The sequence below is a fragment of the Hoplias malabaricus genome, chromosome 8, assembly GCF_029633855.1.
Source record: "Hoplias malabaricus isolate fHopMal1 chromosome 8, fHopMal1.hap1, whole genome shotgun sequence".
NCBI classification, from domain to species: Eukaryota; Metazoa; Chordata; class Actinopteri; order Characiformes; family Erythrinidae; genus Hoplias; species Hoplias malabaricus.
Window position 1 is genome coordinate 15,733,057 of NC_089807.1, and position 70,569 is coordinate 15,803,625.

Consider the following 70,569-nt stretch of genomic DNA (forward strand, 5'->3'; position numbering starts at 1 on the left):
TAAATAAATAAATAAAAATTCTCGTTTTGCACCAAGTGATGCTGGATAGGCCCCTTGCCCCACCGCGACTCTCAACTGATTTAATTAACTAATTAATTAATTGGTTGTTTTTAAATGTAATGTAAAAAAAAAAATTACTTGATAAAATATATTACTACATTAACAACCAATTAAAGTTGGAGATGTTTTTATTTACATTCTCTATAATCCTACTATTTTGGAGATACAAGGTAGGTAGTGTGTCCACGTGGGTTTCCTCCGGGTGCTCCGGTTTCCTCCCACAGTCCAGAAACACAAGTTGGCAGGTGGATTGGCGACTCAAAAGTGTCCGTAGGTGTGAGTGTGTGAGTGAATGTGTGTGTGTGTCTGTGTTGCCCTGTGAAGGACTGGCGCCCCCTCCAGGGTGTATTCCCGCCTTGCGCCCAATGATTCCAGGTAGGCTCTGGACCCACCGCGACCCTGAACTGGATAAGGGTTACAGATAATGAATGAATGAATGAATGAAAGAATGAAGGTTTGTTTCAACAGTGAAAACTTAAAACTTAAAATACAAGATTGATTAAGTTATGCAAAAAATGGAGGTAAAATAACTTGTAGAATAAAAAATGTTTTAAAACAATAAAATAAAAATAAAACTGAAAACTGTTGGCACAGTAAATGCGACATATAAAATCTGAAAACAGTCTGACCAGTATTAACATGGTTCATTGGAAACAGAACAAAAACACGATGTTTGATGTTTCACCTTATACACTCTGTGGGGTTTTATTTACTTATTCCACATCTGATGCCTGCAACATATTCCAAAAAGTTGGGACAGCTTGTTTACCACTCTGTTACATCATCTTTCTTTGTAAAAACACTTATAATCGTTGGGGATTGGAGACACAAGCTGATCCAGTTATGAAAGTTTCTTTTTTTTTTTTTTTTTTTTTTTTTTTTTTTTGCTGCTCTAACTTTAAACATATTTCACCTTCAAAACCTGACAATCTTAGAAAAAAAGACACTCACCTGTCACTGAAGGAGAATCCCTCATATCCCTGGGGTGGGACCCTCAAGGGTATGCCTTCAGTACCTTTACATAGGGAGCATAAATCCATAGGGAGCATATTCCACTTTATATTCTTTTTGAGTTGCATTGACTCTATACGCCCTGACCTGACTTAAATTTAATACACTCTGTTTTTTTATTACAATTTTTGTTTATAACAGTTTTGTGTTTGCTGACAGTGGTTTATCAAAGCATTCCTGAGCCTATATGGCAAAATTTATCACAGAAGCATGCAAGTTTGTATTCAAGTCTGAAAGATCAAAAGTCACAGACATACAGCATAGTCCTTCACACAGAAAAAATTCCTGAATTATTTAATGTTATTTGGCACTGTAAAGGTTGAAATACCACAGATCCTTGCAGGTTTTCACTGAGGAATCTTGTAATTAAACTGGTGCATTATTTTCTGGTGCACAGAATTTCCTGGATGCTCAGTTTATACAAGAATGTCTGCATCAGTAGGAGTATTTTAAAATTTGATAACATAGATAATTTGGATTTTTTAAGCATCACTTTCAGAATAAGAGAATATTTTTTCAGTAAACTATGAAGCTGAAATATGAAACATTATCTCTTTTTTCTATGTTCAAAACAATGCATGCTTTTTACTTTTTCTTACTTTTTTTTATTTCTTTTTGAGTTTTTCTATGGTTTGTTTCCCCAATTTTATTACCTCTTATATCTATATAATTGTCCCAAAAACAACACAGCATTTACATAATATTCCACGAGGATTATATTTTCTAGGTTGCATTGATTCAAAGTATCCTCTATACACTGCAAACTGTAATTTAAAAAATTAAGTTCTGAAAAGATCCAAAGATTCTTTAGATATCAAAATGTGAATGTAGTATAACCTTCAAGGTGTACAGTTGTACAGTACATTTTTCTGATAGTTTAAGACAAATACTGTCATTCCTTGTTATGAATTCCAGAAAACACCTAAATATAATGGGACAAAAAATGGTTTATTTACATAATTTTTAAATATGACATTAAAATTAAATATTAATATGCAATTAATACAATTACTTTCAAACTTCTCTGATGAAGCCTGATAAAAATAAATGGATTATATCTCTGAAATATATGCAGCTGATTCATAGAAGAGGTATTGCTCTCAACAGGTTTCACCATATTGGTAAATGTTATTGACAACCAACATCATAACAAAAAACAGCATTTCATTTCAGTAAGTTGTTTGTAATAATTCTCTTGCAATTTATGGCCATGTGAAAAGTCCCTTACTTGAGCACCCAACGGTCTGAGTCAGACTAGGTCTTGAATGAGTCATGAACCAAGAGCTTACTGCTCAAATTGGTGCACATATCGAGTAAACAGTGTTACTGGTTTTATTTAATCGGTCTCAGTCCATTACACACTGCCTGACTGACACTCAACAACCAGCATGTTTATTAAACCCACACCTCCTAATCAAGACTGAGATATCTCTCTCTCTCTCTCTCTCTCTCTCTCTCTCTCTCTCTCTCTCTCTTCCCATAACTTCACACATGTATATAATTACTGTTATAGGTATGTGATATTTGTTTAACTTTTTAATGACATGAAACAGTGAATTAGCAAGGCTCAGTTGTTTCAGCAGTAGATTACTCTAATGTTCTCTCTTATTTTATCTCAATCTGTTTTCCTCATCACATTAAAATCATTAGTTATAGTGAGAAAATTCTGACTTTACCATGATTTATCACTTTGTCCTGCCTTCTTTCAGTCTCTCACTTCAACATATTTGCAGGGTCAGATTAAGGTCCTGTGATGCCCCTGGTGACAATACAGTTACGGCTGGTCTTTCATTAATAAGAACCTTAGACCCCGTTACAGTTTTCTGAAGTCTTGTCTTATTAATTCTTCATTAATAATCTCAAATGAACTAATATTAACTATTCAGTAAAAACTTCAGCAGTGTGTAATACCACTTGTTTCTACTGGTAGCATTGTGTTTGTCTTGGTAAAATGTTTTTACTCTGGTTAAGTGTATCTGGCAAATGCTATATACAGACAGTTGTCCACCACACTTAAGACTTGCAAAGATGCAGATGTTCAATATTTTTGTTTGGGTACTTGGGTACTTCTATTTAGACTGACTATTGTCACCTGTAAACCGATTCAAAATAAACCATCGCTTCAAAATGTGACAGGTTATCAGATCATTACAGCAATTAAAAACTTTTCAAGGGTAACAGTTTGGTGACCCTGGCCAGTCACCCAGTTCACATATATGGTAGGTAAGCTTCCATACCTATTTGGTCTAGTGTATCAACTTCAAAAGTGGTTATTCAGTAAAAAAATATATATATTTCTTAAGTAAGGTTAAATGAGACATTCACAATGCAATTAAAAAACACTTTTTATAAAATTCATAGAATGTTTCCTTACCAGTTCCAGGTTTGTATGCTTGCTCAAAACCGCTCTAATTTACAGTAGCCCCAGCATCTGTAAATGACTAAAAAAGCAAAGTGCCTCAGTCAGGTTCGCTAGGTTTTCTCTTTCTCTGCTCAAAGCACAGAAAAGGCATCCACAGTTATTTAAGTGGCTAAAAGACCTTCAAAGTTTGAAAAGCATGAACCAAAATGAGAACACCCATAGGTGTGTAATATGGCCTTATTTTTACAGTTTCAGACTATTTAATGTGAAACTGATGCCAAATTAGGGAGAGTGCTAACTGCATGAATGTAAAGAGTTTTACAGAACTAAAGAACATGAGTTACAAATGATTTTCTGTGGTAATTCAAACACTGAATAAAAACTTACAGACAAATTAAACTTCAGCCAAGTACCACCAACAGCCATTTTCTTCCTCACACACATTATTACAACTTAAAAGAAGCAGAGATTTTGAATGTCAACAAACCAGAGAGAAGAGTTTTCCCACAATATTAGAAATTCCCTTTAAGTAAAGACAGTAATTCTTTTCGGCCATTTAGATTCTTCAACTGACGAAAATTAACAAGATCCGTTATAAAGCAAGAAATTCTTGTTATTGTTGAGAGTGTATATATTCCCACACACACACACACACACACACACACACACACAAACACACACATGCTTAATAATATTAATATCTTCCACAACTCCAGTATCCCATCAGTTTTAAAAAGAAAAAAAATTAAATGCTTGCTTGATTATGTATTCCAAGTGTTCATCACTCTTTATAATGATGCCCCCAGGCCCGACAACTTTATGTTAAAGTTTATGAGTGGCAGTAAAAGAAGAGAGAAAGTCTGAATGCCCTTGTCATCTTAAAGAGAAGCCCATATGGTCTCTGTAAATGTCTGTTTAACTTACAGCCCATCGTTGCCTTTGTGCCACCCCCCACATCTGCTTATGCCAAAACCTAGAGGACCTGAAGCAATCATCAGCCAAAGCCAAAGAGGAGAGCCAACACCCATGCACATACACACACACACACACACACACACACACCATCATCTTCCTCACTATAAAAAGAGAAAATGTGAAGTAGGACTTTCATTCTGTTAGCTTAATGAAGTGAACATCACTAAGGATGTTTTACTCACAGCTGCTTCCGTAAAAAACCTACCTATCAAATTGCGTGCACACACACACACACACAAACACAGCTTTGCATGATAGGAGGATTACATTTATTATTGTGCTTAGAACAAAACATAAGGGAAAATTAAGCTGCATAAAATAAACTTTCTACTAAAGAAGTTGAAAATATCCGTTGTTATTTTTCACTGAAGCAACAGTATCAAAATATGCCAGTGGCAGAGCTCTATGATTCACACTTTTGAATTTTTGCTTTGTAATATCAAAACCATAAAATGCAGAATCAAGTTCCTTAATTCAGATTATAGTCATTGCCATTCCCACCCATTAGGGTCCGTGCACCATTCGTTAATTGGTTTTCCATTTCTAATCCTGCAATAGAAAAAGAAAGAACAACCCTTTTCCCTACTTTAAATGATTATCACTGATTTAAGGAAAACAAACCATTTTCTATAACATAATGAAACGAAATACAACAAAACGCGAAAAACGGCAGCACAGTGGCACAGCAGGTAGTGTCGCAGTCACACAGCTCCAGGGACCTGGAGGTTGTGGGTTCGAGTCCCACTCCGGGTGACTGTCTGTGAGGAGCTGTTGTGTTCCCCCTGTGTCTGCGCAGGTTTCCTCCGGGTGCTCCGGTTTCCTCACACAGTCCACAAACACACGTTGGTAGGTGGATTGGTGACTCAAAACTGTCCGTAGGTGTGAGTGAATGTGTGTGTGTGTGTGTTGCCCTGTGAAAGACTGGCACCCCTCCAGGGTGTATTCCCGTCCTTGCGCCCAATGATTCCAGGTAGGATCTGGACCCACCGTGACCTTGAACTGGATAAGCAGTTATGGATAATGAATGAATGAAATTAATATAACAAGTTTTTTTCATTCCTACTTGTGGCTGATTATGGATTGGACTGCAGATTTTAGCCAGAACCGGATGTTAAAAATATCTGCTATAGCACCATATATTTTGAAATGGGGTAACTTTCTACTGGTAGATTAAAGATGAGCATACTTAACCCATTTCATGATTTAATTAGAAATATGGTCAAGGATGGGGCAAGATATGCTGAGATTTTTATGCACACTGAAGACATGGGTGTCTGGATAGTGTGTTCTAAGGCTAATATAGGTAAGTTTTGCAAAACCACAGCAGAACAATGGAGCTTATGTGAAAACAAATATCAATTTATAATGAACTAAAATCAAAATATATCCGATTCTAATAATCCCTGTATTTGTGTTTTGATGCATTGGAAACAAGATCAAATCTACATTCTCTGTTAGATAACATCTGGTTGATAACATACATAGGTGTATGAGTTTACTTTTCTGTGGAAAGACAAAAGTATATTACCCATATTTTTGTTTTTTCTTTATAAAACATGTTAATGTCAAAATGATTTACACAAATTTAAAGGAACAGTATGCAAGCAAGGGAAGTGAGGAGTCAAACCAAATAATGATTATTTTGATCTAAGTACCAATAAACAAAGGATGAAAAATTGAGAAAATATTGAAAATTCCATGGCTTTTGATGCTCAATTACAAGGTGTACAAAGATGCAGTGTACAGTCATAATTCCAGCTGGCTTACTTCTTTTGTTTTTTGGGGAAAATTGACCTGCCAGGTTTTGTTGAGGTTCTGCTCAGTTGGGAGACTCTCCCTTACTTACAAAAAGGTCGACATGCATCGATCTGTCACAATCTCTCCAGCATCAGTGCTTCTTCTCTCTTTGTCTGCTTGGCTACACTGCTTCTCTTCAGCTGGTCACCTGAGGACATTCAATATTTTACTGCAAATTATGGCACCTCCTCATTCCTCAAACGTCCTATTCTCCAGCACCAGATGGAATTATGATTGCAAGCTCTGTGTTGTGGGGGTGGGATATGAGAAAAGTGGTGAGAGGGAAAGAGAGGAACACAGGAAGGCAGGGAATAAAACAGAATAAGAGAGAGAACTGGAATTGGAGTTGTCAGAGAGGAGAATGACTCATTGATTTTTGGTAATACTCAGGATACCATTCACCCACGAAGAGTCACAAGCTCCTTCAGAATAGGTCATCATGATTAATAAAGATGAGGATTCTCATTGACTGAACTGACATCATCTCCCAGGTGCTTGCAGCTTTCTGCAAGATTGCTCATGTCTTTCAACTAGAAACTGAACTGTTCTTCTTCTCTTCATTTCAATACATCACAATATAAACCAGCCTGACAATGAATACTTCATTGTTCCCTTAATGCTGAGCAAAAAAGCAGTTTCTTGTGCCTTGGAGTTACTGTTTTCCTTTAATAATCTGATTTATAGTTTCTTGCCATCAGGACAAAAGTTAATTTCCAAAAAAGTAACAGACCTTCTCAACTTTGAGTGTACTTATCTGGCACAGTCTATGATGAAAAGGGGCACCTCCAACTCATCCCAAATGTATCGGATGGAGCTCCATCTCTCCAGAGAACACAATTTCACTGCTGCAGACCTAAACCTTGGTGGCAAAAGAAAACTTTCTTTAAAGCAAGATACTTTACAGTCCCAGAAATCATTCAAGTGTTGAAATATTGTTCAACAGGACATCACTTTTAGCTGGAAAACAACTGTTGTTGATCATTGAGACATTAAATTAATGTGACCACAATGTCCATAACCTTAAAATACAGAGTTAATAAATTATGAGTGCTGTCTTCAATTGTTTCGGAATATAGTGTATATTTAATAGTGCAGAATAGGTATGGGTGGTATCCACATTTTTCATACCAACATACAGTCTCAAAATTTCATCGTGGTATATGGTATTCCTGTGGGGAGGGTGTGGGTGTGTGTTGCGTGCACCGTCAAGCTGCACTGAGCCTTATGTCTGTGAGCACAAGGGTTGAGTGAAGGGTGTTTGTGCTACCCAGTTTAGCTCAGCACTGCCTGACAGTGCACACCAACACACGTGTTGAATACAAAAAAAAAAAAAAACGTTTCTTAAAGAGCAAATTTCAGCATCTGGTTTTGGGGGAATAGAAAAGTAAAAAAGAAGCCTTATACCTTCGAGCACAAATTCATGTGATGGGTCTTCTGAGTATTTTGTGTTTTCATCCTTCTTCCATCTCTTAACCCAAGCTCAGTGCTAAACTCACAACTGCGGTGGGTTACTGGGCTTGTTTTTTATGGAGTAAGATTACTGTAAAAAAAATAAAAATATATATATTTTAGTGTTTTATGTTTGAAGCAGATTCCTCAGTTGTGCTAATATTTTCATAAGTAATACTGCTCAGATGGAAAGAGGATATAGTTCCAGCTTTAATATGAGACCTTCATCTTGTATCTGCCTTATAGAGTATGAAATGTATGAAGTGACAAACATGAAGAATGCAAGTCTGGAACCACTGGTGTATCCAATGTGTGTAGAATCATAGACTTTCAGTTGAGTTTGAATCTGTGTATAACTATATTCATGAAAAGGTCACATTTATTAAAAGTAACATCATCTGAGTTTTATTTAATTTTATGTTGATCTAAAACATAATATATATGCATTTTTCTGTGGTTGGATTTTAATGACAGATAATAGCAACATTCCCATGTTCATTATCTATAATCAAACTCTATGAGCAGGCAAGCCATATTTAATTTCATGAAACTTAATTTAAAGATGATTTTATAATCCATTAAAAATAAAACACAATGTCCCACCCCATGTTAAATTATAATGCTAAAACACAGTACACCTACAAGTCTTTAATTTCACACAAACTAATAATACATGCGTGTCTACGGAGAGTCAAAGAGTTTGGGACTTTTATTTTAACTGCGGAGAACAGCTAGAGAACAGGTGATCACTCAGACTGAACAATGAGGTGTAAAGTGAGCTTTAAGCTGGTTTTTCTCATTTTTCCCATTCTCATTTCAGTCCAAGGATCAAACTAATAAAATGTACATGGATCCTGCCGCCACCACCAGTTCAAAACAAGATGCAGCAGACCACACCTTCACACTATATCGAAACGATTGATCGTCTGCTCAATGCATTTTGCCTGTGAGTCCAGTGACATATTTTTAAGTTTTCTCATGTTTCAATTTGTGTTCATAATCTGTAATCATACCCATAATAATTCAAGTCATATGCGTAAGTTTATATGTATTCAAAAAAAGCACACAGACTTTTGTGTTCAAATAAAATATTTGTGTACAAATGAGCATGCACTTTTTTTTATTGTAATCTACTCCATAGTTTCTTGAAATTTGACACAGGACACACACATCATAAATACCACCCTAATTTTGAGATACCGTCCAAATTTTTAAATAGCGCAGTATAGGGTATTATCGTTATACCGCCCAACTCTACTGCAGAGTGAGATAAAATGTTCTGAAATCTGAATACATCACTGCCAATACATCACGTAAGCTGATTCACCTAATATGTATGCACACAAATAAACAATTTGATGACCATCACCAGATATAAACATGTAATCAGTCAATAAGTAAACAGTTACTTCCGGCTCACTCACTGTTAGACACACACAGACAAACAGATGTTAATATTTCAGTGGAGAAAGCTTGCTTCAGTGTCATGCCATTTCTCTCAGTCTCAGTCTACCTCTCAAATCTTTTCAAAAGCAAAAGGTTGTTTTTACTCCCAAAGGACTTCAGGTCATAGATGTCAGCGCTTCACATCCTTATAATATCCTACAGGCCCAATTCTTTATGACATATCACCTCATCTGCCAGGTACAAGCTTTCTCTTTCTCTCTCTTGCGCTCTCTCTGTCATATTCATTTACACTCTGCCTCTCTCTTCTCCAAAGCATTTTCCATTTAATGTTGAAATTCCTCTAGATGTCCATTCTAAGGCCTCAATGAGGTACGTTCTTGCTGGATGTTGAATCTACTGCACTTTTCCTCAGGGTGATGTCAGAGCGCAGTAAATCAGAGCTGTACTTCCATTTATGTGTTCGCCAGTGGTCACATTAAGTGCAAATAAAAAGGCACATATATCTGTTACTGAGAACAAGAGGGAGGTGTTCCAATTTGCCAGCATGAACAATATAAATTGCACCTGTAGTAAAGATGACCACAGAACAAAGGGCACTTCAAAATATAATGGTGCCCTAGTCAATAGTAAGACTCACCTGCACTCAAGCACAACATATACACAGCTAAGACACATGTCTCAGAGTTTCAGAGCTGCTTCGTGAAATCTCTAAGCTGCACTGCATTCTAATTCCACAACACTTCACGGTTTTAGGCTGCCCACTGATAAGGCCTGTTTTACAAGCCAGGCACACTCCACAGACCTTCTGCCTCTGCTGCACCTAAAAAAAATAGATGTTTGACAGACAGTTGTTGTCTGGTATGGTCTCTTTTCCACAGGTAGATAGAAACCTATTTACTTTTTTTTAAAATCATCAACTTAATACTTTATTACTTAGGCCACTTAATTCCAGTGAAGAGAAATCTTGATGCTTCAGCATGATGCTTCAAACTTCCAACCAAGAAATTTGTGAAAGGCATTTTTCTGTTCAGTATGAATGTGCCCCAGTGCACAAAGCAAAATCCATGAAGGCTTGGTTGGGTGAGTTTGGTCAATGTCCTTATAGGCATGTCTGCCCAATCAATGCCTACGGGCAGTTATTTAAAGTCATACAAGACCAGACACCTACTCCTTTTAATGGAGACAGACCACAATTATCTTAATTAAAGATCTAACTCATTCATTCATTCATTCATTATCTGTAACTGCTTATCCAATTCAGGGTTATGGTGGTTCCAGAGCCTACCTGGAATCATTGGGCGCAAGGCAGGAATACACCCTGGAGGGGGCGCCAGTCCTACACAGGGCAACACACACACACACACACGTTCACTCCTACGGACACTTTTGAGTCACCAATCCACCTACCAATGTGTGTTTTTGGACTGTGGGAGGAAACCGGAGCACCTGGAGGAAACCCATGCAGAGAACACATCAACTCCTCACAGACAGTCACCTAGAGTGGGAATCGAACCCACAACCTCCAGGTCCCTGGAGCTGTGTGACACTACCTGCTGCGCCACCGTGCCGCCCTTAAAGATCTAACTTTTATTTTAAAAACTTATTTTAAATCATTGTACAAAATCATGATTTTGTTTTTGCTTGCTCTTCTATTATGCTTAAGCAGATATTCTTCACCAAAGTGTTGTTCTGTTATAGTATGTCAGGTATGTGACTGTGTCAATGGTAATACACTTATTTGACGGCACTAATGATGATGACATATGACATCTTTTCCAAGGGCCCTCATGTCTGGAGGAAGATTGGGACATAACTATACATGTAACTTTACAGGTTACAGGAATGAAAATGTATTGGTTTATTTTGAAATAGCAATGCAATTTATGAAAATTAAATAGTTTGTTGTTTTATTGTGTTTAAAAGAAATACAGATAAAAGTTAATGTACAAACCTCTGTTTTATTTTTAATTATTTGCATTTTGCAAACCATACAATATTTTCTTAATCTGGTGTTTTAGTGGGCGGCACAGTGGCGCAGCAGGTTGTGTCGCAGTCACACAGCTCCAGGGTTCGATTCCTACTCCAGGTGACTGTGAGGAGTTGGTGTGTTCTCCACATGTCTGTGTGGGTTTCCTCCGGGTGCTCCGGTTTCCTCCCACAGTCCAAAAACACACGTTGGTAGGTGGATTGGCGACTCAAAAGTGTCCATATGTGTGAGTGAATGTGTGAGTGTGTGTGTGTGTGTTGCACTGTGAAGGACTGGCGCCCCCTCCAGGGTGTATTCCCACCTTGCGTCCAATGATTCCAGGTAGGCTCTGGACCCACCGCGACCCTGAACTGGATAAGTGGTTACAGATAATGAATGAATGAATGAATGAATGAATGAATGGTGTTTTAGTAAAAAAAAAGAAAAAAAGTTTAACAGAATCTGCACATCATACTGGATCTAGTAATGATTCTATCACAGGCAGAACTGTCTTAGTTCATCATATAAATGATCATCCTTCAGGCACAACATTTTCTGTCTAGTCCATCATACTCACACTCATCATACATTTGCAAATTCAGGTCCAGAAACTAAAGCTTTCCAGAATTTTGTTTCAGCTGCATCAGAGACCAGTTTGAGATGATAAGCTAAGCTATTTTTTTTCATTTGCACTTTTTATATAATATAAATTTTATATTATAAAATTTATAAAAGGTAATATATCCAGACCTCCCTAAAAATCAGAATGCTGTAATTGCAAATTTTGTCCCACTCCTCAAAAGTAATTTACACAATTCTGTACAGGCCCTATTTTGACCCATTCAAATAATTCAAATGCCCACCACTAGATGAAATCTTAGGAACACAATAAACACGTCTGTTTATCACCTGAAATATTCTCTCACGTGAAAATGCAGTCACATGAGACGATACATTTTTCTTAACGGTGGAAGATGTAGATGTTAAGCAGCACGAAGCATTGATGTGAACATGTGCATCATGCTGCTTTCATATTCATGGGTGCAAATCTATTGGAACAGTCAAACATCATAGGAATGCACTCAAGTATAGTCTACTGACATGCTTATAACACCATGTAGCTCAGAGGAATATTTCATATATAAATCTCTGCTCACGTGTGCACATACACACACATATCCATTCCAAGGAGACTGTCCTTAACACCAATATTTCAATTCATCAGTGTTACAGCATGTGTCACATAGAGCATGTCTTCTACAAAGAAATGAAAAAGGCACCAACTGAAGAGTTCTACTACTGTTCTGAACCTAGTCTACAATGGTGCACTGACAAACCAGAGCAATCAACATGTGTCAGAAAGTGTACACAGAGATTTTTCAAGAACTGCTAAAGAATTTTTGTAAATGAACTTGGAACCAGGCTTTAACACCCTTCCTCTCCTCTTCATGGCCATGAGGCCACATAATAAGGACTGGAGACTTCCAAGGTTTGTAACTATTGCCTTGTACATTTCAAGTGGCAGTGGCAAAGGGGCACAGATTTATTTTTCCCCTGTACAGAAGGCTTAGTTATAAGCCCTTATTTTTATTTATATATGGAGCCTTTAATTGAGAAAACTGAGCTTTTATCATCTAACTTGACAGCTTGTAAGTAACCATATAAGGATGTATTCTGTTGTCACTTACAAAAATATTTTGAATCTTGAAGGGTTTTGTGATATTGAGAAGGGGTATAAAACTTGGCTAGTGTTGGGTAAATGCTTTCTGAGATGTATTAGGTATTAGAGTTTTGTTTTATTTACACATCATATCAAAGATTTGTCAAGTTGTAAATTCTATAAACCTTATTTAGCATATGAATACCGTTTCTACACACACTGATGTCTGCTAATTACTCACGCTTTGATTTTTTAATTATTATTTATTTACCCATCCTATAAAGTCTCCCATAATTATGGCTACCGTGCTGTGTATATTGCCTACTTTCATAAAGTACAATGACAAAATACAAAGAGCAACATACAACAAATTCCAGCATATTCAACATTATTAGATGAACCTGTCACCTTCCAGTAGTTTTTTTGAGAGCTGAAAGATGGCTGTCAGAATGAAACAGGATTTCTGTGTTTTGCTGATTAGGTCATGCATGGCTTGTGCACTGTCAGATAAGGCTTACCATTTAAATAGAAAAATTAGTTTCTCATTCTCTCCTGCTTTGATCAGCCATTCAAGGTTCAAATTCCTCACATTTTGTGTGTGTGTGTGTGTGTGTATATATATGATTTTGTGTGTTCAGAAATGTATTGCTTGCCAGTCATTTAATGTGAGTGAATGACAAACTCAGGTATTATTTTTTAAAAATGTGTGTGTGGGTGTATATATATATATATAATTTATATCATATTTATATATATTTATTCTACCTGTGCCCTCTTCATCAGCCTTTTACATCCAGCACTTTAACACTTGACAGATCTTGTCATAAACTAACACTCACTCTCACACACTCTTCCATCACAGAGCTCTATACCAAATGTCCTGTCATATCAATGGCAGACGTATTAGTGGGCTGTCACTGGTGACTGAATAGAAAACGAAGAACCATTTAGTTATTAAAAGACCCTCCCCCACCCCCACCTGGTGTGCACACACACACACACACGTTCACATCACTGCAATTCCAAATTGAGCATCTACTATTCTACACAAGCCAGTGATCTAGACAAACATATTTATGCACACAGGCAGCTATCATGACAGAAACCTAAAATTATTACTCCCGACATATGTTTGGGAATTTATCATGGAGATTGGGGTTCTACAAAATTTGAATTTGAAACATCATCACACTGCTGGCTTTTGCAACACATCAGAGATGGCATTAGAAATCTTCATGGGTCTTTGCGTTTTCCATTTTGCAAAGGCCTTTTCAAACTGTGTCCTGTAACAGAATTCTTTAGCACCAATTGAGCTTAAATTACTGTGCAACATTCAGAGATCATTATTCATTTATATAATCTCCAATCAAAGACTCAATTTCAGGAGATATATTTCAGGAAAAATATACTAAGGCAATCAGATACAAGATAAATAACTTTTCTATTAAAATATATACGTTTCAATAAGATACAAGGACTCTAAAACAACCATGCAAGACTTTGCTAATCATTAAAGCAGTCAGATAGAGATAGGGCAAAATCAAAGTCCACTCTTGCTTTAAATCAGAACAAAAAATTGTGTCAGAAAGAATGAATAATTGACAAAAGTAATATGATCAAAAATAAATACACAAATACAATAATTGATGCTGTCTTCAAAACAGTAGAATAGCTGCCCAAAAATAGCGTGCAATATCATTGTCACAGTAACATGACATTATATAAACTGCAGCTAATTTGAAACCTTGCATCAAACTGTATTCGCATTGCAGTATTGGGATGTCTCTTGACTGCACTGGAGCAAGCGAGGTGTGAGCACACCCGGGAAATAATTGGATCAGATTGTAATACAATTGAGTCATCTTCTTTCTTGTAGAGCTGACGAGTGCAGAAATAACAGTTGCAAAACAAAGGCTGAAGGACTGGCGCCCCCTCCAGGGTATGTTCCTGCCTTACACCCAATGATTCTGGGTAGGCTCCAGACCCACCATGACCCTGAACTGGATGAGTGGTTACAGACAATGAATGAATGAATGAATGAAAACAAAGGCTTATACTTTGTTGACTGTAGCAAGTGTGAAACCACGTTTAGAGTAAAGAAAACAAGGAAAAAGGAAAGGGTAACAACAAATATTTTTGCATGTTTTTTACGGAGGAGAATAAATTCTGATCATAATGCAGATGCCTTGCTGTGAAAAATAAAAGTAATTAGATTCTGGCTAAAGTTAAGTTATTTATTAAAATATAATCTGGATGTGAAAAATGTTAGTGCAAAATGTGGACAAGTTCTTAGCAATTGCAATAAAACCTTAAATTGATATTTTTGATATATGAACCCTATGGCTAGACTCAAAATGCATCTGCACTTTAAAATATTCAAGCCTGTCCTGTACTGTGCATGTGCAACTTTAAACAGTCATTCACTATACTACATTTAAAAGCCAGCATTATTAAAATGAAAAATATGTAAACGTGGCTGTTGAGAGAAATAAAACCCTTCCCTATGGTAAAGCTCTGTAATAGACACATCAGAGACATGCACTACAGGAGGCTTGCAGTGGGAAATTGGTTCTGAGGCTCCAATTATATTTTAAATTACATTCAAATTAAGAATAATGGAAAGTCTCCCCCAGTTTAAAGACTACAGAGGGCCTGGGGGAGAGAATAAAATAAACTTTGCTGTGGGACAATTTTAAATGAGATAATGAAGAATCCCCAAAAGGTGTGTGCTGTGTCTTTATGCATACAAATCCATGCGTCTTTTCCTTTATTGTCTACAAGTGTACATTTTGTAAATTTTGTAAATATGAGAAAATGTGTAAATATGAATTAAGATGCAAATATTCAAATTACATTGAAAAGGGAAAAAATAAAATGAATAGATTGAAAAGAAAATGAGCATCCATGCAATCATTAGATTAATGCAACTAAAATTGCTCTCTGAAATATAATTTATAATGATATAATCTTAAAGCATTGACCACTTGCATGCCTTTTCTCATAAACACATATATCAAGGACTTTACTTGTTACAAATGTATAAAGGCACAGGAGGGTAAAATCAAACTACATGCTTGCTACAAACAACTGTTAATGTTACATGATGTTGTTATAAGTGCAAAATGTGAAAAATGTTGTGAAAGTGCTGACTACTTTGTGGTAAGCACCTCCTGAGGACTCCTGGAAATCTTCAAAAGAGCAGTTGTCTGGAACACATACATGGACAGACTTTTGCTCTGATTAGACAGCGATGTTGTTAAAAAATACTAAAAATACAGATTTTCAGAAATATTTTTTCAAGTATAAGCTGAAAACATTAAAATCGAACAAATGTTACTCATGTCATTTTGAATCAAAAATTCTTTTTATTTTACTAATTTCCAGATATACACAACATATCAGTATATTTCATCTGCATAAATATTTCAGCAAAATTAGTACATTAATTAAAATTAGTCATAACACAAGAAATATTAATTCAAAAGAATAAAGGCAATTCTTAGGATTACTAATGTACATTGTACCATATATTATAAAAGGAAAAACAAATTCCCTTTTAAAATAACTCCAGTTGTATCCCCAGCTTAGTGCTCTATACAAGAAACAGTGTAAATGCAAGTATGCTGTATGTAAATCAGTATTTTAGAACATTCAATGAGCACTCAAAAGAACTGAAAAATAAAACTGCAAGTTCATGGCAATTTCTGTTTAACAACCACTATGACCAACACTTTAGATCAATTATTCATGCTTTTATCTTAGCATATTTTAATGACTTCAGAAACCTCAGAAAGGGAGACATGATAGAAGTTCCCCTATCCAAGCACATTTATTCCAGCTGATGGGCCTGAAACATACATGCAGCCAAAACAAAATAATTGTAAAAAAAAAAAATGTTCTTGTCCAGTGCCCACCAAACATAACAGGTATGGTTCCAGGTTTCTTTCATTGCATTACACATTAAATAGATGTTCTCCTGAATGGACAACAAATAAGTGACATTATCTTATTAAGAGAAGCATGATGAACATATAGGCATTCACAGAGATCTTCATATAAAAAAAATAGATGTATCTGCTTCTCATAGATGTTTAGATTTGGTTGATCTTCCAAACCAGTGTTGCACAGAGTGTACTTCAGAAGAGCAGGTCATTTCTGCAACCTTAGGTTTACTAACACTAACTAAGCAAATAAATGAGCAGAAATCGACCAACAACTCTTGTAAATGGGCACAGCTGTCCTCTGTTTGTAACAGCATAGGCCTAAAAATATTTCTGAAAATTATTATGGTATGCATGGTCTGAAAAGCTAAGAATTATGAGTGGGATTTTCTTCTTTTATTTATTTATTTATCTTATTTTACTTTAAACATAAGAATAAAATGACTAAAATACAAGCACAACTGAGCACTCCACAGCACAGAGTACATTAGCCTGTCACGGTCTTTCTATAAGGATGTGCTTTATAGAGAACACCAGTAAAGAGCAGAACAAGGGTTCAACACGACTGCGTGTGAAGAAAGGATGCACTGGGATCAGCTGAGGCTTAGGCTACTTCAGAGAATATTGAAATGTACTTATGATTAAAGTTAAATGCCTTCATGTTCAAGGCTGCTGTGGCTAAAGTTTGCAGTCAAAAATGGAGAAACATCTCTTACACAAATATAAGAGAATTGCTTGTATTTTCTGCCTACTACTGGAATGAAAGCAAAAACTGTGACAGCTTTGTATAGATTATACACAAAAGATCAGTCACGGAATTCATGTCTGTATGAGCTTGTATATGTGCTCTTCTCTCTCACAGATATTTTTGCCTCATGAGATGAATATGTTCATTCAGTCTCCTTTCTTGGTAATGTGCAGGTCACTTACAGGTTTGATATTTTTAAGTACATAAAAAGCTACATTTAGTTCATACATTTTTGTACACATCAAGGGCAGGGGGAAAATAGGCTTTTAATACATTTAGAAAGAATAAAAATTATATAAATTGAGATTGGGATCCCTTTGAAAGTTCAGATAAGAAAAAGAGAGGGAACACAATTCATGTGCAAACCTGTTATTATTTCATTATATTTTTGTGGTAAATCAGTGTATTCTGCTGTATATTAAATGGACTTAATGTCCCTTGAAATCACATCTTGGCTAATGATTTTCCCAAGTAGGTTACTGTATATTACTCAATGCATGTTGTCTTTTGCTTTTATTAAAGTATGTCTTGGTCTTGGGAGAAAAGGAAAAACTGCCGACAAAACTACACTCTCCTCCATGTTACGATATGAATGTTACATTCCTATTCCTAATGCGACTAAAGGTACAAACTGTGTAAACGTACTTTTAATGGAACAACAGTGGCTCAGAAACCTGTTGTGTTCCCTAAAGGAACTCTAAATTCTCCCGTAAAGGAGAGGTGAATATTTGTAACGTTTCATTAAAGAACTGTGTAAAATAAAAGAAAATAATATAAGTCCTGGAGATAAAATGTTTTTATAAATGGAGGTATATGGTGTAGGATTCTAAAATTTTGAAGCAAAAACACTGAGATTCAAAACAAATAATGAATCATATATTAAAAATATAACTGTTTCTACTGCTCATTTAAAACTCATTAAGCCTGAATCATTAAAGGAAACAACCTTCCTCTGTTTAAAAAGCAGCAATATTAGTAAAAATATAGATCAAATTCCAAATTTATACAAATAATTCAAAATAGACTAAAACAATTATAATACATACAAATACATCATTTCTGATTTAAAATATTATCCGAAAAGTGTGGTTTTGGCAGTAAACACATTATAATAACAACGTTTTTAACTTCAATATAACATTTAAAACCACATCTGCATCAGAAAATTTGCTATTAGGGAATGCATAGTGTCAGCACTGGCAGATACAGTTTCAGAGCAAGACTTCACAATTCTTCACAAAGCTTAAAGTCAATAGCAAATGTGACTCAGCACACGCTTTCCAATGTGGTTGGAGTCATTACCAAATCTTATGCCTTTTTAATATCACAGTGGTAATTGTCAAAGATTATTAAAATGCTAACTCAGGTTTTCTAATTTAGGTGTTTTGAGTTCACAAAGCACTGTCATAGTGGTTAACATATTATAAAACTCCAAGTGAAGTCTAGACTGCTAGACTGATGGTAATAATACCCAAAAAGCTTTGCCAGTTATTATGTACAAGCTCAGTGAGATTCACTAAAAAACTACATTAAGAATTTTGAGATGGTTAGGTCCCAGAACACATACCCAACAAAACACATAGTAAACAGGTTGAACAACTCTAGAGCTTTAGATTCAAACCACTTTTTTACGCATTAGTGCTACCCTAGTCTTGCATTCACTAGGGAGAGTCTGATACCTTTCACTGTGGCCAAGAACCGCCTATTACTGCAGGAAAAGAAATCTGACTGACAAGTAAAAAGAACCAATCACAAGTCTGCTATTTTGGCATGATGTCTATTCACGTCACACAAGTACCAGAGCCAGTACAAAATGATCCACCAAAGTGCGTATTTACAGTGAGGCCAGGTTAATGCACTGAAGGTATCAGACCCTCTGTCTATTTGCGTGTATGGTCGAGACTAATGCAGTTCAAATTAAGGCCATCATAAATGTGTAAAGCAGGCACCTCATACAGCCTGACCAAATGCTCTGAAAAGCATATTCTAAAGAGATTGCTTGGTATTGTTAGAAACTGCAGAAGCATAAAAGCATTAACAATGAGATGATTCCAGACTGATTTAGATCTAGAGGTGGTTATGATTCATTTGGCATTCAATGTCCAACACATTCAATATTTTTTATTCAAATAATCGTCCTATGTGTGTTGGAAAAAAACTGTACAAAAAGTAGCTCGTTTTAAAAAAAGGTACACCTATATTTTACCTACACTCCACTGTATTTTTTATCAGAAACACAATGTACAGGTGCACACATATCTCTATATTATGTGTGTAAAAACATTTTCTCATATATCTGGAGAATATATTCATCATCTTACCTACTTCAATGAATAACATCATAATTTCAAGTAATTTCCAGTTGATCATTAGTGGTCAACACACAATGAATTTGTTTGGAAAGAAATCACAGTGTAGTATAAAATCTAGAGATTCGTTTAACAGAAAGGAGATAGGTAATAGGAGTCAGTCTTGGAGGACCTGTTCCAGGACAGACAGAAGGCTCCTCAAGCCATAAATGTAGCCCTCATCTGGGCTATCACTGGGAAAAACATGGGCAAAATCAATCATTCTGACCTCCACTTCTTCCTTTTCTCCATGCCTATCTCTCCACTTTCCTTTACTCCCCAACCCTGGGCTCTTGTCCTCAAACATTTTCATGCTTTCTGAGACCTTCTCACCACTCACTCCATTGCCATTAGCCTGGTCCAGGTGGCAATGCTGAGAATGAGGCCAAATCCCATTCTCCTGCCTCGTGTGGTGAAGGTCTTGGGCAAGGTCACTACAGTTTAGCCAGCCACAAGCGTTCCTCTGAGATGCTAAACTGCAGCAGTGCCCCTGAAGCTTGCAGTTGGCGAGGTGAATGTGATTATTGTACTCTAGCTCACCTTGCCGATGTTCCGGTCGGGTCTGGGTATCTGTTCTCCATTTGGCTCTGTTGGCTAAGTGAGGCAATCCCTCATACACAAACAGCAGAGAACTAGCATAAAAATGTAGCTGCTTCTGAACCTCAAACCATCGCAAGATGTCACAGATTTTACAGATGATCAGAGATATTGCATCTTTCCTGAGCTCTTCTCCATTGTGGAAGAACTGAGACAAGCCTGCAAAAAATAAAGAGCAGGAGGAGCCTAAATGAATTAAAATTCTAAAGTGTAATTTTTGTGGGGTAAATAAGACAAATAAAATTAACAGCAATTAAATACACAAAAAAACCCTGATAAATCAGAGTTATAAAAATAATAATAAATGCTTTTGTGTCATTGCTTAGTGGAATAAATATAAATTTTCTTTTCAAAACTGTAGTAAAATAAGAAAGTCAAATGTTGGGTCATACCAGTTTTGAGTGTTTCCTTTCTCAGTCTGCGTCCATACAACCGGTCGTGACTGATGTAAGTCCCTGAATTTACCTGGTACACCTGAGAATATGACAGGGGCGAGGGGGGGGGGGTAGTGGTGGAAGAAAACAAAACCACTGTAAAATAGTGACAAAATAATGGGGCAATTGTAATACAAAGTTGGATGTTAGCCTACTGGGGACGTAGAAAGAAAGTAACAGCTGGGAGGACTGGAAAAAAAGCAAGAGAGAAAGAGAGATACAGAAGTTCTGTGAGAGATTGAGAGCATCTTATCCACTGAGAAAAATTAATTAGATGCCAAAATGAATGTGGGAATGGACCAAAAATGTGTGTGTGTGTGTGTGTGTGTGTGTGTGTGTGTATCTGGGGATTTTACTAAAGGGTAGAGGAATATTCCTCACAGCCTGGAACACAGCCCTCACTCTCTAGAGATGGGACAGAGAGAACACTGTGTGTAGGGTACATAAAACCACCATCAAATATTTATCAGCTGCCAAAAAGATATTTTATCAGATTAGCAGTTTTCTTTGTTTATGAAAAGACTTAATATTTATACTACCTTTAAGAATCAACAAAATAAAGTCATTCTTATGTGATATTTTATTGTCACACACCATCAATTCATTTACAGTATAACATTTTAAAACATGGGAGAGTCTGACCTCTAGTGGTTAAATAATAGAACACGCTAACTGCCTAGCAACAGGTAGTTTTCTATGTAATGGGCTTGTACATGAGTATTACACATATTCATTACAGGTTCTACTTCTGTAATAACTTATGATTTGTTCTATCAGCAGTGGGCATGCTGGACTCCTCATCTTTTGGATCATATCTTCTTCTCAGATCCTGTCTAAATACCCTGAGCATAAGCAAAGTGCATCCATGTGCAGTAGCATTATCTGCAGTGTGTATTGATTGTTTGCTTGCCACATCTATCACTTCGTGGAGGTTCCTCCCCCCCAACATTTCTTATCAAAACAACTAAGGTAATTAACACAGTTGCTAGAAAAGAGAATGCTATATTGATTGGGCTTCTCCACTAAAGTTGGAAAGAAGGCAAGAGTGAGTGCACTTTTACAGCTTTTAAACCTGTCTGACACAAAGTTGTAAGAGGAAGCCATTCATGAGTTTTTGTTTGTCTGTGCAGTCTTTATATTATGTTAAGTGTGTAAGTAGAATAAATTACTAAATAAAGAAATAGTACCTATGGACTAGTAGATAAAAAGCTCAAGTACAAAACAGTACATGTATACAGAGAAAGAAGAGCAGAGAATGTGATAGGGCACAACGTGTTAAAGCATTCAACTAGAAAAATATTTACAACAATGCTCTAAATAAAAAAAAAAAAACAAAGCCATAAATAAAAATGCGCAGTTTTTTTCTTTATCTCAGATGCAGTCAAGTTTGATGTCTGAATATAAGTTTATATTTTAGACTTATTCTTTGGCCCAGACCAATGCAGAAAATGATAATGTTGCATTTTATTTTAATGTTTTATTTTTCAAACTGAAGTATATTGCCTGGCCAAGTCTCATACTCAAGTCTCAAACATTGTCCATTTTATCAGCTCCATTGACTATGTTCCCTTGGTAATGCTTCAGATACAAAACTGTATTCTTTCAGTTGCTCTACATGTTTAATTTGCCCCCTTTCATATTGTTCTTCAATGATCAGCATCACTTTAGGGACACCACAGGGCAGGTTTGATCTGGGTGGTATATCATTCTCAGTGCTGCAATTGTGCTAACATGTTGGTGTTGTACTAGTGTGTGTTGTGCCTGTATGAATGGATCAGACAAAGCAGTGCTGCTGTAATTAGAATAGCCCAGAATAAAAAATAATATCCAGACAAGAGGGTCTTGTGGGCAATCGCGTTCTGTAATTGTACAATTTCAAAGTGCACTAAAATGAAAGCTGAAGTAATAAAAATAATGGGTGCAGAGCATTCAAGTGTGCATATTTTTTAGGCCAGGCAGTGTATATGAAATTTAAGCAAACATTGCAAACAAAGGTGACAGGTTAGACTGATTTGGAGCACATCTGGTCGCAACTGGGTGATCTAAACATAAGTAGACATTGGATGCCTTTCACTCCTGTAATTACCAATGTGATCCAATCAGTCAAACCACTTTTGGAGGTGGTCTAGGCATGTGATGTACATAAAATTGGAAATGTTAAAGTCAAGAGCAATGAAATCTACCCATTTAAATGTGCCATTTCAGCACGATGTGAGTGGTCATGTATACATGGATATTGATTCTGTCAAACAAATCTCAGCCTCACTTAAAATCTGTACATTTTATGGGTACATCTTCTAGCTGACTAAGAGAAAATAAAACGCATGCTTGTGTCAAAACACGTACAGAAACATGTCTGTTACAGGCCCCCAAAAAGACAGGCATTAGAGAGATAAGTGTACTGCCTTTGCTCAATAGACACCAGCTGCGGCAGTTTGAAGGTAACCAAACCAGCTAAGTGTGAACACACCCTGAAACTTGATTGTTGAGTCCTGCATTAGAGATGAGGCTAACGTAGCTAACTAGAAACAAAAACCCATACCTCACTAATTAACACTGTTCACACTGCATGCCTATACCAGCATGTCTTCTTCAAAATGCCCTAGGTTGTTAGGTCCGACACTATAATATTTAAACTTTATGCTGCAAATTCTGTTTGTAGCTATGTACGTTTGAAGCATACTTATACACACACACAAACAGTGTCTCACCCTCATTCCCAGTAGCAAGAAGCCAACATCCTCCATTGGAGGATACTTTCTTATGTGCTCTTCACGTTTCTCTTGTGAGGCAAAAGGGTCATAGCTCTTCCTCCCGATCTTCACGTCCATGATACACGGACATGTAAAATTCCGTGTCACATCCTCCAGCTTCAGATACACCTCTGAGACAGAAAAAAAAACTGTTGTGAAACTAGAAGAACGTTGGTAAGCATCCCACTTAATAAAATTTATCTAGGTTGTCCCTTAGATTTACTAACTATATGTTTCTAGTAGCAATATGTATTTTTGTCAATACTTAGTCAACACATATCAAATTGAAATGTATAATATTCTCACAGTACTGTAGTAGGCAAGAAAACACATCTCTTTTTGCTAGTTTTGAATAAACTGCGCTTAGTACAAACTGGAAACAAAATATGATTTAGCACAATGGTAATATTAGTTCCTGTTTGAAATAGCAGAAATTAAGAAAAAAAAAAAAACTCATCTGGTTGTATGAACAGCATGCCATTTTACATGCATCATATTCAAAAATAAAAGTGCAGAATGATCTGACAATGTTCTATATAACTCATTTAACCTGTCATGAATTGTAGATAAATTAGTTATAGGTCTATTTAGTAGACAGACACATGTAAAGCCTTAAACGGGCTCTGTTTTTCACAACTGTGATTCGTTATACATTGAATTTCTTCAATGTTCAACATAAACCTTAGTCTGTTACCTATGAATATATTGAGTGCAGGTTCAGAGGGCTGGTCTGTTCTTGTTCTGCTGTGATAAGACTCTATAACCATTCAGTTATTTTCAGTGGTGTCAAAAGTCACTGATGAACCAGTCCTCACTGTCGGCTGATTACAAGGTCTGAGACAAAGAGCTTTATTATGTTTGCTTTAAGTGGGCTGGGCAACACTGCTTTAAAGTTTAAAGCTGTCACGCTGAAACGTTTATCTTTTAAAAGCACAAAACTCAATGTTCACATAACAACTCTGTAATATACACAAATCATTTCAAACACAAATACACATACATCAGCTCCCTGCCATGGCAGGAAATACAGGGTGTCTCAAAAAATAAAGAAACCACCATGTAAAACAAAGTCATCCAATTTTTGCCACAAGCTGTGGGGGGAAGCGGGTAACCTGTTAGGCCTTGTCTAAAATCGGATCACCATCTTTTGTATGGGTGCATCTTTAGGTTTCTGTTTCCTTATGTTTGAAATAGTATAGTAAACTGTGGCTGTTGTGTCAGTTTAAAAACATAAACATGTAGCTTCAGAAGTCTGTTTCCTTTCTACAGTCAAGTCTCATATTAATCCGGGCTACTGTCATTGCTGTCCTTTAGAAGTGTTGCAATGAACCATGCAATCTTTCCACACTGATTAGAGCCATCAATATCAACAATTATTAACATATTACTCATTTTCAAATACAATTCAGCCAACAATTAATCACATATGGACATGACTTTTTAATTCAGAACAGGAAATTAAAAAAAAAAGAATAGTTTTAAAGGGTCAATGAATTTCTTTTAATTTATGTACTAAAACTTAAAAAACAAACAACAAAAAAAGAAAATCTACAAAAGCCCTTTCATAAGTCTTATCTCACCATTTGGTGATTCAGATGATGCCCATGTGCCATAGTATTTGGGCAGGTGTCGCTGTAGGGCCAGTAGCTGTGGATCTGTGCAGTCTTTTGAAAACACCTAAACAAAAATAAATATATAAGACAAATAATTGCTGCATGATACTTCAGCAAACAGACAGCATCAAGTAAAGGCAATGAGTGTAGTGTAGTAAAGTAGTTTAGTGTACAGTATTGTATATACACTTCAAGGGTGTTACCTGTGTGTAAAAATGCATCTCGCGAGGGCCTCTGGGTGGAGGCTGCAGTTGTTTCAGCACTGTGCCATCAGGATGCTGCAAGATCCCTGAGAAATTGCATGCAAGTACTGAATCAAAACAGGCCATTTTACTAATGCAAGAGTAAGCACTAAACCATTCTGATTGTATGATGACAGCATTTAAGAAGAAACCAAATGGAATAAAAGAGTTTATGATTGAATGACATTAGCATTTAATAGCAATTTCATCACTTGTAATGTTAACAATCAGAAGACACTTTTAATAAATAATAAAGTCATATATAGAGCAGCATGATACTGCTTTTTAACTTCTGAACTGTCTATCTGTGGAGATTGGAGTACTTAATTAAAAGTACTATGTACTATGCAGATTAATCCTGGTGCCAAAACTGATATCTGTTAACAGCATTAGTGGCAGCCTAGTCTTTTCTGTCATTTACCACTCTCACTAACCAGAGGCTGCTTTGTTTAAATATCCCCCAGAGGCTGAGCAACCACAATCAGAGAGACACCCAAAAAGAGCTCTCAGTGCATTCTCATTCCCAAGGCTTTCTGGGGTAGTGCAACAGGAGACGTGGCAATTCCAAAATCTCTTTCATTATTATTATTATTATTATCTCATTACCCTAGCTGCATAAAACAGGAACATCCTAAAATGCAACAGTCATGATGAAAACAATGATATGATGAATGTAATTTGCCCACTCCACACTGCAAGTATGATATTCAATAAAGCTGTATAAATAAAAAAATATTTCAGTCTTGCTAAATCTCTGGTAAATAATAAAGAAAAGAAATCTGAATCCAGTTTTGACACAGAGCTTTTTGATATTATTATTTCCCAGAAAATTTGGGAGTTAATCTCATAAAATTTTCATTCACCATTTTCATAACATTCTCATAGAATGTTGCAGCCACATCGATCTTTGTCCATAAATTAATTTAAAGGGTTATACTGTCATATTTTATATCCATTACATGTAAAGGAACATACCTTGGGTCTTTTTTTTTTATTATTAAACTGGGTTTAACAGTGTGGATTATAGTTCATGAAAATTACAAATCCTGTATCTAAAGTGATTAGAATATTTTATAAGATCAACAGAAAGTGTACTATACAGAAATATCTAAGTATGTTCATTCATACTCTCAATGCTTGGTTGGGGCTCCTTTACCATTACTGTGGCATGGCATGGAGGCAATTTAGCTTGTAGCAATACTGAGACATTACTAAAGTCGAGGTTGCTTTGACCGTTGCCTTCAGTTTGCCTGCATTGTTGGATTGGGTGATTCTCATCTTCCTCTTGACAACACACCATACATTCTCTATAAGGTTTAGGTCTGGAGAGTAGAATGATTAATCAAGCACAGTATTAACATGGTTAACACACCATTTGGTAGTAGTTTAGGCACTGTGGGCACTGCAGGAAAAATACATCTCCATAAAGCTTGTCAGCAGATAGAAGCATGAAGTGATCTAAAATCTCCTGTTAGACAACTGCTTTGACTTTGGACCAGCACCAGCAGATGACATGGCACCCCAAACCATCATAGACTACGGAAACTTTACACTGAACTTCTGTCAACTTGTATCCTGTGCCTCTCCACTCTCGAGACTCTTGGACCTTTATTTCATTACCCTAACCCCAAATTCAGTATCTCAGAAAATTAGAATATTGTGAAAAGATTCAATATTGACGACACCTGTTGCCACACTGTAATCAGCTAATTAACTCAAAACACCTGCAAAGGCCTTTGTGTAGCCTACAGAACTAGACTGACAGACATTCAATCATGGGGAAGACTGCTGACTTGACAGTTATCAAAAAGACAACCCTTGACACCTTACACAAGTAGGGCATGACACAAAAGTCATTGCTAAAGAGGCTGGCTGTTCACAGAGCTCTGTGTGCAAGCACATTAATAGAGCGGCTAAGGGAAGGAAAAGATGTGTTAGAAAAACAACAAGATAACCACACCCTGGAGAGGACTGTGAAACAAAACCCATTCAAAAATGTGGGGGAGATTCACAAAGACTGCACTGCAAGGTCCCAGAGTCTGGAGGAAGAGAGGAGAGGCACAGAATCCACGTTGCTTGAGGTCCAGTGTAAAGTTTCCACAGTCAGTGATGGTTTGGGGTGCCATGTCATCTGCTGGTGTTGGTCCACTGTGTTTTCTGAGGTCCAAGGTCAACTCAGCTGTCTACCAGGAAGTTTTAGAGCACTTCATGCTCCCTGTTGCTGACCAACTTTATGGAGATGCAGATTTCATTTTCCAGCAGGACTTGGCACCTGCACACAGTGCCAAAGCTACCAGTACCTGGTTTAAGGACCATGGTCTCCCTGTTCTTAATTGTCCAGCAAACTCGCCTGACCTTAACCCCATAGAAAATCTATGGAGTATTGTGAAGGAAGATGCAATACGCTGGTCCCAACAATGCAGAAGAGCTGAAGGCCACTATCAGAGCAACCTGGGCTCTCATATAACACCTGAGTAGTGCCACAGACTGATCGACTCCATGCCACGCCGCATTGCTGCAGTCATTCAGGCAAAAGGAGCCCCAACTAAGTAATGAGTGCTGGACATGTTCATACTTTTCAGTTGGCCAGAATTTCTAAAGATTTTTTTTGTATTGGTCTTCAGTAATATACTAAGTTTCTGAGATACAAAATTTGGAGTTTTCAATACTTGTCAGTTATAATAATCAAATTAAAAGAAATAAAAACTTGAAATATCAGTCTTTGTGTAATGAATGAGGATAATATACAAGTTTCACTTTTTGAATGGAATTACTGAAATAAATCAACTTTTTCATGATATTTTAATTTTATGACCAGCACCTGCGTGTGTGTGTATACATTAAATGTTTAAATTTGTGTACCCCAGTTAACTACTGTTATTAATGTTGTAGCAATGAACACACAGCAAATTAACAAGGGGATGTTTTGAAAGCAGCAGACTTGTCAGACAAATCGAGGTAGTTTTTAGCGGTATTAAATTATTTAGATTCTCAACACCACGGAAGAATGGAGCATTTCACATTAAAATCCTCTGAAAACCTTGTTTTAATATGAGCTAGCGAAACTATTAAAAGAATGAAGTTTCCTTACTCACCCACTTTACTGATGCCGTATTTGTGTCCGGCCACCTGGTGCGGCAGCGGGACACAGCCGCTCGGACTGCACTGTGCCCGGTTCAGTGTCTCGAGACAGCCCGCGGGAACCGCTACTTCCAGTCGTTCCACGGAGAGAGAGGATTCCGCCACTCGCTCTTCTGCTGCCATTCTCAGTTACAGCCCTCATAACACTTTCGTCTTATTAGAGAGTGCTGTAGCCTGGGGAGTTGCTAAGCTCCAGTTCACCTGGACACCCAGAGCCATAGTGTGGAGAAATCAGTGAGGTAAATGAGCCGCTTTTTTAAAGAAAGAAAAGATAAATAACAGGAACAGCGAGACTAAATGACTGAGAATATAACAAAGCTGCCAGAGAAAGCTTACGTTATTTACACGACAGAACACATCCCACTTCCTCGAAACCACAGGCAACACCCGTTCACACCTCCCTCACTGGGCACGGTTCATTCATCAGCTCGGAGCTCCAGGCTCCTACATTACTCCACAGTCTCGACTAGACTGGTCTTGGTGATTGGCTTAAGTTTCGGTCAAATACAAACGCTCACTCTCAATCAATAAGAGTATCAATGGTCTCTCTCCATGTGCTCTGACACTAACGCTGACTCGAGAGCTGTCTCTCACATGAAGAGCAGGAAGTCTCAGGCTCAGTCTCCAACGGCTCACTGCTCCTTACATTGTGCAATAATTAGATAATGAAGTTATGTTTTCTAGGTCTAAAATGGCACTGAATGTTAGACTTCGTTTCCTAATCAAATGTAAACGGCCTTTAGTTAGAAATACAACGCACTATTTGTGTAAAATCCGACATTTCACGGTCTATGTAGTGCACTAAATAGGGATCTAGGAGCGGATTGAGACAACCAGGGTTCACTCACCAACTGTCAGGGAAACGGAGCCGAGCTCATCCACAGTGCACCACATCAGACCGTGGCTCAGCCACATTTCAACCGCTACATAAACGTCTCCTGTGGCTTCAAATCCGCTTCTACACTTAAATACACAGAATAGGTGTCAACAGCGAGATCACAGCTAGAGCTGAGATGTTGGTATTTCGGTTGAATGTGAGCGTCAGCGCTGCATTAATATGCGCAGGACAGCTGTTCTGTCATTCCTTAACTACTATATCAAACTGTCTCTCTTCTCATGTGTAAATTATATTATACATTTTAATAAAGTTTATCAAGTTAAAACCCTACAAGTACACCTCCACCTTTATCGTGAAATATTTGTAGATATTTATGAATTCCCATCGAGTCTTCTTTCAGATATGATTTTGCAATAAGTCCTCAACTCTATTTCCACCCACCCTCCACCACTCACTAGCAGTTCAAAAGACCCACCCCAGAAGTTGATGGAATTTATTTCTTATTATTGGGAATACTGAGCACCCTGAGGTTTTAGCCACACTTCTACAATTCGTTTGACTAATAGTTTTTTTTTCTTTTTTATAAATGAGTTTGTTTTCAGTAATGCATTGCAACATTGCCGCATTCCAACCAAAGGTTAATTTCAATAACAGAAATGTTCTGCATCACAGGTGTGTAAGGATGTATAAGGCAGAAAAGGCTGATTTATTTAGGACAAATACAATTACAAAAAATAATAATAAATTAAAATTTAAAAATTAAAATAAAACAAACCCTCACATTAATATGCCATACTGAGGTATTTTCGATTAAGCTTACCAAAAGTAGGAGAAAAGGTAGAATGATTTCAGTGATGACAGGCTGTGTAAGTAGTAGTACAAACAATTTGTGTCTAGTTTTCAGATATATAATTGTATATATTGTATTATATATAGTAAAAATCACAGGCATGTACACAATCTGCCATACACCTTACAATCTCTTTTGTCAGAAAAAACACAGAAAAATCAATCATCAACTAATATCAGGTAGTGATCCTGCCCCAAAAATACATTTCATACACATTGCACAGTAATTGCAGAGCACATGTATCACTAATGAACTAACACCACTACTTAAGGTCACGTGTGTAGATCAGTTGTCAACAAGTTGGTATATCATTATTGCATTACCAGCTAAGATATTGTTTGTTTGTTTTTTTCTTTAAATTTCATTTAAATCAGGACACATATTTTAGACTTTGTTGACACAGTTAAATCAGGTTATCTGATTTCTTATTTGTATTTGTTTTAACTATCATAACCCTGTCAAATAGGGTTTGCAGTACTATCACAATCTAAATAGGAATAGTAATATAAGATCTCAGAATCTAAACTAAGAATGCTGGGGAGAGAAGAAAAAAAAAACCTCTCTGCACTTACTGATAGTTTCTATGTGTCAAGTTAAAATCAAACTGAAATTTAATCTGTATTTGTGCTTAAAGAAATAAAAATGTCCATTCAGTATTTGGTTAAATTTATTGTTTAAATGAGCTTCTAGGATCTGCTTTTTTGCAGCAAACTCTTATCCTTATCAGAAAACACAGAACCAAACTCTTTGGTTTTGTTTCAAATAACCAGATTGTGCACTGTGTCAAATGTAGTCTATGACGCACAAGACTTCGTTCAGTATTTTGTTTAGCATATTTCCAAGAATTTCTCCAAGGCCTTTTCCCCTGAAATCTCAATAAAGTGTTTTTTTTCATAAGAAGTAATTCATAACTAGGCATTAAGCTTGTCAGTAAAAACACATTCAAAGCATCAACTGGTATTCAACAGAGATCCCAGAATATCAGCTGATAAAAGAAGTGCTAGTGTACTCATACAAGAAAACCCCAAACAGAACAGCAAATCTATACAACTACAGAATATAGTAAACATTTGATAAATGGATAAAATTACCCCAAGACATAATGGAAGACAAGTTAAACAGCAGGACCATAAAGAAGATAATACATTTGGTTCACGAGTAAACTAGAAATCAAACACAAACAAGAAACAAATATCAGCTCCGCTGCACATGAGGCAAATGTGTACTAATCTTGCTCACATCTTTAATAAGTAGAGACTGCTGTATATCCATGAACAGCATTATCGAGTCATGCCTCCTTGTGTTTTATGATCAGAGGTCCCACATTGTCCCCCGTCTCCTGATTATGTTTTGCATGGGCACCATCACAGTAAGGGAACTGCAGTACAGAAAAAAACAATTATAATAAAAAATAGGACATATGTTTGAAATCATTTTTAGATAGATAGATAGATAGATAGATAGATATCCTTCCATCCATCCATCCCAGTTGTCAAGGATCAACTATAACATTAGGTGTCCATATTTAATTTATTTATTTTATCACTGGAGCTACACTGCAGAGTTGAGATATTGGAGAATAGGTGTTCAACCAAATTCTGACTATATTTGCACATGCTTTAGAAAACCTTCAGCTGGTTCTATTTGTGACTTCTTACTTTATTTATTGTTATCAACATTAGACTCAAGGTTTCACCCTTAACATAAAAAGCAATTCTTTGGACACCAACATCATCAGGAGTTGGTGGAAAACAGGTTTGTAAATTCACCACATTACTTCTTAATTAAAAGCTGTGTATTTAATATGCAATGGAACAGGCTGTTTCTTTTCTAACACAGCAAGAAATTTAGAAAATGCATTATACTTTCTTTAACAACAAAATCATAATTCTCATCACAAACAGTGTGTCAAATCATAAAATACAAAAGATAAATTCAGTAATCCATCAGAAACACCAGTGTGGTACAGGTGTAACATTTTCATATCACTATCATGCTCCCGTTACTTACAAAGGTATCTCATTTACCAAAATGGAAATCAGAGTGAAATAAAGTCTCCTATCTGAGTGAAGTGTTGTGGAGAAGGAGAGTGAACTAAGTTTAAATGATTGGGATTGTTACACCCCTAGAAGATAAAATAGTAATATTATATTTCCTACCTTACCCTTAGGTTAAATAAATAACTGTGGTAATGGTTCACTTAACTTAACTGAGCATGAACTTCTAAACTGAACCTGACTGCAAAATGTTTAGCACACTGCAAATAATTATTCGGAATATTCTCTGTAGTCTTATTGGATTTATGTCATCTCACCTTTTTAGACCTCCAACATCTACAGTACACTGCTTTATCACCAATGTCCTCAATGTCAAAGGCATGCACCACTTTGGGATTGTCTTTCTGGAGGTCCAGGTTCACCTTTGGTTTCACACATTTGTCTTTGGAAAAAAATGTTTTGTAGATCAGTAATCCTACTGCTGCAGCCCCAGCAGTGACGGAGAGAGCTGCTATTACTTCAGCTGTAAAGCAAAAAGACAGAGGTCAGGTTTGTTTTCCATTCAGATCTATGTGAGGGAGAGCAAGACAATTATGGAGACTCACTTTGTGAGTTTTGACATGTTGGATCCTTCATACAAACAGTACCCCACCTACATGGTTAGAACAATGTGCATGCATTTTTAAATCCTACACAGTTCCGTGCTAGTTAGCTATATTAAGAACCGTTTGGGTGGAAGAACCAGTATTTTCATACCCAAGTCACCCAACAAGTGCACTACATAAGGAGCAGGGAACCAAGGGCTTGACTTTAAGCTTCGAACACAATTAAGACACTATATTAATTTTAATATTTAATCATAGTGTGTGTGTGTCCATTCTGGTCGGATTTAGTTGTACTAACATAATCCTATTTATGAGTTTTATCCTCTTAGTCTGTCATAAGGCTGAATTGTTGAAACGCACTTGGCTGTAAGGACGGAGCCAAGGTTAAAAACACATTCGTAGCAAGTTTTTGGTCGTTAGCAATTTACTGATTTTTGGTCTATTTCTATTAGATTTCTTTCTTTTTTTCTTTCTTTCTTTGACAGCTGTACAGGGTGGCAATATAATACAGGGAGGCAATAGTACAATAGATTAAACGAACACAGTAAATTAATAGCTGTGAAGCTCGTTAGCTAACAACAGACTCAAGTACACAAACTTCTCAGGAACAAGAGAACTACTATTTAATATATACAGCGAAAGTACATTCACAGAATAATTAAATTAAACGATACCTTTAGACATAGAGCTTGATCTACTCATGGTTGTGTCGTACAATTTATTATTTCAGCTCCAAAGAAAACCAGAAAAATGTAAAGATCTTCTTAGCCGCTGCTGTGTTGCTGTGTGTTGCCCAATGACTTTTATTTTAAAAAATAAATTTCGGGAGGAGTATTCAAGTAGATCAAGACCGCAAAACAATGCGCATATGACAGAGTAACAAACTTCACAAGCTGTTTTAAAATACCAGTCATTTACTCATTCATTCATAGGTTAAACCAGACTAAACCACAAAAACATGTTCTCTGTTAATCAGAATGACATACTTAGAAGTAAAGAAATCTAAAAAGAAAAAAAAATGTCCTTAATAACTTAAAAGTGGCTAAGAAAACATGAGCTGTCTGAATAGTATTTTTTTTAGAAAATGCTGTGGTGCTGACTGCTTTATTCTTGTAACATATAGCTAATGAAAGCACAATTATAAAGGCAAGGATTCTGTTGCATTTATCTGGCCCTGGTAGAATTAGAATAACTATATTTTGCCAATTATGATATGGATATAATTTACAAATTATTATGTACAATAAATTACAGTGTGTTTTTAATTATTGGAACAAGTATTTTAAATTTTCATCTTATAGATGTATTAATAGTAAAACATGCCCCCGGTTAGAATTTAACGCACTGATGTTTGAGAACTGTAGAGCTTTTATTTTGAATCTGAAATGTGTGAATCCGAATCAACGCTTGCTCCGGTTTTTCTCTCCCCGGTGACAGGGGTCTGCATTCGGACAGGGCGATATGAACTGTAAGGGTCTGTTAAATCTCTGTGTCTCATTATTATCAAGGCTCGGCAGTAAGAATCATTTACACCCGAATCTTTCCGTTCAACGCTCAGAAATTAACGTTAGAACAGTGTTAGATAGAGTGGTCCGTTAGCTCCCTGCTAACACTAGCTCAATATTGTCATTATTCAAAATTCCTAACTAAAAACACATCGGGATTTGATTCCAACCTTCATTGAGGTTTATATCGGAGTCTCGGTTTAACCGGATAACGATCCACTGCTGCGAAAAAAAAGACATTCATCACACAGATTAGTTTATTAAATTCTTTAATGAGGAATTCACTTTTTCTAAATTTCTCCCTAAAGCATAATATATAGCAATGTCGTTCTGAGGGAATTGTTTAAGGTCTGTTCAAGAAACCTTAGAGAATAATAGCTAATATAAAAAAAGTTCTCAGGTTTAGATTTCTATACAGCGAAATATAAAATTAAAACCCTACAGTGATACTTCTTGCACCACCGTGACTGAATTATATACAATCATGGGTTTTCTCTAGCCTATGTGCTGTGTTGCATTTTTATGAATTTGTCTTTCAGGAAAAACAGCACACAATGAGTGGAAGAAGGAGAGGAAAGCCCAATCGGGGTGGAGGTCGGTTTAATAAGCCCAGAGGAGGAGGTGGAGGTGGTGGTGGTGGTAGAGGAGGAGGAGGTGGTAGTGGTGGTGGAGGAGGAGGAGGAGGAAGGAAAGGAGCCTGGGATGATGGAGATGACTTTAGTCTGGACCTTGGACCAAGTCGCTCCTTTAAACCTCCACCGAGCAGAGGCAGGGGAAGAGGTGTATTTCAAGGCTCAGGTCGTGGAGGCAGTAGAGGCAGGGGACAGGGCAGTGGTCAGAACTGCCCCAGAGTTTCTTATTCTGGGAGAAGTGGCCCTAGACATGGCGAGGAATGGCAAGATCGTAGACCCGAGCCAGGTCATCTGCCTCTGCAGAAGATACACATGACTTCAGAAAACCAGCTGCAAGTAAAAGAACTGCTGAGAGAACTTCAGAGTCAGGAGTACAACACTCCAAACAGGTCTGTGCTGTCTGTGTTTTGTAAGACAATTTTCACCACCAAAAATAGCAAATGTAGCTATAAACATTTATGTAGTTTTTGATTATTTTACATTTTCTCTAAACTTTATGAGATGGTGACACACGTTTGTACTCCCTAAATGAACTGATATATACTTCATAGAGCAGGCTCCATGCATAGTTTCAGTCATTATTTAACATGGGATTACTCCTAATATCTCTGATATATTCAGACAGCAAGGTGCATGTATAGATGCTGTTTCACAATGTGAAGAAGAATCATTGGAGGACATAATGGATTGCTCTATTTAATAGTACAAAAGAAAAATCACAGATATAGCATGGAAGTCTTTAAATCTAGATTTTAAATATTTCATATTTTACTCTTTTCTATGTTTCTGGTATTTGTTTGAAACAAAAACCTTTGTTGTCTGATGATTGTTACCCCAGTGGTTCAGACTATGAGGCAGAAGAAGAGGAGGAAGAATATGATGAGCTGGACCACCGTGAGGAAGGCCAGTTCTGGAGCACTCATGATGATGGAGTGGAGTGTGCTGAGGACGGTGTGTATGAGGAAGATTGTAAGGAAGAAACCCAAGCCAAACCAGAGCCGGTTGTTTCCCTGTTTGCTCTAGGTACTCTGTGCAGGTACTTATTACTTACTTGCCTTCATTGTTTTATGTTTTTTGTAGCACTTTCTGTAATGCAGGTAGCCATCTCCCGAATTTCTACATTTCCACATTAAGGGATTACAAACAGCAAATTTAAGTCTATATTACCCACCTATGGAGCCACTATTTCCTCATTTCAGTTCATGCTTTTCAATGTTTGAGGTTCTTTTTGTAGTTAAAAATGTTCCAGGTGCCTCTGCCATTATAAGAAATATAGAGAGAGAAAGAAAGAAATAGAGTAAACTAGCATACAGGACAGAGACCGTATATTTTTAATTTACAGACACTGGAGCTTCGTAAACACATCAGACTGGTTTCCAACACGCAAACAGACTGGAGGGCTAGAAAATGGCTTTATATAAAATGATATATTTTTTGATTACATTGTGAACTTTAAGCTTAATGTCAGAATTGTCACAGAGAAGGCCAGCATATGGCTTAAGACTTGAACACACAAAAAATGGGCTAGATTCCAGTCAGCTGCTGTTTGGTTGCTTCTGATTATTTTGACTCTATAAGCTCTGTATTATTAGATTAAATTCCTGCACTTAAAGATGAAGACAACTTTGTTGTTAATCCATTAAAATCGCAACACTTTAAATTTAAAGATTGAAATCTTTGATTGATGATTTTCAACTCTGAATGAATCTGATGGACACACACGTTTCAAGGTATTTCATTGCAGTATTTAAGTACACTCTTTCCCACAGAGTGTCTATACTTGGGTGTGGTTGCATGGTTTGTTATCATTCAGTAAAGCCTTAACCTTGAAAATGACTTTATAAAATGTATCTATAATATATATGGCCAAAGGTTTGTGAAATATCCCATTTCTAACAACTGTGTCTCTAGAATGATGATTAACTATCAGGCAGTCAAATTAATGAATCTGATTTAGTGGATGCTAAAAGAATGATGATGACCAGCAAAGAGGCAGCCAAATTTATATCAATACTCTTGGTTTTAGAATATGACTTCCACCAATGTTTATATATAGATCTGATGATCAGACGTCACCATACGTCTGGCTATACAGTGCAACAACAAATCTGTGTACTTGTCTAAATATATAATGAAAAGTCATCTCTCTGTCATTAGGTGTAAGTTAAATAATTCTAATTCACATTTTTATTTGCTTGTGTTAGGTATGGCTTTGACCGTGAGCGGAGTAGGCAGGCTCTGGAAGTGGGTCAGGGAGGCTCAGGAAGGAGCAGTGGTCGAGGTGAAGTTGGAACAACTCTTGAGTTTCTCCTTAATCAGATGTTCACAGAGCGGTTTGGTTCCACTGCCCTTGGCCCACAGGTGCAAGACCCTCCTTCTCTGGAGGAATGTGTGGCCCTTCGCAAAGAGGAGGCCCTTGCTTTAGCTGCCATTTATGGAGAGCGCTTCTGTGAGCGTATCAGTGACCGTGTCTGGACGGTCAGTCTGGATCTTCTGTGGTTGACTGAATGCAGTAGCAGGACATCTGACACAATCCCTGATAGACACAAAGCAGAATCTTCATCAACTCAGTTGTGTAAGTTCTATCTGAAAGGATCTGGATGTAAGTTTGGAAACCGCTGCAAGTTTAAACACCAAAGCCAAACAGAGCCCATTAGCCACAGAAACCTGCATGGACCCAGTCAGCCTGGTTTTAATAGTTTTGACCCTTATGTTTACCAGCTGGAGATTCGCTTTCCTCCAGGAAGTTGCTACCCCTTCCAGCCACCATTAGCTGCCTTCAGTACCACAGATGAAGCAATCTCTGGAGCAGGACGCCTTAATGTGACAGAATATCTCTTCAGCCAATCCATTACAGCTGCACAAGTAGGTGAGCCAGTGGTCTACACCCTCATCTCCTGCCTTGAAGAAGATGGACCTGTTAGAGAATTCCTTTCAACTTCTCATCACAAATACAGTGCCCCACCACCTGTACTGGCCCCACCTTCCATCCCCACATCAAGAAGCCGGAGCACTAAAAACAATACAAACAACAGTAAACCAAGCAGCACTACAAGTACATGCAGATCATCTAACACACCGACCTCAGAGGACAACATCAGAGTGAGACATACTGAAAGTAAGATGGTGAAGTTTTAACCCCATAAACATTTTTATATAGTTATTAATGTTAACATGGATTGAAGTGAATTGGAAAACATAATGCTTTTTTTCTGCATCATATTATGGCAAAAACTGTGGCATCAGGAATCATTCAGGGTAGCTCAGTATTTTCACTCATCAAGGGGTGGTGATGAAAGAGGAAGGAAGGTAAAATGTGAAATATGTAGTTATTTTACATGACCTCAACCCTTCAGTGCACAATGATGTTACCAAGAATATGTGTGATTGTGATATTACTAGCTATCAGGGTGGAATGGGGGATGACTTATGATTGAGGAGAAAATTGGGATTAATTAGATAATGCTAATCCAATGGTGAAATGAACTCCTAGTTTTCAGAATTTTCATAAACAAAGCAATCATTAACATGCATCCTGTTTAAATATGTTTTTTTGTGTGTGTGTGTGTGTTTACTTTTTAGATATAGAAAACGAAGATGAGGAATACGACGAAGAATGTGAGGAATGCATTCCTGTGGAGAATGAGAGCTATGTGAACTTTCGAAAGAAGATGGAGAAGAAGGCTGAGATTAGAATTGAAGAAGCGATTCTGGAGAACAAGAAACTTTGTGGAGAGTTCAAGAGAAAACCGGTAACACATCCTTGTAGATGTCTGTCTATAACATCAACTGTAGTAAAGCCCTGAAAGATTTTGACAAATTTAAACATAAACAGAAAGCATTTCACAGCTTCTTGTGCTTCTTTTTATTTCTTGTCTATATATATATTATACATTATACACAAATGTTTTAAATATTCTATCTGACAGTCTTCCAGGCGCTATGGCTCCATGCAGCAGCAGAGGCAAAAGCTACCTGTGTGGGAGGAGAGAGAGAACATTCTTCATTGCCTAGACAAGAACCAGGTTCTAGTGATCAGTGGGATGACTGGGTATGTCTGTAAATATCATTTGTAATTTTTTTTTACATAGGTACAGTATTTTGGTTTTAAATATGCTTAATAAATGATTTACATAATTACTTATATTTTCGCTGTCCTAGATAACATGCATCTCCCAAATGATAACATTAAAGGAGTTTATGTTTAAGTAAAAATGCAAAGTGATTTTACTCCTTTTTTTTATTGGTTCGTATATTTTTAAATTCACACAGTGTAAAGAGTAGCTGATCATGTTATGTGGACAATGGGAAAAGTCTTTCTTTTTTTTCTTGAATAGCAGTGAGACAATAAGTGTAAATTGCAAAATGTTTTATGCTATGTTCACACAGCAGGTAAAATTGGCACAAATCCAGAATTTGTTTCTTCATACGTGACCCAGTAGTGACCAAGTAGTCACTTTAATATCTGGTATTGACATCCAATCCATATCAGATCTGTGGCAAAGCAACTCTGTCTGAATGGCCTATTCGGAATTCATGTGAATTTTATGTGATTCCAGCCACTGAGGATGATGATCTGGACTACGGTCCAAAGAATTTTCGTTTTATTTTGGGGTGTTTAGAGCACGGAAACAGACTAGTCAAAGCATTTTTTTTTTGTAAAAAATACTGGGAAATGAAAAACCCATGAAAATTTTTAATCCAGATTCCAGTTTGTCATTTGTGAAAAAATAAATCTTGTGGAAATTTTTATTAAGTGTTTTTATGAAACAAACACGGGAATAACTTCTTTTTTAGCAGTTATTTATCAGTTTTAAATTATTCATATGGGTATGATCATGGAAATATTAAACCCATATTGTCAGCGTTTGTCTCCCTCTCTTTGGAGACCTTCTGTTTGTGGGAGATCTGGCAAATTTGTGCTTAGAATGAAAAAATATATCAGTTCAGATTTTAACATGGAGCTAATTTTGGTCACAGCGCTTCAAAATTGGGTCAAAGTGGTCCCATTCCTTTGATTCAAAAGAAAAGTGCTTTGTATGAAACAAATGGACATTTCCTTCTTGTCAGAGCCTGAAGCACTGTCCTTTTGCACATGCAGGTCAGTTTAGGATCTGTTCTGATATCCGCTATAGGTCACATTTATATAGATTGGGTGAACAGCAAAACAAAAAAAAATCTTTTACCTGCCGTGTGAATGAAGCCTTAGAGACATTTTTACAATGAGATGTGTACATATATGTACGTATATGTTACATTCAGGTGTGGTAAGACTACACAAATCCCCCAGTTTATCCTGGATGATTCACTGGGTGGGCGACCAGAAGGTGTGGCTAACATCATTTGCACTCAGCCACGGCGCATCTCTGCCATCACTGTGGCGTCCAGGGTTGCCCAGGAGCGAGCAGAGGCCCTGGGCCACTCCACTGGTTACCAGATACGGCTTGAAACTGTCAGGGTAACTAAAAAATCATTTTATACACACAGTATGCAAAAGTCAGAAAACTTTTCTCGTCTTTATAGAAATTCAAACTCTAATCTTGTTTCAGATCATGAAAGGATTGTTATTTAAAAAAAAAAAAAAAGATGACAGCAACTACATTTTTTTACTATACAGTACCAGAATAAGGTATTTTATATAGAGCTGAAAACAAAAAAGCAACTCAGCATAGTGTGATCAAGTGATCAAGTTTGTGATGCAGTTTACACAGCAGGGTATTGGAAACAAGTGTGGCTTAGACATGAGATTTTTGTCATTTCTGTGCCCAGTCCTCCAGTACCAGGCTGCTGTTCTGTACCACTGGCGTTCTGTTGAGGAGGCTGGAAGGAGATTCTGAGCTTAGTGGAGTGACACATGTCATTGTGGATGAGGTTCATGAGCGCACAGAGGAGAGGTGAAAGAAAATGTTTGTGGTATCCCACTTTTGTATACACACAAAGTGTTATTTATTATATTGGCATCAATTGCTTTTTTTTTTTTTTTAGTGACTTCCTGTTGCTGGTTTTGAAGGATCTGATGGTGCAGAGGTCAGATCTGAAGATTATCCTGATGAGTGCAACCCTCAATGCTGACCTGTTTTCTGAGTACTTCAATAGTTGCCCCACTATCCATATACCTGGTAATGTCTCAGCAGCTTCTATTAAGCCCATTTATATGCTTGCAGGCCACACTCCAGAAATGATGTTCTCTTGGATAAATTGCCATCTTTTGCACACAGGACGTACATTCCCAGTGGAGCAGTTCTTCCTTGAAGATGCCATTGCTAAGGCTAGGTAAGGAGTATAATGTTTGCACCGCTTTTACAATATTAATATTTGTACATGTATAGGCATTTATGACTATGCACACAAGAAGTTATATTGTAAATATATTGATCAGGTATGTGATAGAGGATGGCAGCCCATACCGTCGCTCTGCAAAACAGAATGGCATGTCCATTCAAGGAAACAAGGCTGGGAGAGTACGGCCCATTGTGGAGGACATGGACGATGATGATGGTTGGTCGTTCACCTCATTCATGAGAAAAGATGTAGTGAAAGACTCCATACCTGACCAGCAGCTCAGCCAGCAAGAGCTCACTCTGCGATATCCAAGTAAGGACATCAACACATGTAGCTATTGTTAGCAAGTCTTATGGGTCATAATTGTTTTTATGGCATGATAAAAGATGCTACATTGTATCTGTTCACAATGTTGAAATAATAGTTTATTTATTTGCTTCCACAAATGTGATATATGTTCTAATTATGTTTTAGGGGTTGTACTGTTTTTGTGTGTTCCATATTCTAAGTCACAATTTTCTTAATATTTTACATTCAGATTACTCAAAATCTGTGGTGAAAACCCTTGCTGGAATGGATTTTGATAAAATCAACATGGATCTGCTGGAGAGTCTCTTAGAGTGGATTGTAGATGGAGACCACAACTATCCCCCAGGTAAAGGCCAGTTAATTATACAGGGTGAGTCAAAAGTCACAGAAAACCATTTTATCGGATAAACTTTTTTAGTCTTTTTAATGGCCGCCATATTGAAAGCCACCATATTGGATCAAGGGCAAGTTTTTTTCTATGGGAAGGTGGTCATTTAGCATATCAAAGGACGGTGCACTGAGATTTTTGACTCACTCTAATTTTATATAATCTACAGTCATATACATGTGATTGTATACCGATTAAAATAAACAAACCAAAATACGTTATGACTTTAAATAAGGCCACATTTTCTGTTTTGTTATTTGCACCCAATTTTGTGCATACAGCTGTATTTATGCATTGTATTATGGGTCCTTTTTTCTGTCTGTGTGAATGTGCAGGAGCTGTGCTGGTCTTTTTGCCTGGATTAGCCGAAATAAAGCAGTTGTATGAGCAGCTGCGGTCCAATCGATTGTTTAACAATAGAGGAGCCAAGAGGTAAATATTCTAAACTTGTTTGAAGTGGAAAGCTAATAATAATGTAATGCTGTGATAAGTAAATTCAGTGTGATTTGTATTAAAGTAATTCAGCACAATGCTACTCCTTACGGATGGATGTTATCTAACATTATAGACCTGAGCATTTAGTTTTCTTTTCCAAGAATTTTGAGACATTGAGCTAGCTAATGTGTGGAACAGGCAATGACTAAATTGGGGATTTTTTTCCCTTTCAAAATTTGAATTCTATGACAATTCTATGACATCCACATGACGTGATTGTGCACTTCTGATGCTCACTTGCCCAATGTAGGTAGTTTCAGTGGTGGACAAAACAGCACAGGCATTATGACCAGTCTGCATCTACATTGCCCCAGATGCAGCAACCTGCAATGCACTGTATTTTGTGATACTGTTCTATCATAGCCAGCAACATTTTCAGCAATTTTTGGGACAGTTGTTCTTCTACAGGATAGGACTAGATGGTACTTCACACGTACATCACAGGGCCATGACCCTGTTGCTTGTTCACCCGTTGTCTTGTTTGATCCACTTGGTTCTTGGTATATATAAACCACTCCATGCAGATCCTTAGGCTTGATCATTTTTCCAGTACAACACCTTCAACAAACAAGTTCATCTGCTGCCTAATATATCCCACATCTTGACATGTGCTAGTGTGACAAGATAATCAGTATCCCTGATCGGTGTGTATACAAAAGTTTGTAGATACCTCTTCAAATTAGCAAATTCTGTATCTTAAATAGACCTATTACTGACGCTGATTTTCAATTGTACACTCACTGCTTATATAAGCTTCAGAAAAGGAACATTACCAAATGAAAATGATCCTTTTTGTCATCTGAGGACAACTCTCCTAATACCCCTTAATTTCTGAAGAAATCTTGAATGAGCAAGTGCCCGTTAAGCTTTGGCTTTCATATGTGCAACCATACAGATGTCATTATATCACTGCTTTTAGTCTTAAATTGCAGCTTTTGGATTAACCTACTAGCTAATAGATTTGGGGGAAAACATATTTATAAATAAATGATTAAATTGGTAAGGTAAAACATTAACCTAAATATCTAGGTTTACTTGGTGTTTAAATACAGGGTATTTACAGATCGCTGCATTCTGTTTGTTAATTCTTCATAATATCTGTACAGATATTTAAGAAAAATGCTTTAAGAAAAGTACTGCATAATCTTTTCATAGGTGTGTGGTGTATCCACTCCATTCCTCTCTGTCCAACGAGGAGCAGCAGGCAGTGTTTACACGTCCACCAGAGGGTGTGACCAAAGTCATTATCTCCACTAACATTGCAGAGACATCAGTAACCATTGATGATGTAGTTTATGTCATTGACTCTGGCAAAATGAAGGAGAAAAGGTAAGAGCCTATCCTCATTTAGCTTACTAGGTAGAAGTATGCCAAAGTCTGCAGTTTTATGGCCCTACATGACCTAAGATTGTCAGTCCAAGTTTAATGAAAGTGAATTAAATTTGTACCAGGTATGATGCCAGCCGCAGTATGGAGAGTCTGGAAGATGTGTGGGTGTCTCGTGCTAACGCTCTGCAGAGAAAAGGGCGTGCAGGCCGTGTGGCATCTGGAGTTTGTTTCCATCTCTTTACAAGCCATCGCTTCAACTACCACCTCAGCCAACAACAACTCCCTGAGATCCAGAGGGTGCCTTTGGAACAGCTGTGCCTCAGGTATGCAGGACTATAAGCTAGTTTTACACAGCAGCATTTAATTCTCAAACTTTGATCTTCAAAGAAGATCAATTTACCACCAAAAAGTTGCAGTACAAACAGTATTTATGAAAATGATCCCTGTCGTCCCTAAATGAATCTGTTCATGCTACATATCTCTCACATGAGGCCAATCATAAAAACTATGCTTACAAATAAGCTTATTACAAAATACAGTAATACCTTGACTTGCGGGTTTAATTTGTTCTGTAACCGAGCTCATAACTCAATTTGCTCGTATATGAACTTAAATTTCCACATTAAATGAATTGAAATGCTAATAATCCGTTCCAGCCCTGCAAAACCCACACCAATATTTTTTTAAATAAGGAACATGTACTTTATAAATAACATAATGTAGAAAAAAAAATAATACATAATAAAAGAATGTAAAGATAGACGAAGTACATTTACTTTAAAGATCAGACGAAGATGCTTGCAGAAGTGGAGGATATTGGTGGAGTTTTTTCTTTTCCTGCTGTATTGCTTAACATAACTTACTTGCTACACACTTAATGCAACAATGCTACAAAAAATAACAATATGACACAGACACTTGCATGGCTAGATAACCAAGTGAACTGAACGCTTGCTGGGCTACCTAGTGGCAGGTGACGTAAGCTCGCTCGCTCATAACTCAGATCTCGGCTCGCATCATAAAGCAAAAAATCAACTGGGCGAAGGCTCTTATCTTGGTTGATTCACTGCCATGGTTTCACTGTATGTGATGTTTCCAGGCAACTAGTCAGGATAATGACACAAGAAAGAATTATTGCAGAAAATTCTATAATGCAAGATCTTGATTAAATCTTGTGTACCTTAACCCCCTTCTCCTCTGTTCTAGGATTAAAGTTTTGGATGTATTCTCCAAACGGCTCCTGGACTCTGTGTTCTCTCAGCTCATAGAGCCACCAGCAGGGTGTAGTCTGGAGGCAGCTAAAAAGAGGCTGAATGCTCTCGGTGCTCTGACAGAAGCTGAATGTCTGACTCCACTGGGTTGGCATCTGGCCTGTCTCCCTGTGGATGTTCGCATTGGAAAGCTGATGCTGCTGGGAGCCATTTTCCGCTGCTTGGACCCAGCACTCACTATCGCTGCCAGCCTGGCCTTCAAGAGTCCTTTCGTAAGATATACTTCTAAGAAAGTCACAAGACACTAATGCAAGTTTTACTGTCATGTACTGGAAGCTTTTCAGCACCAGTCTGGTATTGTGCAAACTTTTATTCCTAGTCTCAGAAACTCACAACTGTAATTTGGATAGATTGTTTCTGTGATCTCTTGAAATATAAGACATTCTTTAACAATATTTCGGAAACTAACTTTAAGATCATTTCTGGCAGATGACACACTACCAGCCAGTACGAAATCAACACAAATCCAATTTATTGCTTTTCTTTCAATTTTCTATATTTTCCAATTAGCTATGTTTTTTTTTTTTTTTTTATATATATATATATATATATATATATATATATATATATATATATATATATATATATATATATATATATATATATATATATAATTGAAGCACTCTTGTCCACTTCATGCTACTGAAACCCACAGAAGAAAATGCACAACTAAAAACATTACATCAGAGAAAAAATGTGTGTAATAATGTAGGCTCAATTTTTTACTTGGATCAGGTTCATTTTTTCCCCGTGATATCCAGTACAGCATATTCTGTTGAAATCTGCCTGTTACATTTCGATAACAATATGACATATGTACTTTGATAGACCAGAGGTCCATTATTCCATGTTCTCTTGCTTAGTCTGTTTTCCTCTTTTTCTATTACAGGTCTCCCCATGGGATAAACGAGAGGAGGCTAATGAGAGAAAATTAAGTTTTTCTCTTGCCAACAGTGATCATCTTGCTCTACTGCAGGCGTACAAGGTTACTCTGGTCTCTGAGAAGCATTTAGATTACTATAAAATAGTGTATGTATGTTCGATGTATGTGTGTGTGTGTGTTTGTTACAGGGCTGGTGTAATGCAGAACAGAATGGTTCAAAGGCTGGCTATCAATACTGCAGAGAGAACTTTCTGTCTATCCGGGGCCTACAGGTGGACCTAGCAAACATTTGGCAGTTTATTTTAATGTATAGTCAATACAGTGGCCTTCCTGTTAAAGATTTAAAATGCAATGGTCTGTTCTAGGAGATAGCATGTCTTAAAAGACAGTTTGCAGAACTCCTGTCTGACATTGGCTTTGTGAAGGATGGACTGAAGGTTAGAGACATAGAGAGAAGAAGCTCCAAAGGAACTGATGGAATTTTGGAGTCCACAGGCTATGAGGTAATGCTCAGGGAGCAGTGTGAATATACGGCTTTTCTGATACCTCACACATATTTTTTTTAATATATTTTTGGATTTGTGAAAAATGCATTATTATTATTATTATGCAAAACCAGTAGTAGAAATGAACAGTGAACAGTTTTTTGCTGCATTCTTAGTCTTTAATGCAAAGCCTGTACGGCTGAATATTTTCTTTTATATTTTAATAGCAATGTGAAGTGTGTCATTTTCAAACATGCAATTTTAACTATATTTTTTATTATAATTTTAACCTACATTGTTTAAAATTTTCTTGATTGGCTTCATATTGAGATATATATCCAGTTTTCAAGCTGCAAACCTGAAAAAGTGGATAGCTGGCAAAAACCAGTAGAAATAATTTAATAAATTGTTGAAAACTGAATATTAAATATTTTCCACATTGTTCAGGACTAACTGCTGGTAGTTGTTTCTCCCTTTAAGGCAAATCTTAATGCTGATAACACAAAGCTGATGTCAGCCATGTTATGTGCTGCCCTCTACCCAAATGTAGTCCAGGTTAGTATGTTTACAACTTGTGTTTACAATTAATTCACTTAACTCTACTAAATTCCATGTGATCAATCTAATGATTTGTACATTTTCATCTGTGTCAGTAGGTCCGCTCTCCACAGGGCAAATTTAAACAGACAAGTAAAGGGGCTGTTAAGATGCAGCCTAAAGCAGAAGAGCTACGCTTTCTGACAAAAAATGATGGAGCAGTTCATATACACCCCTCATCTGTCAATTTTTCAGTAAGAAAACACATAGTTCTAATCTAAATGATTTTCTATATGGTATGTTATACAGGACATAGAAAGGGAACCTGAAAGGGCTTAATATGAGTTGTTTGATTTTCATTTAATGGAATGATATCCTGTGCAGGTGCGTCATTACGAAAGTCCATACTTGGTCTACCATGAAAAGGTGAAAACCAGCCGAGTGTTTATCCGTGACTGCAGCATGGTTTGTGTGTATCCCATGGTGCTGTTTGGTGGAGGGCAGGTGAATGTTGAGCTGCAGCGTGGCGAGTTCATCATCTCTCTGGATGATGGCTGGATTCGATTCGCTGCCGCCTCACATCAGGTAACCCATTCTCAGAGTCAACACAGCAATTAGTTTGTTTCTGCTAGTAATAAAATGTAAAGATAACATACATTTATATTGCCGTTTAGCATTGTTTTCAATAATAGCTTATAGCAGATTTACACACAGAAAATTAATAGCATCAAAGCCAAATCTAGAATGCACTAATTTCCAAAAGATTAAATTTTGAGGAAATAATGTACATATTTATTGTAGGGAAATCACAGTATTATTACTTTATAGTGCACAATATTTAAATATTTTCTATAATTGAGGATAAGGAGAGCACAGACTAGTTGGAGAAATTCACTGAATAAAAATTAATTTTTAACTGTGAATTTAGTGGGTCATAGCAAAATTTTATTGGGTGGGGCACATGCCCTACTAAATTGGGTCTAATGACATCCCTGCCAACAATAGTTATCCCAAACTTGCCTCTAATTATATCTCTAAAACATACCTTAATCCTAGATTTGTTCTCGGTTGGATCAGACACATTGTTTTCCTACTACATCTGGACCAGCATTTTCTGCTGATTTCACTGCAGTACAGATTAATATCATCTTTGTTTGGTGCAGGTGGCTGAGCTTGTGAAGGAGCTGCGTTGGGAACTAGATCAGCTCCTGGAGGAGAAGATCAAAAACCCTAGCATGGACCTGATCGGTTGCCCACGAGGTTCCCGCATCATACAAACCATAGTGTCACTTATTTCAACCCAGTAAATTGCAAACACTCACCACACATGAGATATATTTTCTCACCTTCTGCATGCACAAATATGTAACTTCAACCATATCAGAGTATACCTTTTCTACAAAACTGTTTTAAAATCATTAATATGCATTGTTTTACTATGCAGACATTGCTGTCACACAGACATTTGAATGGTTTCATTTACTTGAATATGCTAAACTACAGAGTAATTCAGATACATCTACTTGGTTTATAATAAGGTTCATCTGAATTATCTTTGAGTTTAGGTTTATTTCTTCCAGAGAAGAAACAAAACAGCATATAGATTTGTCATTAGTGTAACTGATGCACACAGTGTAGTTTGATACTGAGTCCATATTGGATTCTGTGAGGGGGAATATTGTCTGCCTTAGTGTGTACTGTAATATTTAGGAGCACTCAAGTGAAGCACATGCATGAAATGAATGAACAGCATGGATACTTTTGGTTTTTGTTTTTTTATTTATTTAATTTTTTTCTCCTCTCAAATGTTTAGCATTAGTATTTTTGTGAAAAATGTATAATCATTTGATGGAAATTACAACGTGTACATTTTTGCCAAAGGGCATTTGAAATGTCTAAGTGGAAACCTTGATTGGAAAAATAAAATAAAAGCCAAAGGAGGGACTGTAAGATGAATTAAATGATTTTATTTGGTTAAGGCAGAACCGTCACGATTGTGGTATGTGCAATCATATGATGTAGTTAATCAGGTAATAACAGTTAATTATTATTAAAAGTAAGACATGTGGCTGGGTGGGTTCTCTACAGAAATTAGAGATTTATCAATTAAATCTGTTGCTAATGCTTAAAATCTGACTGCAGTGTTCTTTTGATTTAAAAAAAAAGCAAACCTCTGGTGCAAATTTGACCTTCTAGAAAGGGAACTCCCCTTTTTTCTAAGCTTGAAATATTAATCAGTGTGGCGACACTACCTTGTGTGTTTTAATGCATCAAGCCACTGAGAAAGTGAAGTGTGTAGTGTGCATGTACTCCTCTTCTGGTCTCAGCAAAGCATCAGGAAACTGGGGCTACAAAGAAAATAAAGCATAGATGTTCAATTGTACCTATTAATGTAAAAAGCAATGTAATTGTCTTTATTTATACCTGATTGACTGCATCTGGCCAGTTCTGGGTCTCCAGACAAAATGCACTGTGTTTAGGGTATGTTGCCCCTCCTTTCCCTCTTAATGATCCATCCAAAAAGTTGGAAGTGTAGAATTGAACGCCAGGCTGAGTAGTACTCACTTCCAGAACACGCCCAGTCCCAGGATGCATCACCCTTCAGCAAGAGAAAAACATTATTAGATAATAAACAGGGAAAATATGCTAGTAAGCATATGGAAATCTGGTTTCTTGATTGGAAAACTTGGATCATTTGCACAGAGTATCCATGGTTTACCTTGCACACTTCGTATGCAGTTTTGGTGCTCCAGGAACCCAAAGGCAGAAATTGTGATCAAACCCAGGACTTGGAAGCTCCTTCAGTCGAGGCCCAAGAAGAACAGGCTTACGGAGATCAAACAATGTATTGTCTACAGATCTAATCTCTCCTGGGAAAATGAATTTGTGACTGTCAAAATACACATCTCACCTTAACATTTCTCAGAGTTCTAACAAAACCATCCCTTTATTCTGTAATCATAGCCTAAATGGGTTTAATATCTTACAATAAGAAGATGGAAATAATGTACTTTTTTATTATGTTTTTCATCTTATTCATTGTAGTTACATATGTCATCTGCTTTTTAGTTCTCCTCCCATCACACAATACTACCAGACCAGCCTGGGAGGGTGAAGGCAAGCACCCTTGCAGGTACCAAATCACTTCTGATGTAACTTTACTCTACTGTCAGCTAAAAGATGCTTGCATTGGCTAGCAACAAGAAGACGACTTCCTTTACTGCCTTAAGAAAGAAGGTATAACAACCATGGTTTATGGTTGACGTCTAGATTTTCTATACTGTACGATATCTAGTGCAGTATTAACAATGAAATCTTGTTTTAAATATTAATAAGGCCACCTGTGGGGATCATGGTGTCATCAACAGGTAGGTAGGCCTCAGCTGAGATAGTGACTTCATGATCATAAATGTCCAGTGTGCCCTACAGAAAAAGAAGCCATGATTGTTTTGTAGTTGTGTATGCCGTTGCTTTAAAAAGTGAATATTATGTTTTCAGGTTATATGGTATTTACTACAGTCAGGAAGTAGTTAAACTATGACATTTCTATTATGGCTTGATATATTAGGACCTTTGGCCTAAATAATAACTGAGAATAATTAATATCATATCACAAGATATTATATCACAAGAAATGTGATACTGTCCTGTAACTTCAAAACAACAGTGTATGTTTCTAGACCTTTCTATGCATAACTATAAATGTTACCACAACCATCTCACATTTACACCACTAGATATGGTTGCTGTGTAAATAAGTGTCCAGTCTCACCTGTCCAGACAGGTTGAAGTAAGAGTGATTGGTCAGGTTGATTGGTGTAGTTTGGTCAGTGTGAGCATGGTATTGCACACTCAGTGTGTTTGCCTCTAGTGTGTAGGTAACTGAAACTTTTAGGTTTCCAGGGTAACCTTCATCCCCATCCGGACTAATGTGGCTCAGTCTGACTCCGTTATCCACAGCCTCACAAGTCCACAATGCCTGAATGAAATTGAAAGCATTCATCAAAACATAAACAACTCTTGCCCAACAATATGAGATTAATATACGAACAGAAACATAGGAATTGTACCATAAGTTACACAAGCACACAATTCCAGAAAAGTGTTTGTTTTAATGTCTGTTGTTTACTGACCTTGTCAAACCCCCTGATGCCACCATGCAGGGCATTGGGTCCATTATTGATGGCAAGCTTGTACACTTTTCCTCCAATAACAAACTGACCTTTGGCAATTCGGTTTGCAACTCGTCCCACCACAGCTCCAAAGTAGCGGGGATTTGTAAGATAGCCTGTGTATTCATATATTCACAAACACATATCTTTCAGTTTTATTTAATTCTGCTTAATCAATTTTTATTTATTTATACACAAGACTTTCCTATGTATCATTATATCATTAATTTATTATTTTTTATTCAACATTTGCAAATGCTTCATCCTAACAAATTCCTCACAGAGTGGCCCAAGGCAAGGAATGAACCCCAAGACCCCTGAGCTGTGTGACAGCTACATTGCAGAACTAACACTGCCGACCATGCGTTTTGCAAATAAAATAGTTGTAGCATTTCAACATGGAAATTACACTAAAAGATTTATACATGAATATATCTGCCTAAACCACAATTTAAGACCATTATGTGTTTTGTCCATGACTTTTTGAATGAGGTGTGATAAAGACCAGCCAATCAAAATACAGGTCATTTTCATAAGCCAATCTTAAACACGATGTACCAAAAACAGTATCCTTGTTTAAAAAACAGAGGTTGAAAATATACACAAATGTAGGCCGTATGGCCCTTTAAAATGTGTATTCTGGTTGACCATGCAGCAGGACTGGAAGGGCTTAAAATTCAGTTTCGTACAGGTGCCGGTCATAAAATTAGAATATCATGAAAAAGTTGATTTATTTCAGTAATTCCATTCAAAAAGTGAAACTTGTATATTATACTCATTCATTACACACAGACTGATATATTTCAAGTGTTTATTTCTTTTAATTTGATGATTATAACTGACAACTAATGAAAACCCCAAATTCACTATTTCAGAAAATTAGAATGATATTGTGAAAAGATTCAATATTGAAGACACCTGGTGCCACACTGTAATCAGCTATTTAAGTCAAAACACCTGCAAAGGCCTCTAAATGGTCTCTCAGTCTAGTTCTGTAGGCTACACAATCATAGGGAAGACTGCTGACTTGACAGTTGTCCAAAAGACGACTCTTGACACCTTACACAAGCAGAGCCAGACACAAAAGGTCATTGCTAAAGAGGCTGGCTGTTCAAAGCGCTCTGTGTGCAAGCACAATTATAGAGAGGTGAAGGGAAGGAAAAGATGTGGTAGAAAAGTGTACAAGCAATAGGGATAACTGCACCCTGAAGAGGATTGTGAAACAAAACCCATTCAAAAATGTGGGGGAGATTCACAAAGACTGCACTGCAGCTGAAGTCAGTGCATTGGAAATCAAGGTCCCAGAGTCTGGAGGAAGAGAGGAGAGGCACAGAATCCACGTTGCTTGAGGTCCAGTGTTAAGTTTCCACAGTCAGTGGTGGCTTGGGGTGCCATGTCATCTGCTGGTGTTTGTCCACTGTGTTTCTGAGGTCCAAGGTCAACGCAGCCATCTACCAGGAAGTTTTACAGCACTTCATGCTTCCTGCTGGTGACCAACTTTATGGAGATGCAGATTTCATTTTCCAAAAGGACTTGTCACCTGCACACAGTGCCAAAGCTACCAGTACCTGGTTTAAGGACCATGGTCTCCCTGTTCTTAATTGGCCAGCAAACTCACCTGACCTTAACCCCATAGAAAATCTATGGAGTATTGTGAAGGAAGATGCAATACGCTGGTCCCAACAATGCAGAAGAGCTGAAGTTCAATATCAGAGCAACCTGGGTTCTCATAACACCTGAGCAGTGCCACAGACTGATCGACTCCATGCCATCAGTCTGTGTGTAATGAATGAATATAATATACAAGTTTCACTTTTTGATTGAATTTACTGAAATAAATCAACTTTTTCATGATATTCTAATTTTATGAGCAGCACCTGTATATTCCATATACTTACCCTTTGCGTGCAGTGGTATTGACTACTATCTAACGTAATGTCTGAAACGGAGACGTACATGACTTTGAAAAATTAATTTATCGAGAGCAAGACCAGAAATCTCTGAGAAAGCTGTGAACATGTCAGTAAGCTTAATATGCAAATTATTAAAACAACCAGTCTACAATCACTGTTTCACTGAGAAGACCTAAACTTACTTTCTGCATCATCGAAGCCTAACACTATATCCGCAAGATGTCCATTCCGGTCCTTAGTTTTGATGGAGGTTATGACAGCACCTAAAGAAAGTATTTCTACATAGACACTGTGAGATCTGAGTGTCCACCTCTCTACAGAGAGCTGAACGGACTCTGATTTAACAGAAAGCACTTCTTTATTCACCTCACACATGACCGATTACACACAACAAAAACAAACCGTTCTCTGAGATCAGACACACGTTTATCTGCACCGCACAGAGAACACAACTTTAGACTTTGAACGTCATGATATCGCCGTCATCATCACGCGACCTTGGGTGTGTGTGCGCGCGCGCGCGCGTGTGTGAGAGACATATAATTTAGCCTACTATTCCCTAAGCAGGGCTTTGTGCCGTTGATGTGTCGGTCGCGAACGAACCGGTTCAAAGAGCCGGCTCTTGTAAGTGAAGTATGAGAGCCGGTTCCCGTCTAAGACCGAGCCATTTTTTTTCTAAGGCTTGTCATTCAACCAATCAGAGAACAACAAGCAAGCTCCAACCCTCCAACCCTCCGAGCTGAGACACTTGGTTTTCCTGAATTCCAATCTGCCTTCCAAAAAATAGTTGAAGAAAATGTTAAATCAGTTAAATGTTTGTTGACAGTTGTAGTTGTTTTAATCACTACTGTTGAATGCTGCTGTTTTGCACTTTGCAGAGTATTTGTTTATTTTATTACCCAGAAATGGATGATTATCTAATTTAATAAGATATTTTGTAATACCTACCTTTTGGATTCCATTGGCTATATTTCAAAATTTACAAGTGATTTTTTATTAAGGTGTTTAAATAAAAATCCAGTTATTTATACAATTGAATGTGTGAGTGCAATCAGAATTATTACAAGACAACCATAAAAACAATTGGCCATTGCAACACTATTTATTATTTTTAATATTGAACAATAATATTTTGTCCATATAGTCATGTAAAATGTAGGTAATATTTTTCTGTACCAGTGGAAATAAGTGGTAAAACAAAGAGCCATTTAGGAGAATGGTTCTACTCGCCTCTGGATTTCATTGGCGCGTATAATTGCAGTGGGCGTGGTCATAATTTGAAAGCTGTCAAACAGGAACTTATGTAGGTTTAGCACATCAGCCAGTTTGAATAATTACAAACCATGTAAAAGAGAAACCAAAAAACTGCTAATGTACCAAAACAGTTGTTAAAAAATACTAAAACACATAAAATGGAACAAAACACGAGAACAGAAGCATCCTGTATATAATAAAATCAGTACAGCAAATGGTCTAAATACGTAAATATATTGTCCACAGGCTTGTAAAAACACAGTCCAACAATTGCACTGCTAAAGTCTGGAGCTATGGCAAGAACACTGCATAACTATGAAAAGAAGAACAAAGGCTTCTGTGCTGGGATGAAGATAGAGGGCAAACTGAGCATCAGTGTAGCTGCTGGGTGTTTTCTTAAATGTGAATGAGACATGAGGAAAGTGGATGGTGTGTTTTAGAGAAGTGGAGGTACTGTGTAACCGGAGCACCCAGAGGACACCCACACAGACATGAGGAGAACACACCAAGTATGTTCATTTTTAATCTACAAGTAGAATAAGTTCCTCTGTTTCAAAACATATGGCACTTATCAGCGTTTAAAACTTCAGTTTCTGTCTAAAAACTGCATTCCAACTCATAATTAGCCACAAGAAGGAATGAAAAGACCTTTTGTTCATTAATTTTTAGTATTTTGTCATATTTATTTTAATTATGATGTAGAAAACGTTTTGCTTTCCTTAAATCAATGATGGAAAACCAATTAACAAAAGATACCCACCCCCCGCAGATAATCACCTGGAGTGAGTCTCGAACCCACAACCCCAGAACCCTGGAGCTTTGTGACAGTTGTGCCACCACACAACCCTCATCTAATTTATTTATTTTCATTTGATGAAAATCCAATAGGTTAATGCTGTTTTACTTGATGTTTTGACCTTATATTAAAGGTAAGCAATGCAATAAAAATGTGTGCTATTTATATCTGTACAAATACTTAATAGTGAACAATACACAAAATATTACCTTTGAAGTGGTGTTATGGTGGTGTAGCAGTGCTCCTGTCAAACAGCTAGGGGTAACTAACTGTTCTCTTCATATCTGCAAGGGTGTCCTCCGAGTGCCCTAGATTCCTCCCACAGTCCTGAAAACATTTAAGGTGGATTTAAGTGTCCATAAGTGTAAAATGAATGAAAGAATTACACTTGATGGAAAAGAACATATTGGCATGTGAGGTTAGCTAAACTTTTTACGGCGTCTTATTTAAAGAATTATGATACATAACATGGAGGTTTTGAGCTAATGTGTTGTTAGAGGTAGCCCTGTTGAAAATGAGAATTGGCCCAGATTGCAGTGTCTCTGAGGATTCGTCTTTTAGCTTGTATGAAAATGGGTTAGTAAGGGTTGCAGGCTGTAGAACGTGAATCAATTGTCTGTTTCCCATATTTTTCCAGCTGTTGCAAAATGCATCAATACAAAATACAAATTCAGAGTAGTTTGATGTGAAATTCGCCCTTTAAAGAAACTGTGGCTGAACTTTGTGATAGAAGATAACTGAAATGTTTAAATCCTCTAATAAATTGTTACAGTGCTATAACAGACATTTGACATGAATTTGAATCATTCATGTTGGGCCCGGAGCAAACCTGGAACTGATGGGGATAGACCCACATCGAGTCCCCACGAGGAAACCCACACACAAACGTAGAGAACTAGTGAGCCAAGGTGACATTATGTCACATTCATTTGATTTAACAGTGTGTATATATACAGATATCGTGAAACTGTGGGAATTCCTTTGAAATGAAATATATATGGCGTATATAAAATGGAAGGAACTAAGATGTTTATTCGCTGACAAGTTAACACGCGGACAGAGTTGAAGTGATTTGGGGCACTAGGACCCAGCAGCTCCTCCTCCTCGCCGCCGCTATGATAAAGTGAAGACGGAGCGCTGGATACTTTAACTGAACAAGATGGCGGAGACGGGTACATTGAGAAATCGGAATTTCTCCGAGACAAATCATAGAAGTCACAAGCCGCAAGGTAATAACCGTAGTAAATAAAAAACGAAACACTCCAATTTTATGGCGTACTTTTGTCGCGGTTTCCATGTCTTCTGTGAGAGTTGTGAGGAGTTTTACGAGTGAAAGTATAAGTAGTGTGTCAAAGTTTTCTCTCGTCTGTTCTGTCTCTCAGCAGTAGTAATATTACCTGATATGTCTCATGTTCTCAGAGTTCTTTTCTAGCCCTGCTCAGACCCAGGCAAAACTTTGAGCAGCTGTTGTTGCTGTCACCCCCGGCTGGTTTCTGCTCCTTCGGAACCATGTCTGCCGGAGGGAATGCACACTTTCCCTGTGGCAGCTCGTCTGCTTTATTTCACTGCAACTGGCAAAATAACGGCTTTTCTGTGTCTGCGTGCAGTTATTTTTTGCATCTGCATGTGTTCAGTAAATCAAGTGTTTGCCTGCATGTTTATTTTCAGTTGTCTATTCTTGGCTGATAGGCAAACATCTGAATTTGACGGACTATATTTTAGACCGTCTGTAAAATGTGCTTTCGGGGAGTATGCAACCAACGAGGTCAGCATATAATAAAGCGGATTTATATGAAATTTTCTGAACAGGTTTTGTGTGAAGATAATTTCATTATAGGCTTCAATTAAGCAAAGTTTTGGCTGATTTTTTTCGGCAATTGAGCTGTTGTTTTGTGAACTGTTTAGATGTGAACCGAATGTGTAAGCTAGATTCCATTTCGAGTTTTTTGTTTGTTTGTTTGTTTCTCCCATAAAAAGTCGTAGGTCAGTGTTCCTCGTTCTGGCAGTTAATCTGTTCAAGTCTATGTTTAGAATAAAAAGTCATAATCCTCCAAATTGAAGGGTATTCCACAAAGCAGTTCAATAGGAAAAGACCTATAGGACATTGCTGTTTGGGCTTATTTTAGGCTGATTTGCCTAAATAAGAAATCCTACTTGTGTAGCCTAATACTCCAGGACAAAATGTTTATATTGTGTCTAGTTCTGTTTTATTCTAAAAATGTTTATTTTACATTAGTATATAATGATATGGAATGTTTTATGAATACTTCTTTTTTTTCTTTCTTCCTGTGTTTGGTTTTGCATTCCATTTGTCTTACCACATCAATTCTAACATTTAACTTATTCTAAGTTATCCTGGAATTAATATCTAAGAAGATCCAATTAAGGGTTATTTACTTGTAATTGGCATTGGTTAGTTTATTTGTTATTAGTCCTAGGTGACACAGTGTATATTTAAACTCATGTTCAGAATCTTCAAGTTGACTTAGGAACCTAAGGAAAGTACTGGGTTAGTATGGATGGCTTTTGTCCAATGTCCTTGTGGGCCTGAATCCCCTCCACAGATGGCAATCAGCTGGAACTGTGCCTGAAGAGCCCAGTGCAGAGTAGTTATGATTGCGTCCAATGCACAGAGCAGAGAGGAAAATGCAGAGTGTGTCGGCGCAACTGACAGAATCCGGGCTTATCGTGCCTCACGGGTAAAGTACATGGGTTAACGTGAGGGTCCACGCCGGGAATAGAAAATGAGCTGTGTATGGGGTGGGGGTTCACCCAAAGCTAAAGGACAAAATTATAGTAACCCATCACTGACCATGGAGTTAGAAATGCAGGAAAGGTCCTTATATGGTGTCAAAAATAAAAAAGAAGCTCTTAACCGATTTAACATAATGTGATTTTTCATAATGCTTTAATTATTTTGGCCAACAGGAATATATCTAACCAAAATTGTCCTTGAACAGTTGCCTTTTTGCCCCATACAATCTGCATCATTGAAAGGTTAAGAAGTACTATAAACAGATCTGTCATACTGTTTTCATGCAATTATATGCCAATTTAGAAACTTGTGATAGTTGGGAACTGTCTTATCTAGAGCCACTCAAAGCTACATGACAGAAAGCTGTCACAATAAAAGTAGCAAACTTCGACATATGTTAAGTTGCCTGATGCTGGAGATATATATATTTTTTGCAATACTTTTAGCTAAAAGGGGTTGAGATAAAAATTAATTGTTTAAAAACATTAATTGTGGGAATGTTCATACGATACTTAAGTTTTGCATTGTCATTTTGGATAACAAACGAGGTATGTCTGACTATTCTTTCACAATTTCTGGTCAAAAAACAAAATGAACATTAGTTATTGAATTTAGCAGTGGATTTGAAAACATCACTAAGATTCCCTATTAAAAAAAAGAGAGAGAAGAGGGATTCTTTAACCAACTACAATTCTCCCTGTCCTAGCCTTGTCCAAATGCCCTTCAGGTCTTAACAGATGCATTTGGTCTTTGAAAGTAATCTGGAGGTGTGTGTGAGTTATTTAAATGTGTATACTTGAACTTGTGTGTTACAGCAGCTTATACACAGATAAACATTACCCTGTGGGGATTAATTAAGTTTTATCTTTTCATAAAAGTTTGTATGTATGTGTACTTTCATCCTGTCCTTTTGGATGGTGAATTATTCTAATGTCTGCTGTGATATTGACATGGTCATATGTTTTTTGTGTTATGCTGTGGATCAAACACAGCACTATTGCTGGGGTTTTTAAAAACTTCATGGTCACTGCTAGACTGGAAATAATTAACAAACCAAAATATTCAGCCAACAGCATCCAGTGACTACTGAAGAACTGGAGGTCTACTAACACAAACTGTACAGAAACAGATGAGCAACTAAAATATATAATATATACACATTGTTTAAAACTCCAGCTGCACTGATGTGTTTTATCCACTCATACAAACACAACACATGCTAACACCCTCCGCTCCCTCCCCCAATTACAATTTTACTCTAACACTGAGAATTATCAACCATCCAGGTCATTCCTTCTCTGTTGTGGTCCTAAGTCTTTATGTATGGTTTCTGTATGCATAGATATATATGGAATGGAAGAAACGCTGCTGTATCATCCAACACATGTGTCAAGGACAATGGAAGGGTCAAGCCCAGACAGAAATGGAGTGGCACCTTGTGCTGTAGAGGAGGAACTTGAACCTGAGGAGAAAAAAACAGTTGCTCAAGGACCTCGGCCAGTACAGATTGTGGAGGCCAAAAAGGATGACCATATGTTTGAGTTGGATGCTACTGCGCTGGAGGAGATTCTAATGCAAGAACATGTCAGGGACCTCAACGTAGTTGTGCTGTCTGTTGCTGGAGCTTTTCGCAAGGGCAAATCCTTCCTGCTGGACTTCATGTTACGCTACATGCACTCTCAGGTTTGTCATACATGCTCTCACATTCCACAAGTGTCTACGGTGTAGACAATGCACTCCTCATATTCACTGATGTAATCATTTTGCATAAGTATAATACCAGCTTAGCCAGTTAATGTTCTCACACAAAAAACAATTTTAAGCATGCTCTGCAGGTGTCTTGTTTTTGTTTCTTTTGTAGTCATCTGAGTCATGGATGGGAGGGGAGGATGAGCCATTAACAGGTTTCCATTGGAGGGGTGGTTGTGAGAGAGACACATCAGGAATCCAGGCATGGAGTGAAGTCTTTGTGGTGGAGAAGCCAGATGGCAACAAGGTGAAGTATTTTTGTCATTTACCATTTTGCTATGTTGGCACTGGTAAGTTATTAAATGTACTTGGTGTCATTTTTTTTTGTCCTCAGGTGGCTGTTCTATTGGTTGACACTCAGGGTGCCTTTGACAGTCAGTCCACTATTAAAGACTGTGCTACAATCTTTGCTCTCAGCACTATGACTAGCTCCATGCAGGTGTGTATATGATTGGTAAAAATAAAATAATCCCCTAGGGTTGCAATAACTAATTGATGAAAATGATTATTAAAAAATTGTTTCAAAGTATTCGGTTATTAATTAGTCAGTCTGTTGTTTAGTCCACGTAGAAATGTAATGAACAATGACATTTAAAATATTATTTATCAGTCTTTATATATAAATCGACTGATCAGTTACTCAAAAAAATCGTCAGATTAAGCAGCAAAATTGTATCGTTAGTTGCAGCCCTACACACCTTTTGCTATGTATTCAGACACATTTGCACATGGGTTGTTTGTGTTTTCAGGTTAGCATAATGTTAATTTTGTTTGTTCTAGGTTTATAATCTTTCACAAAATATTCAGGAAGATGACCTGCAGCATCTGCAGGTACAGATACTTTTGTTCATTTTTGTGTTCCTAAATGTCTCCGCATTCCAGTATGATCTGATATTATTTTTTTTCTAAAGCTTTTTACTGAGTATGGACGCCTAGCATTGGAGCAATTCAGTGAGAAACCATTTCAGGTAATATTAAATAGATTAATCACATATACATTAAAAGAGTTTATGGTATTCTCTAAAAAAACTTGTCTGTAATGTGTATTTGTTTTCACCCAGTCAAGTGTTCCCTTTTTCCCTGTCCTGTTTCTTTCTTAGAAACTGATGTTTCTGATCAGAGATTGGTGTTACCCTTATGAGCATGAATATGGTCTTGATGGAGGGAATCGTTTCTTAGAACGAAGACTTCAGGTGAGTTATCTATGACCATGAACACACAACTTTATTGAAATGCTTAGTCGTGTCCCCTTCCACCAGTCCAACCTACCAAATGCTCAAGTAGCTCAAAGACTGTCTTTAATACCATGTTTTATTTATAACTATGATGATTCATTTTATTGTTTGATAAATCACTGAGCTAAGCTGTGCATTGATTTTAGGTGAAACAGAACCAGCATCAAGAGTTGCAGAATGTGAGAACGCACATCCACTCTTGTTTCTCCAGCATTGACTGCTTTCTTCTGCCTCACCCAGGACTGAATGTTGCAATCAATCGAGACTTTGATGGCAAATTAAGAGGTTAGCACATTCAACTCTCAACTGCATACACACAAACCACAACACAACTTACTAATCCAGGGTCTTTTTGCTAGATATCAATGCTGATTTCAAGAAGGAGCTACAAAATCTTGTGCCACTGCTGTTAGCCCCTGAGAACCTAGTTGAGAAGGAGATCAATGGAGCCAAGGTCACATGCAGAGACTTGTTGGAGTATTTCAAGGTCAGGATTGTTTATTTCTATCACTAGGATACATGTCCTGTTTAGTCTTACGTTTGTTTCTCACATGTATTTAAGTGTGTTATTTTATAAGATGTTAAATGCAGTGACATTCTAATACATCTTTTGTATGCAGGCCTATATTAAAATCTACCAAGGTGAAGAGCTCCCTCATCCCAAGTCCATGTTACAGGTAAAGGTTCCTGATCCAAATATTTCATCTGTATTTTTATTATTACAGTTTCACTTCACTCATTGTACCCCTGTCCCCTAGGCAACAGCTGAAGCCAACAACCTTACAGCTGTGGCTGGAGCAAAAGACACCTACGGCCGTGGAATGGAGCAGGTATGATGAGTGTTTTCTTTTTTTCATTTTGAATGTGGACCAAAGGAGGAGAGGGACTTGAGCCTGCTATAAATATAACTAAAGTGTGACATGAGGAGCTAACCTAGATAACCAAAAATAACTTGAGGCCATGCATTGAAATAGAATGTTTTAATTTGTCCTAGATATATATTTAAAAAAAAAAAAAAACTACCTAATTTGTTTCTTAAATTAGTTCCCATGTCAGTTTTTGTTTGTTGTCTCTCCTCACCTATATTCTTTGTTTATTGTAGATATGTGGTGGAGACAAACCATACGTTGCACCAACAGATCTCCAGCGATATCATGAGGAGCAGAAGCATACCTCTGTGAAGCAGTTCTGTGCTGTCAAGAAGATGGGTGGAGCCGAATTTAGCCAGCACTACCAGAAGCAGCTGGAGTCGGAGCTTGATGAAGTTTTTGCAAATTTTGTAAAACACAATGAGAGCAAGAACATTTTCTATGCAGCAAGAACTCCTGCCACACTGTTTGCCCTAATGTTTTTCACCTACATAATCTCTACAATCACTGGCTTCATTGGTATGTCCATTATCGCATCATTGGCCAACCTTGTGATGGGTACATCGTTGCTGTCATTTTGTGCTTGGGCGTATGTCAGATACTCCGGAGAATATAGAGAAGTTGGTGTGGCTATAGACCTCATAGCAGAAGCCTTGTGGGAGCAGGTGAGTGATGCCTTCTCTGGTAATACATATTTAATTTTGACTGTATATAAAATATTATAATTTATGCATGAATTAAGGCGACAACATGCTATTCTTTTGTGTCAAATCTTAGAAGATTTGGTTATCACTAATTCACACTTTAAACAACTTTCAAAATGTAAACACAGTGCAAAAGGTAAGTAAATTTGTGTTTGGTAGATTATTTCTTAGTTGTAACAATGCTTCTTGGCAATAAATCTTATACTGTTGGAAAGCTTGTTAATTTCCCTTTTAAATGTTGGTATATTGGTTGTGGCTATGAAAAATTTGCCAAATCCTCTCTGCCAATGCCAAACAGCTTATTCTGCCACTGCCTCGTTTGGTGGACTGGATGATTGAAGTTTGAAGAAACGACATATTGGCAATTTAATAATGTATTAATTTAACAAACAGGAACCTCAGTAGCGTGTGGAAGAACCACATACAGCCACAACATCCTGGCACCTCCTCATTCTGGTCACACACTGATGTGGGAGGGCAATCCCACAAGTTTTCAATGGGGTTGAGGTCAGGACGCTGGCAGGACATTCCATCTTCTCCTCTCCCAAATTTTGGAGGTAATCTCTGATAAACCCTGCTCTGTGGGGGTGAGCTTTGTCATATCAGAGGATAGAGTTTGGTCCCAGACTGTGCAGATATAGGATTGCCACTGGTTGCACAATTTCATCTCAATATCTCTCTCCATTGAGATTGCCTCAGATGATGACAAGCCTTGTTTTTCCAGTGAGGAAGATGCTGCCCCACACCATCACACAAAATAAGCTGTTTGGCTTTGGCAAATTTTTCATGAGCGCAATCCACATACTTGGCTCTACTGCTCATCCCACATGTTCATGTCCCTTACAAATGTGGAACAATTTTAAAAGGGTACCGTATTTTCCGGATTATAAGGCGCACCTTCATTGAATGACCTATTTTAAAACTTTGTCCATATATAAGGCGCACCGGATTATAAGGCGCATACAATAGTCGCTACAGTAGAGGCTTGGGGTTACGTTATGCATCAATTAGATGGAGCTGCGCTAAAGGGAATGTCAACAAAACAGTCAGATAGGTCAGTTCAACTTTATTAATAGATTACAACCCAGCGTAGTTTAAGGTAAAACATGTAGTGCAATGTTAATATACGGTCATCTTGTTGCTTCCTCCACTTTCGCACCATTGATTCGTTAATGTTAAATTCTCTTGCTGCTGCTCTATTCCCGTGTTCTTCTGCGTGACTGATCACCTTGAGTTTAAACTCTGCGTCATATGCGTGTCTCTTAATAGGAGCCATTTTGGGGTCTTTACATAAAAAACAAATGGAAATGAAATATATATATATACCGGTATATATCCAGCATGCACCGCGCGCGGAAGAAAATGAAGTAGGCGTACCATAGGCTTACCGTAGTTGCGAGACCTGTTGTGGCTCAATATTGGTCCATATATAAGGCGCACCGGATTATAAGGCGCACTGTCGGCTTTTGAGATAATTTGAGTTTTTTAGGTGCGCCTTATAGTGCGGAAAATACGGTAATTAACAGGCTTTCCAACAGTATAAGATTTATTGCAAAGAATCACTGCTGCAACAAAAATAATCTACCAAACACACGTTTTCTTATTTTTATGCTGTTTATTTTATTAAAGGGACATGTAATTATTTTTAATCCTGTCAGAATTTTTATACATAGTTTTGCTTCATGGGAAGCCATGGACAATGCAGAGAGATGATCAGATGCTAGTTATTATTAACAGGTGAAACTATTTGAAGAATCCTAATGTGAAAGCTTTGTGGTTACCTGTTTTGTACAGCAACATTGTTGTAGATATAAGTCACTGACAGCCACATTTATCATTATTATAATTTGTTTTTGGTGGGTGGCATTTCACAGCTTAAATTGGCTGAAAATGAGTATTTCAATATTCTTTATTCCATTTGTAAACACTTAAATTGATTTATTTCAGTGCAAATTCCCTGCCTGGTCAAGGGTGTTTTTTAAATACTAACTGAATTATATTTCTGTTTGATTTTTTTTTTCCTCTCTCATCTATCTTGGTGTGTGTGTGTCTTTCTCTCTCTCTCTCTCTCTCTCTCTCTCTCTCTCTCTCTCTCTCTCTCTCTCTCTCTCTCTCTCTCTACCCATTTTTAGAGGGTGCCATCACCAGTCAATGAGCTCTCAGCACATAAATAAACTCTTTGGCCTTGTACTTAAACACATAACACATGAACAAGATGCATCCTCTATATACAGGGGTTAAAATATCATGTTTACTTGTTGAAAAGTCAAATTGTTGTAGATGTGTCCCTTTTTTTTTTTTTTTTTTTTAAACTATCCCAATGTATTAATGATAAAGATAATGTAATCAAAAACTCAATGTCACCGAAAACAAGAATCCTGCTCAGATTCATCTACTGGACCTGCTAATTATTGTGGGAAAGCGTCCCAGGCTGGAAAATTGTGTGTGTGTTTATATATATATATATATATATATATATATATATATATATATATATATATATATATATATATATATATATATATATATATATATATATATATGTATGTATGTATGTATGTATATATATATATATGTATATGTGTGTGTGTATGTGTAGCTACCTTATCTGGTATCACTTTTTGACTTACTTGAGTGAAAATAAGCGGCACGGTGGCGCAGCAGGTAGTGTCGCAGTCACACAGCTCCAGGGACCTGGAGGTTGTGGGTTCGATTCCCGCTCCGGGTGACTGTCTGTGAGGAGTTGGTGTGTTCTCCCCGTGTCTGCGTGGGTTTCCTCCGGGTGCTCCGGTTTCCTCCCACAGTCCAAAAAAAAACACACGTTGCAGGTGGATTGGCGACTCAAAAGTGTCCGTAGGTGTGAGTGTGTGAGTGAACGTGTGTGTGTCTGTGTTGCCCTGTGAAGGACTGGCGTCCCCTCCAGGGTGTATTCCCGCCTTGCGCCCGATGATTCCAGGTAGGCTCTGGACCCCCCGCGACCCTAAAAAATTGGATAAGCGGTTACAGATAATGGATGGATGGATGGATGAGTGAAAATAACATGAATTCAAACTGAAATATGCCATGGTTTAAAGTATAATTTTTATTAATACATGTAAGGTTTTAGCTTCTTTGGGGGGGTGAGGGAATGTCGTGTGTTTCATATGTATTAAAGGGTGTATTGCTGCCTAAAATATTATGGCAAAGAATTAAATCAGTTATAACCATCTCATGCTCCTTAAGATAGTGGCAAGATTTTCATAATGGTCAGGTCCAAGTAATTAGTGCTATGATTTTCTCACTTTTTTTTTTGTCTATTGTGATCATAAAAATAATTTTTTCCCCTCTTATGTTTCTCCCAATCTTTAATTCTCTTTAGGTACTGAAGCCACTTACTGAGCAATACATGGAGGAAAATGTTCGCCAAAGTGTAGTTAACTCCATAAGAGCCAGTCTGACTGAACAGGTGACACAAACTGCCAAGTTAAAGACCACCTGACTACATATTAACCTTTTTTTTTCCGGCTTGTACAGAGTGTTTGTGTAGTTTTTATTTGTGCATTATGTTCCCTTTAGAATCCAGAAGAAAAACCAAAGTTTACAACCCATACTCTGTCCTTCAAACCACTTCAGTGAATGGGCAAAGCTCAGTCACTGTAGTGTATTAAAGTGTGTGTGTGTATTCAGAGATTTTTTTTTTTTTTTTTTTTTTTTTTTTTTTAATTGATTTGAGAGTTCTACATGCATGTGTGGTTATAAATGTCATCAAGATATTTGGGGGAAGGTTTGCATTCGTTTTTACACTGTCTGTTTATATTTGTTTGTTAATTTTAAATGAAGTTTATATTTCTAATGTTGCTCAAGAACAACGCGACCTATTCCCCACACTGAACTTGATTATTAGTGTTACAAACTGACATTCATATCACTTTACATATCACAAAGTCATTTAAGAGTTCTACATACATGTATGGTTATTAATGTTGTCATCATCAAGATATTTGGGAGAATGTTTGCAATCATTTTTACACATTTAATATTTGAAGTTCTGTTCTTTGTCTGTTTAGATTTGTTTGTTAATTTTAAATGAAGATTGTATTTCTAATGTTGCTTAAGAACAATGCAGCCTATTCTCCAAACTGAACTTGATTGTTAGTGTTACAAACTGACATTCATATGATTTTACTTTTTTTCTCTTTTGGTTTGGCAAATGCACTACGGTTAAGGTAATCCATCCAAAACTCTCAAACAGTTTCCTCTTATTTTTTTGTTTTAGATTAAAATACAATCTTAAGCCTATATGTGAATGTATAAATATAATTATATATTATATTTATAAATCATGTTTTTTGAGGGGGGTCTAGTTCACAGTTCAATAATTCAGTTGATTTGTACTGTATATGAATTAAACCTGTTCACTTACTGTACTCTGCTAAAGCTTATCTGAACTTGTCTCAACATGTACATCTCTGTGACTGGAGTGTGCATGGGATGACTTGCTTTGTCTGCCTTTTTAAGAACATGTATTATAATTTATTTTTTAAATTAAACATATTTAAATGAATTTTTGATCATTTTTATTATTTCATGCTTTGTTTGATTTCACTTTGCCTCCTTCAATCTTAGTCACGTTCTGCAGGCCAAATCAACTCTTTTCCTTTTTACCTATTCTGTTGGAATCACTGGCAGCCACTGTACATCTTTCAAACATTTACATAGTTAAGTCTAGATACCTGAGTAATCAGATAACACGTTCAGTGAAGCTGATTATTGTTTTTAAAGTTTGTTTAACCTGATGCATTATATTTAAGTCTTCTGCTTGGCAAAGTCTGGAATCCAATTCACTGAATGCACAATCATCTTTTAAATCCTGAGGTTACTCCTCTATGGGCAGGTTTCTATGGGGACCGACATTTTAAACACTTTGAACAATGGGATTTGAGTTCTGCAGCAGTCTACCGTTGGTCTTTTCAGACGCTGGAGATTACTGCAAGTTGGGTAAGGTAAGGGCTGTGAAGGGAATACAAAAAATGCTTAAAGTGTGTTTTATTTATGGGGTATACTTGTATGTGTTTTTTCAGAAAACTAGTCAAATGTCTAATTTTGCATTGATAGTATTTTGATTTTATTGCATTTAAGAAATGTTTAAACGATTTTTGTAATTTTGGGTTTGGTGTGTCTAAAGAATTAAGCTTTTTAATAAACCGTTTTTTTTTTTTTTTTTCCCTCTTTTTAAGAAGAATCTTCTTGAAGATATAACTCAAATATTTGTCTGTACAGTGTATTGTTGGCAATGCACGTTCCAAAGGAATGGCTGTTGAGGAAGATGTATCTGAAAGTTTAGTCAAGATTCATAAGCAAGGATCTTTCACTCATGAAATGAATTTAAGACTGTGTGAGCTTCTCCCTGGTAAGTTGGCATGCCGTGTTAAGGACCATAACTGTCCCTGTGATGACCCTCAGCATGGAACAATAAATGATGATTTTTTGGGATCTAATGTTTTTCCACAAAATGCTAAGAACCCGTATCATTGTTCAGATGAGCAAACAGTTGAATTGTTGCAAGGATTTTTAAACAGAATGGACCTGAAAGAAGACAAGGCTAGAATGTGTGCTCTGGAGCCCAACACGCTAACACCATATGCTAATAAAAACCTAGAACTGGGGAAGGTTAATGTGGACCTCAGTCCAAGAAAAACCTTCCACATGCCACAGGGTGGAAGTGTTCATTCAAATGTTAAGGGTGCTGTGGTCAAAGTAACAAATAAACCTTTACAGGCAACTTTGTCCCACAAATTAAACGAACAGAAAAGTGTCCAAAGTGAGCGGTGTCTGCTGTTCAAAGGACAGCAGCTAGATTTTTTTGAGGCCTTGAAAAAGAAACTCAACCAGAAAGACCTGGAAAACCAACAGATTGTGAGGTTACTGTTGATAAAACATCAGGAGCTGAGGGATGTGAAGGAAATTCTAAAACTAAAGGAAGTGGAGGCCCAGCTCATGGCTGAAAAGCTGAAATGTGAGGAGAAAAATAATTCTGAGTTTGCCAAGAGATTTAACACTGTTTTTGAGGACATGAGAGAGAAATTCTCTGTAGCTAAAAGCAACAAAGAAAGTTATGCCAAGCAACTGAAAGCACTGCTGGAGAAGTATGAGCGACTCAAAAGGTATGCAAATACGGTCAAGTTGCAACTTCGTGAAGAACGTACCAAGAAAAAGAGCTCTCAAAAGACTGTGATAAAGATTGAACAGATGGCTGAAGAGTTACTGGCTAATCAGAATTTTCTGGAGAAACAGAGGGATGCTTTAGCAAGTGAGCTTGCTATGTGTAGAAAGAAACTTCAGACAATGAAAGAGGAACATAAGAAGCATGTTGGGACTGTGCAGAGAGTTGGAGAGGAGAGATCAGCCATTAGAGTTCAATATGAGAACCTTAGAGAAGAGTTATGTAAAACTCAAGAGGACAACAAGAAGCTTAGAAAGGCAGTTCAGACCAAAGATTTGGAAAGGGCAAGAGCTGTGGAAAGTTTAGAGCAATCTGAAAATGTGGTTAAACAACTGCAAGCCGAACTGAAAGAGAGCAAAACCCAACGAGAATCCATTCATCAACAAGTGGAAACCATGAAGAAGGAAATAAACCTAATTCACAAGAGACACATAGAGGAGAGACTTCAGTTACAGGAGCAACATAAGACATCTATGAAACAGTTAGACAACATAAAAATAGAGTGTGATACTTTAAATGAAATTGTGTCTAACCTTAAAAAAGACAAGAACATACTAAAACAGGAGCTGGAGTGTCTTCAAAAAGAAAAGGCCAAGTATGAGACAGCCAGCAAACTTGAGGGAGAAAGACTGAGAAAGACTTTATGTCTGCTGGAGAGGGAGAGGGAGCTGCTTCTGGATGAAATGGAAGACTTGAGGAAGGATTACTTTAGCTTGAGTGACCGTATCACTCAAAGGCTTGGCCAACTGGACCAGGATGATGCTCCTATGTTCATCACTGACATCTCATCATTTAATTCAGCACCTAAAGTGGATAACACAGTTCCCTCCATCACAACTAGTGTGGACAGTGAGTAAAATCAACATACAATAAACTATTTAGAATTGAATATTATATTCAAGGGGAAAGCATATAATGCATGCCAATAAATTTGCGTCCTTTCTTTCAGTGATACAGCATTTAAGGAGAAAACTAGACGTAGAGGAAAACATTCAGAAGAAATGAAATCAGTATCTACAGTTCTGAAGTGTGTGATCCAGTGATGCCTGATGCATGCCAAGATCATTTCATGTCAGCTCATCACTGAAGTAGAGTTATGGAGATTTGCTATTGCATGAGAAGAAATCTGTGCCTCCCTGCAGCAGGAAAGCAAAACAAACTGGTCCCGTACATGTTTAGCCCCTCAGTCATCAGGGATAAAATAACAGTATCCACAACTTAAGAAAGTGTTCTTTCTAGCTGATATGATGAATGCTGCCTTGTGCTCACCTACACATAACTACAAACATTTGCAAGGAAGAGTTTAGGTAAACTTTTAATCTTATCCAAATTGCCTGGATATTTATTTTATTATTGTTTTCTATCATAGAACAAAAAAAAAAAGATTTCTGGATCTGGGATTTCTGAGTTAATATACCTCTGTGGCCATCTGCTGGACAAATCATAGTATAGCAGTTTTGTTCATGAAAAAGGGGTGATCCAAAAGTATTTGCTTGTCTGCCTTTGCATTCATATAAATTTGAGTGACATCCCATTCTTAATCCATGGTTTAAAGGAACACTAGGCAGTATTTCTACCTTAAAATTACTTATTCTAAATTATTGTTATGTTCCATGAAGCTGTAAGAGAATAGAGCTTCTGTGGCTGATACACAGGGTCTTCTGCTGGTTTACTGGACTAAGCAATATCTGAATCTCGGGGTGGAGGGCTAGATAGCGGCTGTACAAGAGTCAATCCTGGACTGAATTTACACAGTAGAGTTATCTTAAACAAAAATGAAGACACAAGTTAAAGTAGCAAGTAACTTGCATTGTAACTTCCTTTATGTGTTGCTGTGTTAGTTAGTGATAAGTTTACAATAGTGTTATTATCAGTTTTTTAGAATTACTGTGCAGTGAGGCAAGGTTTGCAGCTGCTAACTTTAGCTGGCATAGTTTACTTTTTTATGTTAGACATCGATTCTGGTAATAAATGCTTTTCTCTGGTTGCTGTGTGGAAATGTCTAGAGTT

General features: G+C 37.2%; 6 protein-coding genes across 10 annotated transcripts; 3 read left to right on the forward strand and 3 right to left on the reverse strand.

Moving 5' to 3' along the window:
- Positions 1-16,073: 16,073 nt before the first annotated feature.
- On the reverse strand, positions 16,074-29,481 carry ipmka (inositol polyphosphate multikinase a). Of its 3 annotated transcripts, none has more exons than XM_066678749.1 (7): positions 29,353-29,481; positions 28,459-28,705; positions 25,325-25,410; positions 25,089-25,185; positions 23,467-23,639; positions 20,714-20,795; positions 16,074-20,480 (listed from the first exon to the last, which is right to left on the reverse strand). In XM_066678749.1, exons 2-7 carry the CDS (start codon positions 28,625-28,627, stop codon positions 19,843-19,845), a joined length of 1,245 nt encoding a protein of 414 aa, XP_066534846.1. In that variant the 5' UTR covers positions 28,628-28,705; positions 29,353-29,481; the 3' UTR covers positions 16,074-19,842. The 3 variants fall into 3 exon arrangements, with proteins under 3 accessions (XP_066534846.1, XP_066534848.1, XP_066534845.1); XM_066678751.1 differs by lacking the exon at positions 29,353-29,481 and adding an exon at positions 28,850-29,119; XM_066678748.1 differs by lacking the exon at positions 29,353-29,481 and adding an exon at positions 28,841-29,119.
- Positions 29,482-30,028: 547 nt separating this feature from the next.
- On the reverse strand, positions 30,029-33,590 carry cisd1 (CDGSH iron sulfur domain 1). Its single transcript, XM_066678753.1, has 3 exons — positions 33,469-33,590; positions 32,507-32,712; positions 30,029-31,570 (listed from the first exon to the last, which is right to left on the reverse strand). Exons 1-3 carry the CDS (start codon positions 33,494-33,496, stop codon positions 31,481-31,483), a joined length of 324 nt encoding a protein of 107 aa, XP_066534850.1. The 5' UTR covers positions 33,497-33,590; the 3' UTR covers positions 30,029-31,480.
- A 1,382-nt stretch (positions 33,591-34,972) lies between these two features.
- Positions 34,973-48,949, forward strand: dhx57 (DEAH (Asp-Glu-Ala-Asp/His) box polypeptide 57). 2 transcript variants are annotated; one of them, XM_066678744.1, is made up of 22 exons: positions 34,974-35,320; positions 35,770-35,967; positions 37,136-38,049; positions 38,514-38,683; positions 38,861-38,982; positions 40,194-40,389; positions 40,701-40,825; positions 40,917-41,050; positions 41,150-41,204; positions 41,311-41,525; positions 41,752-41,868; positions 42,246-42,342; positions 43,561-43,734; positions 43,857-44,057; positions 44,941-45,217; positions 45,895-45,990; positions 46,077-46,160; positions 46,254-46,391; positions 46,854-46,928; positions 47,030-47,164; positions 47,295-47,495; positions 48,074-48,949. In XM_066678744.1, the coding sequence occupies exons 1-22, from the start codon at positions 35,244-35,246 to the stop codon at positions 48,215-48,217; spliced, it is 3,945 nt and encodes a 1,314-aa protein (XP_066534841.1). In that variant the 5' UTR covers positions 34,974-35,243; the 3' UTR covers positions 48,218-48,949. The 2 variants fall into 2 exon arrangements, with proteins under 2 accessions (XP_066534842.1, XP_066534841.1); XM_066678745.1 differs by lacking the exons at positions 47,295-47,495; positions 48,074-48,949 and having other exon boundaries at positions 34,973-35,320; positions 47,027-47,146.
- On the reverse strand, positions 48,829-53,481 carry galm (galactose mutarotase). Its single transcript, XM_066678752.1, has 7 exons — positions 53,178-53,481; positions 51,044-51,198; positions 50,683-50,889; positions 50,252-50,333; positions 49,630-49,780; positions 49,335-49,509; positions 48,829-49,258 (listed from the first exon to the last, which is right to left on the reverse strand). The coding sequence occupies exons 1-7, from the start codon at positions 53,368-53,370 to the stop codon at positions 49,181-49,183; spliced, it is 1,041 nt and encodes a 346-aa protein (XP_066534849.1). The 5' UTR covers positions 53,371-53,481; the 3' UTR covers positions 48,829-49,180.
- Positions 53,482-56,123: 2,642 nt separating this feature from the next.
- On the forward strand, positions 56,124-66,854 carry atl2 (atlastin GTPase 2). Of its 2 annotated transcripts, none has more exons than XM_066678746.1 (13): positions 56,124-56,274; positions 59,143-59,483; positions 59,662-59,796; positions 59,884-59,988; positions 60,330-60,380; positions 60,461-60,517; positions 60,650-60,742; positions 60,931-61,069; positions 61,144-61,271; positions 61,405-61,461; positions 61,543-61,614; positions 61,887-62,318; positions 65,716-66,854. In XM_066678746.1, exons 1-13 carry the CDS (start codon positions 56,205-56,207, stop codon positions 65,833-65,835), a joined length of 1,800 nt encoding a protein of 599 aa, XP_066534843.1. In that variant the 5' UTR covers positions 56,124-56,204; the 3' UTR covers positions 65,836-66,854. The 2 variants fall into 2 exon arrangements, with proteins under 2 accessions (XP_066534843.1, XP_066534844.1); XM_066678747.1 differs by lacking the exon at positions 65,716-66,854 and adding an exon at positions 64,490-64,754.
- Positions 66,855-67,916: 1,062 nt separating this feature from the next.
- Positions 67,917-69,416, forward strand: cccdc110 (coiled-coil domain 110 molecular ruler complex subunit). Its single transcript, XM_066679239.1, has one exon. The coding sequence runs from the start codon at positions 67,917-67,919 to the stop codon at positions 69,414-69,416; it is 1,500 nt and encodes a 499-aa protein (XP_066535336.1).
- The last annotated feature ends 1,153 nt before the right edge of the window (positions 69,417-70,569 follow it).

What these genes read in the sequence shown, in the direction of transcription:
- galm (XM_066678752.1), bottom strand. Translation starts at nt 53,370, where the DNA reads ATGTGTGAGGTGAATAAAGAAGTGCTTTCTGTTAAATCAGAGTCCGTT. An exon ending in GCATCAGGGGGTTTGACAAG is followed by an intron (nt 50,890 to 51,043) that starts GTCAGTAAACAA and finishes AATTTCATTCAG; the next exon opens with GCATTGTGGACTTGTGAGGC. An exon ending in ACTTCAACCTGTCTGGACAG is followed by an intron (nt 50,334 to 50,682) that starts GTGAGACTGGAC and finishes CTTTTTCTGTAG; the next exon opens with GGCACACTGGACATTTATGA.
- cisd1 (XM_066678753.1), bottom strand. Translation starts at nt 33,496, where the DNA reads ATGAGTAGATCAAGCTCTATGTCTAAAG. An exon ending in ATCAAGCTCTATGTCTAAAG is followed by an intron (nt 32,713 to 33,468) that starts GTATCGTTTAAT and finishes TTTGCTTTACAG; the next exon opens with CTGAAGTAATAGCAGCTCTC. An exon ending in GATGTTGGAGGTCTAAAAAG is followed by an intron (nt 31,571 to 32,506) that starts GTGAGATGACAT and finishes TCTGTACTGCAG; the next exon opens with TTCCCTTACTGTGATGGTGC.
- dhx57 (XM_066678744.1), top strand. Translation starts at nt 35,244, where the DNA reads ATGACTTCAGAAAACCAGCTGCAAGTAAAAGAACTGCTGAGAGAACTT. An exon ending in TGTCTATCCGGGGCCTACAG is followed by an intron (nt 46,161 to 46,253) that starts GTGGACCTAGCA and finishes GGTCTGTTCTAG; the next exon opens with GAGATAGCATGTCTTAAAAG. An exon ending in TCGCTGCCGCCTCACATCAG is followed by an intron (nt 47,496 to 48,073) that starts GTAACCCATTCT and finishes TGTTTGGTGCAG; the next exon opens with GTGGCTGAGCTTGTGAAGGA.
- ipmka (XM_066678749.1), bottom strand. Translation starts at nt 28,627, where the DNA reads ATGGCAGCAGAAGAGCGAGTGGCGGAATCCTCTCTCTCCGTGGAACGA. An exon ending in ATACGGCATCAGTAAAGTGG is followed by an intron (nt 25,411 to 28,458) that starts GTGAGTAAGGAA and finishes GCAATTTCTCAG; the next exon opens with GGATCTTGCAGCATCCTGAT. An exon ending in AAAGGAAACACTCAAAACTG is followed by an intron (nt 20,481 to 20,713) that starts GTATGACCCAAC and finishes TATTTTTTGCAG; the next exon opens with GCTTGTCTCAGTTCTTCCAC.
- atl2 (XM_066678746.1), top strand. Translation starts at nt 56,205, where the DNA reads ATGGCGGAGACGGGTACATTGAGAAATCGGAATTTCTCCGAGACAAAT. An exon ending in TACGCTACATGCACTCTCAG is followed by an intron (nt 59,484 to 59,661) that starts GTTTGTCATACA and finishes TTTCTTTTGTAG; the next exon opens with TCATCTGAGTCATGGATGGG. An exon ending in CTATGACTAGCTCCATGCAG is followed by an intron (nt 59,989 to 60,329) that starts GTGTGTATATGA and finishes TGTTTGTTCTAG; the next exon opens with GTTTATAATCTTTCACAAAA.
- cccdc110 (XM_066679239.1), top strand. Translation starts at nt 67,917, where the DNA reads ATGGACCTGAAAGAAGACAAGGCTAGAATGTGTGCTCTGGAGCCCAAC.